The 70,411-nt window shown below is 35.2% G+C and overlaps 8 protein-coding genes and 1 long non-coding RNA gene across 11 annotated transcripts; 5 read left to right on the forward strand and 4 right to left on the reverse strand.

The window, feature by feature from the left end:
- Positions 1–473: 473 nt before the first annotated feature.
- On the forward strand, positions 474–5,583 carry LOC131607214 (mitotic checkpoint serine/threonine-protein kinase BUB1-like). Its single transcript, XM_058879235.1, has 14 exons — positions 474–604; positions 691–829; positions 1,048–1,205; positions 1,841–1,931; positions 2,096–2,206; positions 2,301–2,388; positions 3,254–3,357; positions 3,432–3,503; positions 3,589–3,678; positions 3,759–3,916; positions 4,590–4,644; positions 4,727–4,861; positions 4,945–5,066; positions 5,162–5,583. The coding sequence occupies exons 1-14, from the start codon at positions 537–539 to the stop codon at positions 5,349–5,351; spliced, it is 1,581 nt and encodes a 526-aa protein (XP_058735218.1). The 5' UTR covers positions 474–536; the 3' UTR covers positions 5,352–5,583.
- Positions 5,584–6,076: 493 nt separating this feature from the next.
- On the forward strand, positions 6,077–8,962 carry LOC131602331 (ADP,ATP carrier protein 1, mitochondrial-like). The gene is made up of 4 exons (XM_058874415.1): positions 6,077–6,229; positions 6,647–7,114; positions 7,810–8,181; positions 8,423–8,962. Exons 2-4 carry the CDS (start codon positions 6,668–6,670, stop codon positions 8,717–8,719), a joined length of 1,116 nt encoding a protein of 371 aa, XP_058730398.1. The 5' UTR covers positions 6,077–6,229; positions 6,647–6,667; the 3' UTR covers positions 8,720–8,962.
- Positions 8,963–15,959: 6,997 nt separating this feature from the next.
- On the reverse strand, positions 15,960–16,544 carry LOC131605331 (secreted RxLR effector protein 161-like). The gene has a single exon (XM_058877703.1). It carries the CDS (start codon positions 16,542–16,544, stop codon positions 15,960–15,962), a length of 585 nt encoding a protein of 194 aa, XP_058733686.1.
- A 5,731-nt stretch (positions 16,545–22,275) lies between these two features.
- On the forward strand, positions 22,276–23,170 carry LOC131607216 (uncharacterized). Its single transcript, XR_009285225.1, has 3 exons — positions 22,276–22,343; positions 22,389–22,687; positions 22,886–23,170. It is a non-coding gene; the product is annotated as an uncharacterized LOC131607216 (long non-coding RNA).
- Positions 23,171–27,305: 4,135 nt separating this feature from the next.
- LOC131607217 (leucine-rich repeat extensin-like protein 4) lies at positions 27,306–28,828 on the forward strand. The gene has a single exon (XM_058879236.1). The coding sequence runs from the start codon at positions 27,329–27,331 to the stop codon at positions 28,583–28,585; it is 1,257 nt and encodes a 418-aa protein (XP_058735219.1). The 5' UTR covers positions 27,306–27,328; the 3' UTR covers positions 28,586–28,828.
- A 1,158-nt stretch (positions 28,829–29,986) lies between these two features.
- On the reverse strand, positions 29,987–39,467 carry LOC131602332 (transmembrane E3 ubiquitin-protein ligase FLY2-like). Of its 2 annotated transcripts, XR_009284036.1 has the most exons (14): positions 38,855–39,467; positions 38,159–38,231; positions 37,638–37,765; positions 32,996–33,111; positions 32,802–32,865; positions 32,637–32,703; positions 32,436–32,513; positions 32,183–32,340; positions 32,034–32,093; positions 31,820–31,913; positions 31,321–31,488; positions 30,682–31,010; positions 30,310–30,597; positions 29,987–30,207 (listed from the first exon to the last, which is right to left on the reverse strand). XR_009284036.1 is itself a non-coding variant. In XM_058874416.1 (13 exons), the coding sequence occupies exons 1-13, from the start codon at positions 39,011–39,013 to the stop codon at positions 30,376–30,378; spliced, it is 1,716 nt and encodes a 571-aa protein (XP_058730399.1). In that variant the 5' UTR covers positions 39,014–39,467; the 3' UTR covers positions 29,987–30,375. The 2 variants fall into 2 exon arrangements, 1 of the variants encoding a protein (XP_058730399.1); XM_058874416.1 differs by having other exon boundaries at positions 29,987–30,597.
- Positions 39,468–43,428: 3,961 nt separating this feature from the next.
- On the reverse strand, positions 43,429–44,229 carry LOC131605332 (uncharacterized). The gene is made up of 2 exons (XM_058877704.1): positions 44,039–44,229; positions 43,429–43,915 (listed from the first exon to the last, which is right to left on the reverse strand). The coding sequence occupies exons 1-2, from the start codon at positions 44,227–44,229 to the stop codon at positions 43,429–43,431; spliced, it is 678 nt and encodes a 225-aa protein (XP_058733687.1).
- Positions 44,230–46,170: 1,941 nt separating this feature from the next.
- LOC131602334 (uncharacterized) lies at positions 46,171–51,334 on the forward strand. Of its 2 annotated transcripts, none has more exons than XM_058874419.1 (11): positions 46,171–46,444; positions 48,110–48,440; positions 48,530–48,589; positions 48,677–48,835; positions 49,121–49,184; positions 49,888–50,147; positions 50,261–50,294; positions 50,470–50,576; positions 50,702–50,743; positions 50,845–50,919; positions 51,033–51,334. In XM_058874419.1, the coding sequence occupies exons 2-11, from the start codon at positions 48,234–48,236 to the stop codon at positions 51,087–51,089; spliced, it is 1,065 nt and encodes a 354-aa protein (XP_058730402.1). In that variant the 5' UTR covers positions 46,171–46,444; positions 48,110–48,233; the 3' UTR covers positions 51,090–51,334. The 2 variants fall into 2 exon arrangements, with proteins under 2 accessions (XP_058730402.1, XP_058730403.1); XM_058874420.1 differs by having other exon boundaries at positions 46,180–46,306.
- A 507-nt stretch (positions 51,335–51,841) lies between these two features.
- On the reverse strand, positions 51,842–56,473 carry LOC131602333 (switch 2-like). Its single transcript, XM_058874418.1, has 8 exons — positions 55,954–56,473; positions 55,625–55,731; positions 53,902–54,820; positions 53,392–53,639; positions 53,157–53,283; positions 52,806–53,081; positions 52,471–52,720; positions 51,842–52,384 (listed from the first exon to the last, which is right to left on the reverse strand). The coding sequence occupies exons 1-8, from the start codon at positions 56,368–56,370 to the stop codon at positions 52,065–52,067; spliced, it is 2,664 nt and encodes an 887-aa protein (XP_058730401.1). The 5' UTR covers positions 56,371–56,473; the 3' UTR covers positions 51,842–52,064.
- Between the last annotated feature and the right edge of the window lie 13,938 nt (positions 56,474–70,411).

A 70,411-nucleotide genomic window follows, 5' to 3' on the forward strand; every position in this document is an offset into this window, starting at 1 on the left:
TGAAATAGGGTATTGATGATGTAGGTTTTTAGGGTGTGGAGTATGAAAAGTTTGAAGAAATGAAACAATGGGGGAAGTGATCATTCTGATTCAAACTATATCAGACACTTCCGTAGATGCATCTACGGAGACTTCCCTTAACTGATTTTTATGTGTATTCTTTCCCTATATACACTAATTTATTACGCTTCCGTAGATGCATTTACAGAATGAATCAAATTTTTTCAAAATATAAGGTGCTTCCGAATGTGCATCTATAAAAACTGGGGGCAAAATTGGAATTTTGTGTGGTGTATAAAATAACAATGGGTGAAATGAGAAATAGTCAAAATAAAAATAATTAAATAGAATTACAAACTCTTTTTAGTTGATTAATAATTTTAGTACCTCAATTTTTTATAATTCAAAATTGTTATACCTATTTAATATAATATTTATTTAACAATTAAGTGAAGCCGATAGATTCAAAATCGTGTACCGCGCGTTTGCTTCATCACTCACTCACACATACAATACTCATTTTCCAACTCAACTCAATGGCCACTCTCTGGAACACCACCGCCTTCAGAACCGCCGTTAACGATCCCATCTTGCCCTTTCTCCGGTCACACTCTTCTCTATCTCTATTTCACCCACACACACGCACAAACTTTCACAGTCTTACGAATTTTCTGCATTTTTTGAATTCAGGTCAATCAAAATAGCCCTAGAAGATTCCAAATGTTCCACTCAGAATCTCTGCAAGTTACTCAAAGATTGCATTGATAAATTCAAGGACAATCACCGCTACCAAAACGATTCCAGATTTCTCAAAATCTGGTTTCTATATGTAACTACCTCAACCCTAACTCTTTTAATTTGTGTTCAATTGACACATATATAGAAGAGTAACAACGAACTAGCTATTGAATTTAAACAGCAAACTGATTATACTGTTTGATCGGTTAGCCACCTTGGATGTGATGATGATTGATGAGGACATGATGCTTTGAGGCACCTTGATATTGAAAGGCTCTTAATTTGGGTTTATTGGTTTCTTTTATGCAGATGGATGCTAGTGCTGATTTTGATAGTGTTTTCAAAGGAATGCTCAACAGTAATATATGTGCCAATGATGCTTCACTTTATGTGTATTCTGCATGTTTTTTTGAAGCAAAGGGTAGATTGTGCGATGCCGAAACAATCTATAAGCTCGGGATTTCCAAGTCAGTAATTTGGATTGGATTTTATAACCTGTTTTTTTTATGTTTTGTTGGGAAAAGGACTTAAAGTTTCCGAAAGTAGTGGTTTTAGTTTTAGAATTCATTCTTGACTCTTGGCACATCTGATTGAGGGTTTGGTATAATATATGCAACTTACACACTTATTTTGAACCAATTTACAGTGGGTTAATCAAATTTAAATAGGCCAAGATTAAAATTTTCCCAAATACATCTACATCATTACAACCTCTATGATACAAATGGCTCAATATCCTTAAGCAATTTATGAAGCTAGATGAACTGATCATCCGCCAATCTTAATTCTTTGAAAATAAAAACAGTCCCCCACTTTTAGAAACAAAGCTTCATGTCAAGATAGAGCGAACTTGATAAATTACAGGATTGGAGAGCAATAAACTTATATTACAAATATACTTCATTTAGGCACCAATTTAAAAATTACAAATATACTTATATTGAGATGGTAAATATATTTGACAGAGGGTTTATGTAGACGTGGCCTGAAGATGTCAAAATATATTTTATGTTCCATTTTTGGATGTTGTGTTTCATGTATGTTTTATTCTGGTTTGTTGGTGTGAGATTTTTCTGAGTAGGATTGTAATTATGTTTGACAGAAATGCAGAGCCAATTAAGTGGTTGGAGAAGGCACATACCTTATTTCTCAGTAGAATTTCTGAAATATGTAATGCTGCTTCAAGCCAGAAGGTACGAAATCATCTTGGAAAAGTGAACAATCTCATACAATTGAAAATTGAGCCAAATTTTATACTCAGCTATTTTCCCCGATCTCTGCCACTTGTTTCCTCAACATTATCTTGGTTCATTTTTAAATATCAATATAAGAATTCTTATGTAACTTCTAATTTCAGGTTGATTGTATAGAATCTACTACGTTGGAAAACATTGGTATTAATCCATGGGAAACCTCTACTATGAATGACCTTTTGAAGAAGATAAATCCTTTAATGAAGAAATTTGATGTAAGACATTTTGATCCTCTGTTATCTACATGCTTAATTTTAATACATTTGACAAAAAATCATGTTCCCTTACACGTCTTTAAATACAATTCAGGGGTACCGATCGAGCACTAAATCTTATACAGGAAAAGTGATCTTATCCACTTTGAAGAATGCATCGAGGAATAAAGTTATAGAGCTAGGTAGTTGTCCGAACATAATCTCAAGTATTGATCATATTTCTCTTTTAAGTGTAATATGCTCTCTGTATACATATGTTCAACTCTCCAAGAGTTAATTTTATATGAATTTGCTTGTTTATATTTTTTGCATTATAACATTTTGATATAAGATCGGGTGCTTCTTCCTAACAAAATGAAAAAAAATTTATGAAGTGGAACGGTTGTCCATAGTCATTTGTTTTGCATGTCTAGTTCATATCTAGATGCCAAAATGTACTAGTATGTATTAACTCTTCTCACGGCACTCAAAAAACTTTAACTTGTAATGGTGTGAATTTAGATCATCAATTTTGAGTACTACTTCATGAGTATGTAGCTTTATTGATTGCAAATGGCAGAAGGCAAAAAGTCTTCCATTTTAAGCCACCATTTCGGCCATGGGGTCGCCATTCTTTACAAATATGCCAAAGCGGTTGGCGAAAAACCCGTGAATGCATTCTACCATGGCTTCTATTTGACAACACAGTGGGTTTAATTGAGTTTGTACTTTGCAAAATTTTATGGGTAGAAGAATAACTTGTTTCTTAATGTCTCATAATCCAAGTTACAATTCCATAGTTGTCTTATCAGCCCATGTAACTGTAAGCTCTTGTTATCTTGATTGTGAAATGCTAAAAAAATTATCCTACTATGAAATGGGCAATCCTTGTTGAATTTGAATTAATTACACCCAAGGGTATTTTAGTCCGTCTTCTAATGTTAATCATGTTTCAGAACAGTTTCTAGAAGAGTAAGGTTTATTGTTTATTTCCTTAAGCTGTTTCGTAAACTTTCAGTTTATTTTACCAACAACTGTTCATGTTTGTCCTTGTCATGATATCCAAAGGTGGAATGAAGTACCACATCAAGGGCTGTGCCGGACAGGGTGGTTTTGCTCAAGTATACAAGGCAAATGTCAACAACGATTCTGATGATGTGGTGGCACTAAAGGTGATGATGGTCTTGCAAATCATTTCCCCCCTATAACATATTCTCTCATCAGATTGTATTTTTAAACTTGACAGGTACAAAAGCCAGCTTTCGCTTGGGAATTTTACATGTACCGTCAGCTAGATCAGCGTATCTCTGGCAGAGAAGTATGCCAATATCGATTTTACCATCAACCTGCTTTTTCTATGAACATCTACTTATTCTGAGTTCTCTGACATCTTACTATATCAGAGGTCAAGCTATGGTTTTGCTCATAGAGTTCATCTTTTCTCTGACTATAGCATACTCGTCTGTAATTATTTAGCTCACGGGACCCTACAGGTCAGTAATTTCCTTTGATTTCCCCCATTGTCTTATTCAACATCCCGTGTTGCTGAAATTCAACTGAAAATTCTATGCAGGACGTGATCAACTCATATGTGGTAGTAGGAAAATCCATGGAAGAAGTATTGTGCATTTATTACACAACAGAAATGTTGCACATGATTGAAAATTTACATGATGTTGGCTTGATTCATGGTGATTTCAAGCCTGATAATCTGCTCGTTCGCTATGCTAGGTAAATTTCAGCTTCTGTTATAGTTCATGCTTGTGTCTCTTACTTTTACAACACTCATTTTTGTACAATCACAATTCTACTAACACTTAACTTTCCCCTATATTTTACATCAATAATTTGTATTTCACATTGTTTGTATCTTTGTAAAACTGCAATTATTGAAATATTTCCCATTTTAATTTATGAGGTATGACTTCTATATTAAGAAGTAATAATGTTTTCAACCCATTATTTTGTTGTTATTATTACTTTCTTTTGTTTTTGTTTAAGGATGTGGGGTTTATTAACATCCTCTATATCTTATAAAGTTATTGGAAACAATAGCTGGTATAAATAGGGAGATTACAACATAATATAGAAAAGGAGTTTTCTAGGAGAATGTTCTAGGAAAATATTAGTATAATAAAAATAGACTAAATGTAGTTTATCATTTTGGATAAAGACTATTTTAAATAAAATAAACTTTGGTGAAAGTTTGTCAATAGTTACTTTTAAATCAAAACTGTTGATCTTTTACTCTAATGAAATTTAAAGTATAGTAGATATAGGCAGACAAGCATTTGAATGATATAATTGATATCCAATGCAAGTTCTAATAAAGAAGCACTGCATCAAGAAGCTTAGATGATTGTCGTCTGTGGATGATACTCATTTTTTTCATATTCTTTTGCAGTGGTAACCTCACAGAAGATGGGTTCTTAGACCGAACCGGTTCTTGGCAAGACCAGGTCAGTTTTTCTCCTGAAGATACAATCAAATATTTATGTTTTTTTTATTACTATGATGTATACTCTGTTTCTTATCTTGCAGGGTCTTTGCCTTGTTGACTGGGGAAGAGGGATTGATCTTCGTCTCTTTCCAGATCACACAATATTTAAGGCAGATTGTAGAACTTCTGGTTTTCGATGCATTGAGATGCAGGAGAATAAGCCATGGAAATTTCAGGTGAGTCTACTTAAATTACACTACGAATGCAATGCCGTGATCGACTGTTTTTAAATTTGCTCTTCTGTATCACATGCCAACAGGTAGATGCCTATGGCCTTTGTGGTGTTGTCCATGTGATGCTGCATAATTCCTATATGCAAATTGTTAAAAAAGAATCATCTGATGGGGGCTCTGCGTATCATCCCAGACTACCCTTTAAACGGTATATTTCTCATTTTATAGTTACATGTACCATACCCTTCTTTTTGTATCAACTTCAATTTTTATTCTGATATTTCGGCCCGTTGAATCAAACAGTTACTGGAACGTCGAGCTCTGGAAGAATTTCTTCTCGAAGATGCTAAATAACTACCCCTGCCATGATGATAAGAGGTTGCTACAGGAACTGAAGAAGTCCTTCGAGGACTATATGAAGTCGGATCCTCAACGTATAAGGAAACTCAAGGAGTTACTAGCGAAGCAAAGGGTTTCTCTATGTTCTGCTTAGTGTTTTAAGATCATTATTCATCCACTTCTGCTTTAACCGTCTTTGCGGCTGCTGAGTGCATAACATAATTTTTTTACATTCAATTGCCCTGCATTAGCCTCTATAGATGCTGATTTTGAGTCTCTTGTATTCTGTAGTTTGTGTAACATCACTTTTTCTGTGATGTAAATTTGTAAATGCAATGAGTTATAATTTGTAAGCATAGTATGACTCTGTAAATGTCATTATTTATGTAGTGAAAATTATCTTTAGTTCTGAATTCTTCTATGTTGTGTAAATAATCTATATATAGTTCTGAATTTTTATATGTATAAATATTTTAATAAGTTAATCAATAACTACTTATTCTGTGTTTTTTTATTATTTAATTGAGTAAAAAAATGTTTACACTACATATATTATCGCAGAACACTAGGAATTTTTGTATAAGTTAGGTGATATGCCTACGAATTCCTATGATGCCAATTAAAATCGTACATTATTAAAATTGGAAGGAAAAAAAACGGTGTTCAAATTTCAAAATTGGAAAGAAAAGATAGTAAATCCAAAGGGTTAAAATTGCTTTAAAAAATAGAAGGACAAAAAATGTTCAATTGTGAAATTAAGGGAGTTAAAAATACAATTATGTCTGCTTTATTTATTAAAAAAAAATTGAAAATCTTCTATTCCTATCTTTCTTTTTGTCCTGCGCAGACACCCCTCACTCACTTATTCAACTGAAAAAATGAAAAATGTAGTAAAAGACAAGAATAACAAGAGGGCAAATACGTCATTAGAATAAAACCCTAGTCTCTTCATTTCGGTGCTCTCATTTATATTCAATTTCAGTCTCCTTCTTTTCTCCATAGCTCGCGATCTGAACCAAGCTCTCTCTTTTGGTATCACCATTCTCCACTCATCACTCTTCTCTGTCTTTTCTTATTCATGCTCATTCTTTATGGGTGTTTAGTTTCAATTTTTTAGTTGTATATGATTTTTCTCCACGATCATGTTATTTATGTGCTATTTACTTGATTTTGTAGCTGTGGTTAAACTTAGTATTAAGTGCTAAATTAGAAACTAATCTGGATTATACTGTATTGAACTAGTAGTAGTTGATTCATGCTTAGTTAGATACTTGAATTTTGCTATGATTGAACTTAGGGTTTTTGTTAACTACCTTTGTTAAGCAGTGATGTGTGATTTATGCATGTTTTGATCATGTTTTGTTCATGTGTATTTCAAATTGGGACAAATTGCAAGGATTTTATTAATGCATTTGCAAGGATGTTATGGTTTGATTTTGATTTTTGAAGGTCATCTTCAAGGCTGCAATCATGGCGGATGGACCGCAATATCCATCAGTTGCTCAGAAGTTAGGTGGACATTCTTATTTGGTGTCCAGGCTAAGCTCCAACTCTGGTTACAGGAATTACTCTACATCTGGTGCTTTTACTGATGGAGGAGTGCATGCTTCTGGTTTGGCGATTGCGTCACCTCTATCTTCGTTTACTGTGCCTTCTCCAGCGGAGAAAGGGCCGTCTGCGTTTTTGGTTGATTTTCTGATGGGAGGAGTGTCTGCTGCTGTGTCAAAGACAGCTGCTGCTCCTATTGAACGTGTTAAATTGCTCATCCAAAATCAGGATGAAATGCTCAAGAGTGGCAGGTTGTCTGAGCCATATAAGGGAATTGGTGATTGTTTTGCTCGAACCATGAAGGATGAGGGTGTGATTGCTCTGTGGAGAGGAAATACTGCTAATGTCATCAGATACTTCCCTACTCAGGTGACATATGACTGCCTTCATTATCTTTTGCCTCTATTATAATAAATTTCTTATATTATATTGTAACACATTCTAACAACCTGTATAAGTTATGAGGGTTGCTACAATGACACTCAAATTGACACCCTAATCTTACACCGTATTCTATTTTGTGAGTGTGATTTTCAAATCTTGTATAAGCACATATTTCAACATGAAATAAAATATTAAAAAATTGTGAAACAAGGCACTTTATACGGTGTAGTGTAAAATTTTGTGTAAGCTTAGCATTTCACATAAGTTATATATGTATGGTATGGTTGTTCCTCTAGGTGTAGACATTGTTAAAACCTAACAAATATGTGGTCATGTAACAGCTGATTTTATTGTTTAACCGTCAGTTTTTTTTACCATGGTTGAGTATTCCTTTGATTTCCATTATTTCTATGAACACTAAACGTAAACTCAGTATAACTTCTATTCCAGTGTCATGAGATTTTCGTCTTGATCTTCAGAAAGTGTCCAAACTTTCTTACAGCAATGTACATGAATTATAATGCCTCTTTCCATTTGATGTCTTATTCTATTTTCAGATTAGCTTCTATTTTAGAGGGCTAAAAGATTTTATTTCATAGCTTTCTTGCTTTTTAGATGTACATCCCCATAGTTTCTATTTGCTGTTTCTTTCATTTTTAATTTCCTCCTTTTCCTTTTAGGCTCTGAACTTTGCTTTTAAGGATTACTTCAAGAGGCTTTTCAATTTTAAAAAAGACAGAGATGGCTACTGGAAGTGGTTTGCTGGGAATTTAGCATCTGGTGGGGCTGCTGGGGCTTCCTCACTCTTATTTGTGTATTCTTTGGATTATGCCCGTACTCGTTTGGCAAATGACGCTAAGGCTGCTAAGAAGGGTGGTGAGAGGCAATTCAATGGAATGGTTGATGTTTACAGGAAAACTCTAAAGTCTGATGGCATTGCCGGCCTTTATCGTGGATTCAACATCTCGTGTGTTGGAATTATTGTGTATCGTGGTCTTTACTTTGGAATGTACGATTCTCTGAAACCAGTTGTTTTGGTTGGTGATATGCAGGTATGCAGAAAATCTGAATGTGAAATTTGTTCTTAATTTGTGTTGTGTTAAAGTAACACTACTCCTCTCAGCAGGTTTTACTTTGAATTTATGGTTACAGCCATTATTTTTTTGAATCTAAATAATTTGTTATGTGATTTTGTATGACAATAATATAGTTTGAAAAAGATGCTCTTAGAATGCATGTTTATTGTGATTCATGTTTATAATTTCTTACCCATGGTACTCATCTTGTTAACAGGATAGTTTCTTTGCTAGTTTCCTTTTGGGATGGGCCATCACAATTGGTGCTGGTCTGGCTTCGTATCCCATTGACACCGTGCGTAGAAGGATGATGATGACCTCTGGAGAAGCTGTGAAGTATAGGAGCTCTTTGCATGCATTCCAAACCATTGTTGCAAAAGAGGGTACTAAATCTCTTTTCAAAGGTGCTGGTGCAAACATATTACGTGCTGTTGCAGGTGCTGGTGTGCTTGCTGGTTATGACAAGCTGCAGCTGGTTTTGTTTGGAAAGAAATATGGTTCTGGCGGCGGCTAAGCGATGACGATAACAACTATCCGGAGTATATGGTTCTGTTGGTGGGTAAATGATGACGATAACTTTCTGGAGTCCTTTGTTTGTTTTCTTGTGATTTGGATAATTTTTAATCAAAAGTGACAATTATGTTTTCAGAATTTAGAGCTTGTCTATTTTGTGATTATAGTTATCCGAACTTTAATTTCCTTTGGTTGTTACACATCATGAGTTTATTATTATAGTGCAAGTTGCAGTTTGAGACCACCTTTTGGTTCAATACACTTAATATTCGATTTTATTGCTAATATTTTTTGGAAATGCCTTCTCGTTCAAAAGTTTCATTAAAATTTTGATTATATGTCGGGCGGTTTACATTTAAATATTGTTTAACTTCCTAGAATTCTTCGTTAAAATTCAATGTATTTATTGTAACAGAATTATAATTCAATGTTAAAATGTGATTTGAGTATGGGCACATATAATTTATAGAATTTCCATATGGTGTTAGTAATGGTTCACTTATCCTAGGGCTGCAATGCATTTTTTTTTCTTGAATGTATAATTTGTCTATCCATTACTTTATACACTTTTTAGTTAGGGAATATTTCAATGCATCCATATTGATGAGTAAGGATTCACTCCATTTCTTTTTTATTATTATAATTTTTTTATATATTACACGTATTTCTAAGACATGTGACATATATTTATTATTTATTTAACTTTATGCACAAAAAACTATAGTAATGGAAAAGAAATGGAGTGTAAGAAATGGAGTGAACCCTTACTTATTGATACAAGTGAAAAACATTCCTAAGAACTTCAAAATGTCATATTCAAATGTAATTTTTCACATTTTTAAGATGTTTCGGATATGCATATTCAAATTTTTTTTTTTAAGTTTTATAATTTAAACGTTAGAATGGAAATCTCAGAGGTTTTTTCGCATATGTATATTCGAAAATTTCTTAAACCAGTTTTGGATATGTACATTTGAAATGTGCTATGAGTCTGAAAAAAATACATATATAGATTGTTAAAATCGGATCAACGTCCTAATAAAATTTAATTAATTTTTTTCAATAAAATGATTAGTAAATAAAAAATACGTAAACTAAAATAAAATATTAAAATATATTAATCAAAAGTTGTTTTGAAAGTGAAAAATATACGGTTATTACAACACTAACAAAAAGTCATAAAACATAGGCTATTGCTATTAGTGAGTATGTCTAATCCTAACCCTTTGCGACCTCCTCTGTCTCCTATAGCCTACTGCACTAGACGCCTCACTAACAGTCCTCTTCATGATGACAACCGCTTCTGCACCGCCCTCCTGAATGATCCCCCTGTCCAACGACTCCTGCCCAATCAACTGTATCCGCTAACATATCGGCAGGAGATCAATGGCATGGTCATCTGCGGTCTGTTGATTCTCCAACAGCTCCTCATGCGCTGGCCTAGGTGGACGCCCAGGAGCATCGAGTGTCATGATCGGATGTGACACTTGAAAAAACCATGTTATTACAACACTAACAAAAAGTCATAAAACATAGGCTATTGCTATTAGTGAGTATGTCTAATCCTAACCCTTTGCGACCTCCTCTGTCTCCTATAGCCTACTGCACTAGACGCCTCACTAACAGTCCTCTTCATGATGACAACCGCTTCTGCACCGCCCTCCTGAATGATCCCCCTGTCCAACGACTCCTGCCCAATCAACTGTATCCGCTAACATATCGGCAGGAGATCAATGGCATGGTCATCTGCGGTCTGTTGATTCTCCAACAGCTCCTCATGCGCTGGCCTAGGTGGACGCCCAGGAGCATCGAGTGTCATGATCGGATGTGACACTTGAAAAAACCATGTCACGTATCCGTCTACACAGTGCCAGCTTTGGGTGGACCGCATACTTCGATACTCCCCTGGTACCAAATGATGCTCCCAATCCTGAAAGATAGCAGTGAGATCTCGGCGGATAATGGTGTCGAGAGCAGCCGTAAAAGGAAACCTATGTATCATCCGGAAGATATCTGACCATGGTATTGGTTCCATATGCCAACCATCCAGAATATAATGAGATGCGGTCGAAGGGGACAACATCATGGTAATCACGGAAGGGCGTTCAGTTGATGTCATCATGAGCAGTACGATCGAGGTATATTCGATATGCCACCACTTTATGATTCCTCCTATAGAGGATGTATCGTGCAACCCTAGGCATGGCGTCAGTGTACAACAGATCAGGATCATAGCCATGAATGCGGTTGAAGTAAGAGATGATCCAGATTTGAAACACAGATATGAAAATATTTTAGTACAACTTAACAAATAACATATTAAATGTGATATAATTAAAAAGAAATGTACAGTGAGGAGTGTGCAAGAGTCAGTCAACTTTCTGGTCCTCTAGTTGCATGCTTCATTCAGCTTCTAGTATAGGTACACCAGAATGGCGGTCCCCCAGTTTCACTTATGAACTGTAGTCAAATCTATAAAGTACCGGAGGTATGTCACGTCCATGTAGGTTGCACTTTTGTCCACAAAGAGGGACGTGCGCAAAGCACAACCGCGGTGGTACTCAACAAAAACTGCACCCCCTCATCCTCGGCAGCAGTTGTCGTCACCAAGTGGTGCTCATAAATCTCTTTCATGGTGAAGAACCTGACATGCGCCCTATTCGTTGTCCTACACTCAAAATTAGCCATAAATGGGTCCATACCTAGATAATCCACCATCCACTCTATGGCCTTAACCCTCTGTATCCGGGAATGGTCCAATAACCCTCTTCTGATAGGCGGGTAGAGCAGACAAGCCACATCATGGAGTGTGATCGTCAACTCCCCAACAGGAAAGTGGAAAGAAGACGTCTCATTGTGCCACCTTTTGGCAAATGCCCCATGCATGTCATGGCTAATGGTAACATATCTGGTACAACATAATCCGCCAAGTCTAGATCCAGCAACAACATCATTAAACCACTAAGCCCGTGGTTTAAAAAGATCAAATATTTTCCGCGAATGGTTCACAAATTTTATGGGCATCTGTTTCTGTCAGGTATAAAAAATAACAATATTAGTTGTTGTTGGATCATGAATCAACCGTTTAAATTAAAAAGTTTAGTTAGAAAAAAACCTCGCCATCCCAAATATATCGAGCGGCATGGTCATGATAGTATATCAAGACAGGCGTGTCAGAAAGCCCTCTTGGGTAGCCGATGGCACCGCCTTCATGTGCATCATTTAAACCGTCTTGAGCATCCTCGTCGTGCTCAGTGTGAACCTCCTACCCAGGTACCTCAACGTGCTCAGGTACCTCATCCTCCCGAGTAACCTCATAAGAGGAAGACGCCCGAGACAGGCGACTCCTCGATGCAAATGAAGATCCTATAGGTACCTCCTCCATGCGAACTCGGCTCCATCCCCGAGTTACTTCTTGTTGTGCGGCTCTCTCGCGTCGAGCTAAGGATGTCTGGGTTGGCCTCCCCTATCTCAGTTGATCAGTCGGTGCCTGGTTGTCATCCATTTTCTTGAAAAAATGGCACTAGTTAATAACATTTATGAAACAAATTTGAAAATTAAAAAAAAAAACAACTCAGGGAACATTTCACAAGTGCATATCTGAAACTTGTCAAAGAGGATTTCAGATATGTACTTGCGAAATAACCTGCGAACAATCCACTTCTTGCCCTAACTCGTCAAAAATCAAATTTTTAACATCTAAACACTAACATTGAACAGCAATAAATTCATCCTACACATTGTAATAAATTATAACAACCCTAAATTCTAACTCTGAGCTTGGCAAGGAGTATTGAAAACTTACAAATTTGTTGAGCTTTTTATTGAAGTTGGAATGAGTTTTGAGCTTTTATAAATGTTTGAATGAAACTTGTTGAGTGTGAATGTTCAATACAATTTTTGATAAAAATGGGCTTTTATTGTAGGGGGTATTTGATGTTTGAAGTGAATGGAAAGAGTGGGGGTTGGCTGTTGCATTTTCTGAAATAACTCAATATATTTCGGATAAGCGAAGGCGCCTTTTTTCTTTTAAAAATGGTGATTTCGAATATGCATATGTGAAGTCACCTTTTTTTTTTTGAAAAAATGTGCCTTCGCATATGCATATCCGAAATATAGGGGTATTTTGGGGTTTTCACCAGGGATCCATGAGAAGCCATATGGGTGCATAGAGAATTTCTCTTTCAGTTATGTTATAACTAGTAGGCCCCTTATCTATTGCGATCCACTGTCGTGAAATCTTTGGGCGATCATCCCAATCGTTTTTTTACATATTTCTCGCTTGTCATAACCATCGGCTTCCAGTACCGACCACCTTCGTTGTAATTAGGGATAGCAAAACAAACCATATATGTGAGTATCTGCGGATAAAGTATGTCACAAATCTATTACGATTACGGGTTGAATAATTTAATAAGTATCTGTGAGTATCCGTGGGTAAAATCTCTCACAGGCACGAGTTGGATAACTTAATAGGCATCCAAATAAATTGATATTTAATTATTCGTTTCTTTACGGACACGAATACGAATTTGATGGTACATGTACCTGCAAATATGTGTATTCATTAATAATTAACAAAATTATTTAAATACTAATTTATTTAAGAGAAAAAGGGGTCATGCATTGACAGTGTAAAATATTTTTACACTGTCAACCAATCACCACCTTGTATCCAATTAAAGCATTCTTTTATTTAAAAAAAACTTTACTGACATGGCATTTTAATGATTCTCTATTGGATGACAGTGTAAAACTATTTTATATTGGCAGTGCACTACCATTTAACTATTTATTTAATTAAAATTATTATTGCTATTTTATTAAATATGAAATTATTATTATTATTATTATTATTATTATTATTATTATTATTATTATGTTGAATTTTGTATAATTATTTGATAAAGAAGAAATAAAATGAATGTGATTTATTTTTGTTATTATTATTATCTATTAAATTTGAAAAGAGATAAGAGAAATTAATTATATTATTTTTTAAAAAATAATTAAATAATATTTATGGATATCTGTAAACATACGTGGGTATTTAAAAATTAATGGATATCCGCCTGGAGGATACCCGCACAGATATAAGACGAATATGTATATCATATTTATTAAACGGAGCGAATGACGGGAATTAGTATCCCGTGTCATCCCTAGATTGCTATGCAAGTCGGGCTATCGCGATTAAAACTAAAAGATTAGTGCCACAAATGCAAACTATGTCACCTATTGCATTTGTTGTTCAAAATAGTAATTATATTGTCTTTGTTACAAAGCCTTCTTCACTCAGACCTTGGATCCATACCCGCCTTTGATCATGTTTGGCAAAAAAATTACTTTTCTTGTATTTGACTTATATGGATACACTTTCAAATATTACCTTGGCTAATGGATCATAAATCAAATGTCAAGGCATTGAACAAATTAATCTCATAACCACAGTTCCTTTCTACTGTGCGCTTTATCAATATTTTGTATGACTTTTTTAGATGCATTTGGATATTTTTGATGAAAAAGGGCTCAGATGTTTTCTCAACTTTTCAAATTTTTTGCTCAAAAACACACTCACAATTTGGTCCTCCGTTAAAATATTGCAAAGTGATAATATTCATGAATACTTTTCTACGTATTTTCAATCTTTTTTTACTTCACAATGTGTCCTTCATCAGACCTTATGTGTCCCATACCCCTCAACAAAATGACGTTGCTGAGAGAAAGAATTAACACTTAGTTGAAATGGCTTGTATCATACTCCTCCACAATAATGCAGCTCCTTGTTTTAGGGAAGATGTGATCCTTACAAATTGATACTTAAGCAATCACATGCCCTAATATGTACTTAACAACTAGGTACCACATTCCATCTTGCTCCCTACGATAACATATTTATTATTCTCTACTATTATGTGTCTTCATGTGCATATTTTTTGTGCCCGATCTTATTCTAAGTAAAAAGAAACTTGCAGCAAAGTCTCTCAATTGTCTTTCTCTTGACTACTCTCGCATGTAGAAATATTATTGATGTTATTTTCCAGATCTTTGTTGATACATTGTCTCTACTGATGTTAGCCTTTTCACAACTCATTGCTTATTTCCTTCTACTCCCGAAAAATCCAATAATTATGGTCAGTTACAATCTTTATCTCCATAAGTCATAATTATTTCAATTTCACTCGCACTAGTCTTTATCCCTACACCCGCTCTTCACACCAATCAACATAGGCCATGTCCTCCACTCGTTCCTCAAAATTCATTAATTTCTTTGTTGAACTATCAACCTTTGCATATCATCTCGTAATCATAATAATATTTATGTTTATCATTTGGGTTATCATCGATTATCAACATCCTATATAGTTTAATGATTTCCTCAAATTTTGTGTTTATTCCCAAAATACAGGTGAAGCTATCTGAGACCTTAGATGATGATAAGCTATGATAAATGAAATGGTAGCTTTACACTCCAATGATACTTGAGATTTTATTCCTTAACATGATAGAAAAATTACAGTGGGTTATCAATGAGTTTATGTAATAAAATTGGGCTTGATGAAAAGATTGACCACATAAAAGCTCGCCTCATAAAAAAATTATACATATGTATTTGGCCTTGATTATGGAGACACCTTATCTCCAATTTCCAAGATTGCATCTGCCCACCTTTTTATTTACTTAGTTGTTAATGGTTGCTCTATCAATTAGATATCAAAAATGGCTTTTACATGATGAATTACGAGAAGCGGTGCACATAGCAGCACAACCACCCAAATTCACCGTTAATGGTGATGCTTTTCACCTCATCTTCCGGCTGCATCGATCACTTTATGGTTAAAACAATCTCCTCGTAGTTAGTTTGGTAGTTTTAGAATTGTGATCCATGAGTATGACATGACTAGATGTGAAGTTGATTACTCTATCTTCTTTTTGCATTTTTCCCCAATCACTTGCCTCTACCTGCAAGGCTATGTGAATAACTCAAGGTAACAGATCAAACTACTCTCTCTTTATATATATTGACTTGCAAAGGTTTTTGTTGCAAAGTGTGTAGTAGTTGCAGTTACAAAGTGTGTCTTTATATAGAGACCAGAAAAACATAAAATAGACAAAGACACGTAGCACTTAATAATTAACTATTTCCTATGAGAATAAACCCTTTTGGCTGCCCTAGGAGAATATGTCTTTTTGGCTTTCCAAGACCGCATTTAATTTATCCAACAAAACTCCCCCATAAATTAAATGCTCCTTCGATCCACTAATCCCAGCATCATCTTGCCTCTGTCGAATAGCTCCTTCGACAATGGTTTTGTAAAAATATCCGCAGCATGATCCTTGCTTGACACATGCTTCAGTTCGACGCTTCCATTTTTCACACGTTCTCGAATGAAATGGAAACGTACGTCGATGTGTTTACTTCTTTCATGATTCAGTGGATTCTTCGCCAGTTCGATTGCAGATTTGTTGTCGACTTGCACTATCATTGCATTTTCCTGCTTCTGCTCTAATTCGCACAACAGTCTTCTAAGCCATATAGCATGGCATACACACCAGAATGCAGCCACGTATTCTGCTTCACATGTCGACAGTGTCACAATTGGTTGCTTCCTTGAGAGCCAGGTGAAGGCAGTATTTCCCATAAAAAATACATATCCTGATGTACTCTTTCGATCATATATATCTCCACACCAATCGCTGTCGGAGTAACCTGTTAGCTTGTAATCTTCTGTTTTTGAGTAAAACATTCCAAGTGACACAGTTTCTTGGATGTAACGAAGAATTCTCTTCAAAGCTTTCCAGTGTGTGTGAACTGGTTCTTCCATAAATCGACTCAAGATTCTGACACTTAGGGAAAGATCTGGTCTAGTGCATGTGAGATATCGAAGACTTCCGACCAAGCTTCGAAATTTGTTTGCTTCGACACGTCCCCCCCCCATCAAATTTTGAAAGCTTGACTCCTGGCTCCATTGGTGTCGAGATTGGATTGCAACCTTCCATTTTGAACCTCTTCAGAATGTCTTTTGCATATTTTTCTTGTGATACAAAAATTCCAGTTTCTTCTTGTCGAACTTCCAGACCAAGAAAGAAACTCATCCGACCTAAGTTCGTCATCTCAAATTCTCGTGTCATTCGACCTTTGAATTCTTCGATCATTTGATCACTGTTGCCCAGGAAAATCAAGTCGTCGACATAGAGAGCAACGAGCAGTATATCTCCTTTATTCTTCTTCACATATAGGGCATGTTCATAGGGACATTGTTGGAAACCATTTTCCTTGAAGTAAGTATGAATGCGTGTATTCCATGCCCGAGGTGTCTGCTTTAATCTATAAAGTGCTTTCTTGAGTCTTAGCACTTTTCCTTTGCTTTCGTCTTTCATGTATCCCGGTGGTTGTTGGACATAGACTTCTTCTTTGAGCACACTATTCAAAAATGTTGACTTGACATCCATTTGAAATATTGGCCATTTGAACTGAGCAGCTTGAGAAATCAGCAGTCGAATTGTCTCCATTCTTGCAACTGGTGCATATACTTCGTCATAATCAATTCCTTCCTTCTGCTTGTATCCTTTTTCCACAAGTCGCGCCTTGTATCTTTCAACTTTACCTTGTGCATTCATCTTTTTCTTGAACACCCACTTCACACTAATGGTTCGACTTCCTTTTGGTAACTCTGCTAGTTCCCAAGTTTTGTTATGTTCGATAGCTTTAATCTCTTCGTTCATGGCATTCTTCCATTTCTCATCTCTCCATGCTTCTTCAAAACTAATGTTTTCAGAATCTGCTAGCAGACACACAAGATGTACTTCTTTTGTATTATCATACAACTCTTGCAAACTTCTCATTTTGGGTTGTGAGGATTCATCTTCATTGTTAGAGTCTTCAAACCTTGGCGACTGATTCTGGGTTGTTGGTATACCGACTAAGGGTTCTTCAGTTTCGACTATATCTTCTGTCGAATTGTTCCAGTCCCACCTACTTGCTTCATTCACTCGAACATCTCTACTCACTATCACCTTTTTGTTTATGGGGTCGAATAACCTGTATCCTTTTGTTTTCTCATCATACCCAATTAGTATATACTTCTGAATCTTGTCTTCAAACTTCGTTCTTCTTTGATCTGGCACATGTGCATAAGCAACACCACCAAATACCTTAAAATGAGATACAGTTGGCTTCTGTCCACTCCACGCTTCTTGCGGTGTTCGATCTCCCAATTTCGAATGTGGACATCTATTTTGAACATAGACTGAACATTACACGGGTTCTGCCCAAAATTCCTTCGACATGTTCTTACTTTTGAGCATTGATCGTACCATGTCAAGGACTGTTCGATTTTTCCTTTCAGCAACCCCATTTTGTTGAGGTGAGTATGCTGCAGTTAGAAATCTCCTTATACCCTGCTCCTCGCAATACTTCATGAAAGTTGTCGAAGTATATTCTCCTCCTCTGTCAGAACGAAGGGCTTTGATGTGTCGATCTGTTGACTTTTCAACCATTACCTTAAACTTTTTGAATGCTTCGAATGCTTCAGACTTTTCTTTCAGGAAGTAGACCCAAGTCTTTCTTGAAAAATCATCGATGAAGGAAATGAAATACTTCTTACCACTGAAAGATTCTGGAGTGATTGGTCCACAGATGTCGGTGTGAATTAATTCAAGGATGTGCTTAGAATGATATTCTGCCTTCTTTTGAAAGGAAGTTCTCGTCTGCTTGCCAAGAACACAATCTTCACAAAATTTGTCTTCAAACTCCATGTTAGGCAATCCATGTACCATGTTTCTTCCCACTAATCTTTTTAACCCAGCATGATGTAAGTGACCAAAACGTAGATGCCATAGAGTTACTTGGTCTTCAGTATCAACTTTCAAACATTTTTCTCGAACGCTTCTCAGATTCAACTTGTACATTCGATTTCTTCCCATTTCGACTTGAGCAATTTGGTGCCCTGATTTATCTTTCAAATGCAGTATTCGATCCTTCATAAATATCGAATATCCCTTCTCCGTGAGTTGCCCCAGACTTAAAATATTTGCCTTTAGGTCTGGTACATAATAAACATCTTGTATTTTCCCAAGTACGTTGTCTTTCTGCAAATAACAAATTGTTCCCTTGCCTTCGACCTTTACTTTCGACGCATCTCCAAAAGATACATGACCATCTTCAATTTTCCTTATTTCTTTAAATAGATGTTTGTGACCACACATATGATTACTCGCTCCTGAGTCAAGATACCATATAGTGTCATTTTCTGTGTTTGTCTCCTTTTGGGTCATTAACAGGAATCCTTCGTTTGATTCTGTTTCTAGAGCGAAGTTTGTTGTCTCTTCGACTTTCCTTCTGAATCGATAGTCTTTTGCAAGGTGTCCCCCTTTTCCACAATTGTAGCAACTGTATGAGTTGCAATCCTTTGCAAAGTGTCCATGTTTATTGCATTTGTAGCATTCGATGTTGGAGTAGTTCGTCCTGCCACCTCTTTGACCACGTCCTCGACCACGCCAATTTTGTTGACTTGCCTGTCCTCTTTCGAAATTGTTGTTCTGATAGCTTCGACCACCATCTCGACCTCCACGGCCACGTCCTCGACCACGCTAGTTTTGAGATAAGAGTTCCCTTTCATCTCTAGTGGATTCCTTTGTTTGTTCTGCATTATCATGTGTCTCCTCCTTCTGTATTTTGCGCTGTTCATGTGCTTCAAGTGAACCAGTGACTTCTTCGACAGTGACTGCCGCAAGATCCTTCGACTCCTCTATTGCGCATACTATATTTTCGAATTTATCAGTCAAAGATCTTAAAATCTTTTCGACAACTCGAGCATCGGTCATTGCTTCTCCATTTCGTTTCAGTTGATTTACAACTGTTTGCACATGCGTGATGTAGTCTGAAACGGACTCTGTCTCCTTCATCTTCATCCTTTCTAATTCTCCTCGAAGAGTTTGCAAACGAACTTGCTTGACTCTATTTGCTCCTCTGAACGCCGTTTCTAGTATATCCCACGCTTGCTTCGAAGTAGTTGAACCAGCAATCTTCTCAAAACCAGATTCGTCTACTGCTCTAAACAACATGTATAATGTCGTTTTGTCTTTCGACCGCGTCTCTTTCAACGCTTTGTTCTGGGCTGCTGTGTTTCCCGTCGTGGTTTTTCTGGTTCTTCAAACCCTTCTTCTACAACCTCCCACACATCTAATGATCCAAGCAGAGCTTTCATCTGGATGCTCCAGTTCTCATAGTTTGACTTCGACAGTTGCGGCAATGGCATCTGGTTCATCATGTTTTCCATGTGATCTAATACCAATTTGAAGGTAACAGATCAAACTACTCTCTCTTTATATATATTGACTTGCAAAGGTTTTTGTTGCAAAGTGTGTAGTAGTTGCAGTTACAAAGAGGGTCTTTATATAGAGACCAGAAAAACATAAATAGACAAAGACACATAGCATTTAATAGTTAACTATTTCCTATGAGAATAAACCTTTTTGGCTGCCCTAGGAGAATATGTCTTTTTGGCTTTCCAAGACCGCATTTAATTTATCCAACAATAACATCATCATCACTGATAATGGTAAGGTTGACATTCAATAGTTGAAACAATATTTGTCTCTACACTTCCAAGTTAAAGATTTGGGGCCGCTAAAATATTTTTCTGAGAAATGAAGTTACTCAATCCAAGGCTGGTGTGGCTATTCCTCATAAAAAAATGCTCTTTATATACTCGGAGAACCTGACTTGCTTGATTTCCAACCTAGTGACACTCTTATGGATTCTAATGTCAAACTACTTTCAGATCAGAGAGAGGTACTGGAGGACCCTTGGTAGATATCGACACCTAATTGATAAACTTAATGACCTTGTTAGTGACTAAACCAGACATTACTTTGATGTCAATGTTGTTAGCTAATTTCTAAAGTATATAAAAAGTGTGTTTAGTAGACGATAACTGTATGAAAATAAGATAATACCCTAATCATAAACTGGTTTGATACTGATTGGACACTTGACTAGTAGATAAAAGGTCAACTTCCGAGAAAAATTGATTTCATGACGGAGCAAGAAACAAATGACAGTTGCAAGGTTTAGCGCATAAGCGAAACATCGTGTTATGGTAGCAACAACTTATGAATTCACATGGCTAAAGCAATTATTCCAACAATTCAAATTAGGAGACGTCAAGACAATAAAACTAAGTTGTGACAACCAAGTTGTACTACGTCTCGTCTCCAACTCCACTTTTCATAAAAGAATAAGCACATATAGATCAATCAACTATCTACCCATTACTAGGAAATTGCCCAAACTTACTATTGTGCCCTTTCACTTTTTTTCCCCTCCCTTACAAAAGGTTAATCATGTAATTAACAAATTCAATATTCACCTATGCCAATTGTATCTTTCTTATTGGTCCATTCCAACAACTTGTCCCAAACACCATTTTCATTTGTTTCTCTTTCTCCTTTTCTGATTTCTCCTTTTCTGATATAAACTTTTTCCTTCTCTCTCTATTCTCTCTCTCTCTCTCTCTCTCTCTCTCTCATTTCTTCTTCTCTCTTCTCTCTCATCAAACCCTAAAAATGTATGGAAAAAAGCCACAGACCCCGCCACACTTAAACCCTTGGCCGACGACTAGAAGTGCCAGCCCTTCAACCACCGTCTCCGTAACTGTGGTCGGTATTCTCCTCCTTTCTTTCACAATTTTCTCTTTTCTCTTTTTAATTCGTTGGATTTGTTCAGTTTATGGATCTGATCATGTGTTGTTCTTGTGATTGATTTATTGTTTTTGGTTTGGGGATTTTTTTACTGCAAATTTGTTTGTTACGATCACTGAAAAAAATGGGTTTGTTAGTTGAAGTAAATTTTTGATGTTATTCTCAAATCTGTTAATTGTTCAATGGTCTGGATATGTTTATTGTTTGTTCAATAGTCTGGAGGCCATGTTTGAGTTTACATCATGACTTTAGGTGTTTTAGCGCCTTATTATGGCATTGGTATTGGTAAGAAACAAATTTAATATATTTCCCTTCCTGTTAACCGATAATTGAATTTGAAAGTTTAATTGATCATACATATGGTTAGACTCATTTTAGTGTGCAATTATGCCATAGTACCTTAAACACTTTTAATTCCACATTCAGTGTTTCAAAATGTGTCATTTCTTCTAATATCTTTATCTAAGTATTGTTAAAAACATGACTTTAATTGTTTGGTTTATGCAGGAACAAAATTGTTGAATCATGGGACTGTTTTGATTCTATGGTCTTTGTGTTAGCATTTGATTTCGAATCAGAGACTGTTTTGTTTCGATAGTTCATTGCAACATTTTAAATTGGTTCAGAATAAAGTTACAACATTAGTTTTACTGTTTAAACACGGTAAGCTTTGTTTTTGCAGTTTCGACATAATCACGGTTTCGCTATAGATTCTAATTCTAAGCTGGTTTTGGTTTGACATAATTACCGTTTTGACATATTTACGGTTTCGACATAATTACGGCTTCACTATAGCTTATGATTCTCATGAAAATAATGTGTTTTCAAGGAAAGTTTATTACGTTACAGGTTGCAGTTGTCGTCGTTATCAAGGAAAGTTTATAATGTGTATTCGGGATCAAGTAGCCTCCAATCACCAAGTAATCATTTTTATACTGATCACCTATCCATTCATTTTATATTAGGTATAAAATAGAGATTGAGGTTGTCATCTAATCACCTCCAAGGTGCTGTGTTTGAAAAACACCTAAATTATGGTGGTAACTGGCAGTTGTCCACCTCTCAACCAAACCCATGCTTGTAGCAATTATATCAAAGGATTTTAATTACGACTGCGAATAAGCCGGTTAGAGTGCACGACTTAAAGTATGCTGGTTTAGATGTTGCGTCGAAGTTGTCAACTCTGAGGTCCGAACTTGCTAAGGCTGGTTCATCTGCAATTATCGTCTCTGCGCTTGATGAAATTGCGTGGCTGTTGAATTTGGTAATGCATCTTAACATCACCTACTAAGTACTGCTGATTGTTATTTGTATGCAATCACAGATCATTGTAAAGCTTCATTTCGGGCATTTTCAAGCTGTTTAGGTCTAATATAAGTTGCTCATTGATTTCCTTGCTTCCTCTGCTTTTCTCTGTTGATGGTTTAATCAGTGAGAGTAACTTTTGACTTTTTCTTTGAAGAGAGGCAGCGATATCCCACATTCACCTGTCGTGTATGCATATTTGATTGTGGAGATTGATGGAGCTAAATTATTTATCGACAATTCAAAAGTTACTGAAGAGGTGGATGACCACTTGAAGAAAGCAAACATAGAGATCAGGCCATACAATTCAATTATATCAGAGATTGAAAAGTAATTATTGGAATACTCTTTTTTTGAATTTTTCTCGACCCTTCCATTTCTCATATCATTTAGTAGAAATGGCCAAGAATATTACACTAGATAGGCCGATGTGGCTTAAAATAGTAGCTGAAAGGAATGCAAGATTGTCATTTAAGGTGACCATTACCTTGACAGTGATTATTCACAATGTTTTTCCATATTTTGATATCTATATTTTGATAGATTTTGCATACTAAATATGCATTCATTTCTGTGTAGAATTCCTTTGGATTCAGTGCTTGAAGAGGATAGTATTCCATAGAGTGTTTATAACTTGTGAAGGAAGATGAATATTGTGGTGATATTAAGATGGCTCTTACTTTTACACATGAGGTAATAATAATGCTGTAGAATATGTTTTTCTGTTACTTTTACTCATGTTTTGTGACTTTTTATAATTACTATTCACTTTTACACATGATGTAATAATAATGCTGTAGAATTTGTTTTTCTGTTACTTTTACTCATGTTTTGTGACTTTTTATAATTACTATTCAAATGTACTATTAATTATTAGTTGAAGAGAAATTATGAACAAGGCTACAATGAAGAGGAGGAGAGCTCAGAGTTGTGGTGAATCAGCAAGAGATTTTTGAAGTGAATGAAGGATTTAAATATTTCCAAGATTCAGAATTACTTCTATAAAAAAAATAGTATCTATTGCCTGTAATTTTAGTCATTCTGTTTTCTGTGTGATGATCTCATAGTGTTCTGCTTTGATTTTCATTATTTTTGGTGTAAACTATATTATGTTGAATAAGTGATATTTTATGCATATGTATGAATGACGGCATCGCATGGCTTACATGGATGATGAAAATCATATTTAATTATGGCATAAAAATTTGTAAAATGAGTATGGACAGATACAATAAATGTAGATATTTTTTTCCATATTTTGATCAATTGCAAAAAAATTTATAATTTATTTATACATTTAAAAAATAATCACTTTTGAGTAAAAACTTTACAATGAACTAATCTCTTACTTTAAAGGTAGTGGTATTTTTCTATCTCACTTTTATGTTTGAACTCATTGTCACACTACAAACTCATTTAAAAAATATATATTTGCAATTGGAGAAATAGAGACAAGAAGAGCACAATTACAATCAAAATAAAATAGAAAAGTAGAGATAAAAGTTGTGTTTATTTAACTTACTAATATTTTGTTAAAATCATAATGTAAATATTGTGTTTAATTTCGCATGTCCGCAATTTTATTATATTAATTTATAATTTATAGTTTTTATCATGTATCAAATTATTCTTATCATTAATTTATTATTACCAAAAGTATCAAATTATCAATTTTTTAAAATTTGTAGAAAATAAAAAAAAAAATTATTCAATTTAACAATATCATGAAGTGTTACGGGAATCAACTAAATCAGACAAAAATATCACCATTTTCACGGGACACTATCACCATAATCCCTTTTTTATTTTAGTTAATAAAATATTTTTAAATATTTATACTTATTAAAAATCCCTTTTTCTTAATTTTTATTTTAGACGTATTGATTTTATCATGTCGGTGATTTGCTACATATTTACTTTAAATATTTTTCTATTAGAGGTGTATTAGGCTTAAAACTTTTATCTCATGTCTTTTTGGAATGTTCACATGTGATTATACCTTTAATGATTTTTTTTTAGTTTTATTTACTCTTTAACCTATAATGATCCATATCCCTTTCTTTTAATTGTTATTGGACCGTTAATTATTAAATTATTTGGCCATATTTTGCTATTGTGTTCTTGACCTATCTTAAACTTTTTTTTGTGAATCATTATTTTACCTTATAACCTAATTTTGCATACTACTAATATCTTATTAGTAAAACTTTTTTTAAAATGGTTAATTTTCATTTTACATATGCAATTTGGTCAAACTTTTTTACTTCACATTTTTTCGTATCGTTCAAAAAATACAACACCATAAATAATGCACCCGGGCGACATAATAATATCTTAGTAAAATATAAAATAACTCACATTTTCCTTTTCCATGCATAGTAGAATTTGAACGAACTATTATTTCTGTGATCAGTTATTTCACGGGTCATTATCACCACATTACCTTTCTAATATTTGCAGTTATTAATTATTGTACTCTAAATTCTCAATAATGTAAATAATCATATTTAAAAAGTTTCTATATTATATATGAAAACACCTCTCAATCATAATTCAAATTAATTAACATATATAATTAGTCATCATTGTATACTCACTACACTTAATATTAATTTCACATTGACATAGACTTACAATAACCCTTAATTAAATTTTTATCGGCTTATTTTATGTTTTATTATTAATAATCAAAATAATATTATTTTACGAATCACTATTATTACAATTTCTTTTTTATTTTAATCAACAAAATATTTGTAAATACCATAGTTATTAGTCATATTATTAAATGATCTAAATTATAAATGAACTTACCCGTGCGGCAGCACAGGTCTCTTGTCACTTTCTAAAAGATAAAATTCTTTCAAGAAAAATCATAACTGATCAACTAACTTACATATTTACTAAACCTCTTAAAAAGACCTTAGATTAAATCTATTTGTAACAATCTAGTGCATATGACATATATGCTTCAACTTAGAACTAAGTAAACATGTAGATATTCTATATTGTTAATATTCCTAGAATATACAATTTGGTGTTATTGGTGTGACAAAATATTGAGATGCAAAATGCATTTATGTTCTGGATATCATACGCATACCTAAACATAATAGAGATATACACATCAATTTTCCCAATGAAAAGGAAATATCAGAAAAATAATCATAGCAATCAATTTCCTTGTTGGACTTAGAATATGAAATCTTCAAGCAGTAGTAGTCACCACATAGGACCTTGAATATTTGTAGCTAATTGATGAACTCGTACAAAATTCATCCACATCCCTTTGGTTTGAAGAAACCGAATTTCTTTTAACTCCACTTTAACTACTACGAAAACAACATGGAAGGAGATAAGTCCTTATAATGCGCTTGTTCCTCTTCTTCAAGTTTCATGGTCAAGTCCAAACATCATCAATACCACTGTTAACTCTTTTGTATCTAATCTAGAATCTCATTGGTAGAGAACAAACCTACAACTATGACAATAACCCAAACATTGGTTGTTAGACTCTTATAACGGTTAACCATCACATTAAAAATGGTGGTTGTGATTTTTATTTTTTTTAAACTTTTTTAGTAAATATGTCTTAAAATTTTAAATGATGACAAGAAATGAAACATGTTTTGACACTGCAAAAATTATAAATAAACTTGGAAGTCGACGAAGCCGACTCGGTTGGGCAGTTGTTCGGGTCGGGCTGTGACAATTGGATTTTCAATCATCTTGTCTAACTTTCCCGATTCGCATGTATTGGACTTTATTGTTTTGGTTCGTGGATAAATTGTGTTTTAGGTCTACTAAACATTTAGGATTTGTGAGATTCTTATATAGAGAGTTGGAGAAATTGAAAAAAACTTCGATAGAAAATAGGATTTATTTTTGAGAATTTAAATGATTATTTTCTTGTATATCATTTGTAATCTTTTGTATCAATTTTTAAAAGTACAGTGAATCAATTAGTAAATCTAAATTGTTTGATCGAATTGGATAAATAAATTATTGTATTTCTTATCTTCTACTCCCTCCGTCCCACAATGAGTGACCCAGCCCACCATTTCACACAAATTAAGAAAAGTAGTTAAAAGCAAGAGAGAGAATAGTATTTTTACTATGCTACCCTTATTATGTATTGGGAATGATGAAACTTTTATTAATTAGAGGGTAAAATTGGAAAAACTGTCTTGAAAATTGAAATGGATCATTTATTTTGGGACATCATTTTATTCCAATTGGGTCACTCATTATGGGACGGAGGGAGTATCTTCTTTTTCTTTTGTCAAGTTAATTGAATTATTTTTGCCTTGTACCATTTATTTTAATTTATCTGAAATTTTATCTAAAAACAACAATTGTTTCATCAAAAATTTGAATTCAGGTTCTTTCATATGATTCAAACAATTCATTTTAGTTGTTGAGATTATTTTGATGCTGTCATTTTCAACCAATTTTGGATTATGCTAATCTAAAACATGAACAAAGGACAACATGATTGAACATAAGACCATGCCTTTATGGTTTGAAAGTGAAAGAGCTCTTCATTCTATTACATATTTATATAACATTGCTTCATTCATTTTATTACTATCACAAAACAATGGCTTCAACTCCATCAACATGTATATTATTATTCCTCTTTTTTCTACATTTCTCTTGTTTCTTCAACAACCTTAATGCAAAACACAGCATAACCAACAATCAAAAGCATCTCCACAGGCACAACAATAACCACAATCCACCATCAAACATAAGGCTTCATCGCGCGTTTCTTGCGCTGCAAGCATGGAAGCATGTCATCTATTCTGATCCAAAAAACATCACTTCCAATTGGGTAGGTCCTTCAGTTTGCAACTACACAGGTATCTACTGTGCTCCATCACTAGATGATCCTAAAACCAAAGTTGTCGCGGGAATCGACCTTAACCACGCAGACATAGCCGGATTCCTACCCGACGAATTAGCCTTCCTATGTGACCTTTCAATTCTCCACCTCAACAGCAACCGTTTCTGCGGTATCATTCCAGAAACCTTCACCAACCTAACACGTCTCTCCGAGCTTGACCTTAGCAACAACAGATTCGTCGGACCGTTTCCTTCTGTCGTTCTTTCCCTTCCTTCTCTTGCCTATCTAGACCTTCGTTACAACGAGTTCGAAGGGCCGTTACCGTCTCAACTTTTCGACAAACCTTTTGATGCTTTTTTTCTTAACAACAATCGCTTCACAAGCTCTATTCCAAGAAATTTAGGAAAAAGCAAAGCTTCTGTCATGGTTTTCGCTAATAACAAATTCGGAGGATGTTTACCAGAAAGCATAGTAAACTTCGCCGATACGTTAGAAGAACTTCTCTTGATTAACACAAGTATATCAGGTTGTCTTCCAATACAAGTTGGCTTTCTATACAAGTTAAGAGTTTTGGATGTTAGTTTCAACAACATTGTTGGTCCTATACCTTATAGTCTTTCGGGGTTATCTCATTTGGAGCAGTTAAACATAGGCCATAACATGATGAGTGGAATAGTTCCTATGGGAGTTTGTGCTTTACCAAACTTGGTGAACTTCACTTTTTCTTACAACTTTTTCTGTGAGGAAGAGGGTATTTGTAAGAATCTGACATCAAAGAAGATAGTTTATGACGATCGGCGGAATTGCTTGCCGAACAAGGCACTGCAGAGGAGTGAAAAGGAATGTAAAGCTAAACTTGAACAGCCACCAGTTGATTGTTTTGAGGTTTGTTGTGATGAAAGTGGTTTTGGGAAGAATGTTAGTGTTGGTTCTGTGGCTGTTCCACCTTCTGCAATTCCAGTAGCAGCAATGCCAGTTTCTGCTCCTGTTGTTGCACCAAGATACCCTTGAGTTTGAGTGAAGTGTTTGTGTTATGTAATAAAAGTTCAAATTTGGGTTAGGGAAATTACTTTGTACATACTTTGTTTTTATGTTGTGTGTTAGTTCATGTGTCTCTATGTTGTATCAGAATCTATGTTACTTGGAAAGTGTAATATCCCACAGAATTAGACCTAATGTTATATTTGAATGCATGTTTGTCAAACTTCAGTAAAATGAATTTGATTTTGTAAACATGATGTAAAACACATACAAAAAGACATAATTTTTTTTAAATAAATAAGTTAATGATTTTCTAAATATTTTAAATTTTATTTTTATTTTCTAAAAAAAAATTGAATAGTGACTTTCCTTTATTAATATTAGTCTATCATTAAATTTTACTAACAATTATATCAATTAAATAAGAAAAAAAATAATGTTAAGGGACCATCACACACAACTTTCAATGTTTTCACCAATCTCGAGGGACCGCATAATAAAATACGGACTACTTCCACTTCAAAACATTATTTGTCAAAATCGCCTACTACTTATGATTCCTGGACTTAACTTTTCAATGCTTATAATGAAGAACCGCATAATAAAATACGGACTACTTCCACTTCAAAACATTATTTGTCAAAATCGCCTACTACTACTTATGATTCCTGATAAGAAATTTGAAATTTAATGATTTGAAATTGTGAATTCCATTTGTATGATTGTTAATCATATTTTGAATCCTAAATTTGGAATTTGTGTTCCATTAATTCATTTCTACTTTTGCATAAATCTTTCCTTAAATCTTAAATTTGATTTTTATTTGAGTCAAGCTTCTTATCCAATCAGCATCCTTTCAATGCCCCATTCAGTAAGACCATCTCCAATGGTAGTTCCTTCTAATAAGTTCTCCACCTAGACATGCCACATCAAAGTACCATTGCATTGCAATGCAACTATGAAAAAATTGTGATACCCAATCAAATTAGTTTATAAGGTAAAGTTGTGGGCCCAATAATAAATTTTTAGAATTATACAATTAAAATAAAAATTATAAAAATTATTTTAAGATGATGTGGCTAGTGGGACCCATAAAGAACCCAAAAATGGATTGCACCATTGGCTAGTGGGACCCATAATGCCCCCATTCAACAAACAATCATAAAACAAACGTCAAACTGATTTGTTAAGCCAACTTCAGTCAAAAATGGAAGACCTATTACTCTGGACGGAAAAATTTTAGGTGAATCATTACGCCAGAGAAAAAAGGGACTCAATACAAATTTTAAAATATTCAAGATCAAGAGACCACAAACTTGTTTATAACTTTTTTTATTAAAAAAATGTTTTTTTACCACTTAGCCTAATAGAGATTTAAAGGTTATAAAAAATTAGATATATATGTAAAATTGGTATTGAAATTATAACATATAAAAAAAATAGAGATGCACTGAAAGCCAAAGTTGAAATCCAAAAGATTATCCAATGGAAATTTTGATATACAAAATTAATAATCATTGACACAACCACTAAACAGTTTTTTTTTAAAACCTATCTATAAACAAATGCTGCATGATACAATTATCACAAGTGCTGTATTTCAGCCTTGTACTGAAGCTCAATTATACCCAATATTGATTCTATCCCCCAACCTGCAAATCAAAAGAAAAGTAAAATGGTAAAATGTAAACTAAACACTCGAGCTGAAATCATGTGTTACTCATTACCAAAGGCCTTTTTCATAGGCATATTACCGAAATTATATTCGAGTTGGGGCGGTGTCAGTTGATTCTAATGATATGAACATTTCGAAAACCTATTCATGCAGGCGGGAGCGGGCGCCGGCATGTTGGACACTCCATCTTTATATCCATCCATCTTTGTAAACAGCCGGTGTGGAAAAAATGATCACAAGGCGTCACCATACAATCGTTTGATCGTGGCGTGAGATCAATGGCTGTCATGCAAATAACACAGTCTGTCGAATGATTTGTATCCTGAGAAGAAGACCTCCGGTAATAGCTGTATTTCTCAGGTAGAATCTGTGATAAAGAACGAAAGACAAAGTTAGATTGTTGGATGAAGTTGATCAATCTAGTAAGAAAGCAACGGGTTTTAGGCTTTACCTGATGAGGAATGAACCAACGGGAGCCGAGATAATGCTGAAGAAGGAGAATTGCGGCTTGAAATCCAGTAAATAAAACCAAACACGCACACCAGGTGTGATCTGGTTCTATGCGCAAGAAGTTGTTAGGACAGCCAAAAACGTATAATGGGATTGCTAGCCGAGTGACGGTTATGCCTAATATATAATGAGGATGCAATGGTTTGCGTGAATCGCGAACAATATTGGTGATTATCTGAGGTATCCAAAAGGAGTATACAAGAAGCAGAATAGGTTTCAAATAATAATGGAATTCGTACATGAATAGAATTCCCCCCAACAGGATCCCGTCTGCAAGAAAAGTTAAAAAAAAAAAACTTAATCATACGCTTATAGCATAAGCACTTATATGGTATAAACTATCTCTATAACAAAAGATAAAATAAAGTCTAATAAGCCAAGAAAATAGCTTATAGACATGTCATAGGTTGTTTCCTAAAGTTTTCTCAAACAGTCTTACAAGTGTTTATGTCAATAAATAAGCTCAGATAAGTCAATCCAAACAGGTCCTGAGACCAGTGGCAAACATGTGGTAATGAGTAACAATGAGATCACAAAATCAGAATGTAACAGAAGCTTTGATTCTGAACAGGTTACTTACAGAAACGGCTGTATAAAACGGAAAGCTCGCGCCTCATTGTCTCCCAACCTTCACCGTTACTCAAAGGCCGACTTGCCTTCCAAATTGCAAGGAGATATCTCATCTCAAATATTGAGAAAACTACAAACTTGAAGAATGCAGCAGTTGCAAAAGCATTGAACAAGGACTCTACATGGCAGAAAATAACAACAATTATCAGACTATATCTAACTGAAAGGGAAATATCAACCAATTGAATCATATCGATCATAACAATTATAATATCAACACACTGCAATTAATATGAACAGAATCATATTTATAATATTCTATTTCGGTTACACTGAAAGCAATTACAATCAACATAGTCAAACATGAGATTCTAAGTAAGATCAAAAGGCCGGTGAAAATCCGTAACACAACTTGTGAAATCCTCTTTGTAAGATCCAACTGAAGGGCGAAAATGTATTTACACACACATAAGCATATTAAATCAGAAGTTGAGGTATATAATTCTTACCAACTAGTATTCCCGCAGTCAGATGTACAAGGCAGAGATAAGCATCCACTATAGCTTGCTGACCGATCATTATTATTGAAACCTTGGCAGCACCCTGCAGAGGTATATAAGCATCATATTCATTTTTTATACTCATATTGAATCACTTCTATCATTTACAATGATTAAACCTATGATTTGAAATTTAAAATAAAATTCGGAAGAAATTCCTTACAGATTGGGTGTTGCTATGCTCCATTTGCCGAATCAAAAGAAGAACTTGCAAGAATGAGACCTAATACATATATTAAGGATCTCGCACTGAAGAAGAAAATATAAACGTCGGCTTAAAGTCGATAAAGATAATTGATGATGGAAGGATACAAAAGTAACCATCAAGGTATAGTTCACTGCTTTATTGTAGTAGACTCCAATATTAATAGATGTTGCATTTAACTGTAAAGGTGAGATGCAATCTCCGTCATCGTCCACGGACGGACTTTCCATTAATCCTTCCAGTTGAAAAGAATCGTGCTCCCCTTCTATAAGAAAGTGTACAACAACTTGGTTAATGGTGACATTAAAATAACAAACCATTTAAATCTAAATCCTTCTTTCCTTCAGAGAACTCGTGTACCGTGTTTTGACATTGACAAGCGCGAAACACGAGCTGAAATTTCAACATTACAATTTTTCTCCATGCCATGCAATGGAGCTGCAGAGAGGGCAAAAAACAACAAATAGAACAAGTTAGTAGTGATGCATTGCGCAAACCAACCAAAAAGGAGGGGAAATTCTTCGATATATAGTTGTATACTGGTAAAAGCAGAAACATTACAATGCTTTCTTCTCCACATAGTATGTCGTGAAGATTCTTGGAATACTTGAGACGAGAAAACTCCAAGCTGTAAACATCAAGCCAAATTATAGAAACTATGTATTTTAAATGCTCATTGTACTCCAAAAAGTAACAATGAATGGTACATCGTGAAAGATGCAATACCAGATGATACGGATTGGATAAAATATAATCTCCATCTTGATTCAACCCTCCTCCGTCTTTTCCGCTGCAATAGGAGAAAACATAAAGAAATTTCCTATTACTACTTCAATTTTCAATAGGTTTTGATCATCGAAGCAAGACGTCTAAATGTGATTAATAAGGTATCATATAAATTTGAGATGCACATTATTCACCTGTTGGCTACCATTCGTAGTTGTCTAAAAGGCCATATATATACACCTTCTATTTTGATTTGAGCACCGCCGACATTGTATTCATTGTCAAACACATCATGGAATATAACCACTCCCTGATAAAAACACATGAAAAAGAGAAATAATTATTACTCATGTATTTATCCAAAAATGATTTTATAGCGGCCTATTAGAGTATATAGTATTATATAGAATTAGGATAAGTGATATAGTGCAATAGTGAGCTGGCAGTGACAGGTGTCACTGCAGTCACATATATAAACCACACGTGTAACTAATTCAGTTAGAGTTTTCATTATCAAGTTTATAACAAACTCTCTCTCTTCCTCTTTCTCTCTGCATTTATCTTTTTCTATTATCGTCAATCATCCAATATCGCGATGAACCGTGTGCCCTAGTAGTTGCAGAAACGATGCTTCTCTCTCATGAAGCTCGCCTTGATCGTACTCCTCGTAATGTCTCTCAGGATTCTCTCTCTGTGAATCTCACTCAAGGTACCTCCACTCCTACTGTTAATTCTACTGTTTCTACTGTGTCTGATGCTCCCACACAGGAGTCAGCACCACCGTCGGAGTATTCTCGTGGTGGCCGTGGTGGTCGGTTTGCTCAGAACAGAGGAGGTGGTCGCAATGGTGGACGTAATCGCGTGCAATGTCAGATATGTGCCAAGACTGGTCATGATGCGAAAGTGTGCTACTATAGACTAGCTGTTCAGCCTGCCTCTGGAGGTCAATGGCGTGCACCTTCTCCTTGGTATCAAAGTGCACCTGCTCAACAACAACCGGCTGCTAGTCAGTGGTATCCTCCTCAATTTGTTCAGTGGCGTGCTCCAGCTGCTACTGTTAGGCCAGATAAACAAGCACAGGCATATGTTACTGGCTCTAATGCAGGTGCCACTCCATCTAGTGCTTCTCCATGGCATCCTGACTCAGGTGCTACGCATCATGTCACACACTCTGCAGAGAGCTTTCTTGAGAGTATTCCCTCATCTGGAGCAGATCAAGTAATTCTTGGAAATGGCCAAGGTCTGCCTATTACTTCTATTGGCACTACTTCATTTCACTCACCTCACAAACCACACATTACACTCACACTGAAGAATTTATTGCTTGTTCCTAATATCACCAAAAATCTAATATCTGTCAGTCAGTTTGCAAGAGATAATAAGGTGTTTTTTGAGTTCCATCCTGATGTGTGCATTGTTAAATCCCAGGCTACTTCTGAGGTACTTCTCCAAGGAGCTCTTGGCAAGGATGGACTTTATTCATTTGGATCTCTACAGGCTCTTTCTTTACCTTCTTCTAGGAATAAAACACCTGTAGTGCACACACTCACTAGCAGTGATTCTGGTAGTTCTACTTTGAATTCTCATGCAAATAAATCTGCCACTAGCCTAGGTCCTTCATTGTATGAGCAGTGGCATAGAAGACTTGGGCATCCTCATCATGAGGTTCTCAAGTCTGTCTTACTCAAGTGTAACATTCCTATTCCTAAGCAATCTACTTTGGATTTTTGTGTTGCTTGTTGCTTGGGTAAAGCTCATAGATTGCCCTCCACTGCATCCAATACTTTATATAATGCACCATTTGACCTCATATTTGCTGATGTGTGGGGTCCTGCTCCAATGCTTTCCACTTCTGGATTTAAATATATGCTGACACTTGTTGATGCACACACAAAGTTCACCTGGATTTTTCTGCTCAAACTAAAGTCTGATGTTACTGCTATCTTCACTGACTTTCTGGCTTATGTGCAAACTCAGTTCAGATGCACAGTCAAGACTGTGCAGACTGATGGAGGAGGTGAGTTTCAACCACTTACTCCCCTACTGACCAAACAGGGAACCATTCACAGGTTCACTTGTCCCCACACCCATCATCAAAATGGGTCTGTAGAGAGAAAGCACAGGCATGTGGTTGAAACAGGCCTGACTTTGCTAGCCCATGCTTCCCTACCTCTCAAATATTGGGATCATGCATTCTTGGCTGCCACTTTCCTTATCAATAGGATGCCTACTACTGTGTTAGGTATGGAGTCACCCTTCAAGGTGTTATTCAAAACTGAACCTGATTACAAGTTCCTTAAAATATTTGGATGTGCTTGTTATCCACACCTTAGGCCCTACAATTCATCCAAATTCTCTTACCACACTAGAGAATGCTTATTCTTAGGCTACTCCACCCAACACAAGGGGTACAAATGCCTTGCAGCAGATGGGAGACTCTTTATTTCAAAAGATGTCTTGTTTAATGAAACAAGGTATCCTTACCTTGAGATGTTTTCAGATAAGCCTTCAGCCTCTAGTTCTTCCTCCAACTGCCAGGTGCCAGTTCCATTCAGGTTTTCAAATTCATCCTTGTTGGCTCAGCCTACTAGTCCTTCTCCTATCACTTCAGCGACTGTTTCTTCTTCTTCTTCTTCCTTGGCAGCCTCTGTTCCTGAACATCTCACCTCTGCCTCACCTCAATCTTCTGCCATGCCTACTCCTCCTGATGCTTCTCCGACTGCAGCATCTTCTTCTATCCATCCTTCTTCTCCCTCACCTTCTTCCTCTGCTCCTACTTCACCTGTGGTTACTAATCTTCCAGTTAATACTCATCCTATGGTAACTAGGGCTAAGGATGGAATTGTGCAACCTAGACTGCATCCTACACTTCTTCTCACTGAACTGGAACCCTCATCTTACAAAGCTGCCCTCAAAAATCCTCACTGGCTGGCAGCAATGCAAGATGAACACAATGCCTTACTCAAGAATCAGACTTGGACCCTCACGAGGTTACCTCCTAATAGAAGAGCCATTGGTTGTAAATGGGTATTTAGAATCAAGCAAAATCCGGATGGCTCACTTCAGAAATACAAGGCTAGACTAGTAGCCAAGGGCTTCCACCAGGTTCATGGCTTTGATTTTCAGGAGACTTTTTCTCCTGTAGTGAAGCCTGTCACTGTAAGAACTGTTCTTACATTGGCTGTCTCTAGAAAATGGCAACTCACTCAATTGGATGTCAACAATGCCTTCTTGAATGGCATCCTTACAGAGGAAGTTTACATGCAGCAGCCCCCTGGCTTTCTGAATTCTGATCCTACCCTTGTATGCAAACTTCATAAAGCCATCTATGGCTTAAAGCAGGCTCCTAGGGCCTGGTTTGAAAGGCTTACTGCTGCCTTGCACAACTTTGGGTTTGTCACCAGTAGGTGTGATCCATCCTTATTCACCTTGAAAACCTCCACTTATTCTATCTACATGCTAGTCTATGTAGATGATATAATAGTGACAGGAGATTCTCCTTCTCATATTCAGCAGCTAGTTAACAAACTCAATGCTCAATTTTCTCTCAAACAATTAGGTCTTTTGAACTATTTTCTAGGCATTGAGGTGGCTCATATCTCAGGTGGATCTCTCTTCCTCTCTCAGTCCAAATACATCAAAGATCTCCTTGCCAAAACCAATATGAGTGAGGCTAAGAGCTTGCCTACCCCTATGGTGTCAAATCTGAAACTGACCAAAATGGGGACTGATTATTTACCAGACCCTACTTACTATAGGTCAGTAGTAGGAGCTCTCCAATATGCTACTATCACTAGGCCTGAAATCAGCTTTGCAGTGAATAAAGCCTGCCAGTTTCTATCTCAACCTATGCAAAGTCATTGGGTGGCTGTAAAGAGGATTTTGAGGTACCTCAGGGGTACCCTTCATCATGGTCTTCACTTTTTGCCAGCTGCTTCTCATCAGCCTATCTCAATCACTGCATTTTCTGATGCTGACTGGGGGTCAGACCCTGATGATAGGAAGTCTACATCAGGTTCCTGTATCTTTTTGGGGCCTAATCTAATTTCCTGGTGGTCTAAAAAGCAGTCCCTAGTAGCCAGGTCCAGCACTGAGGCTGAGTACAGAAGTTTAGCCAGTACTGCCTCTGAAGTTCTTTGGATTCAATCCCTCTTAGCAGAACTGCATGTGCCTACTGCTACTCCTCTCCTCTATTGTGACAATCTCAGCACAGTTTCCTTGGCTCACAATCCTGTGCTTCATGCCAAGACTAAGCACATGGAACTTGATATCTTTTTCCTTAGAGAAAAAGTCTTAAATAAGACATTTTCTGTGAGGCATATCTCTGCTGAGTTCCAAAGTGCAGATATACTTACTAAACCTTTGTCTGCTCAAAGGTTCCTAGTTCTAAGGGATTATCTCAAAGTTCTTGACAAAGCATCTCTCTCTCGAAGACTCCTCAAAAATGGCAGCACCATTTGAAGGGGAAATATTAGAGTATATAGTATTATATAGAATTAGGATAAGTGATATAGTGCAATAGTGAGCTGGCAGTGACAGGTGTCACTGCAGTCACATATATAAACCACACGTGTAACTAATTCAGTTAGAGTTTTCATTATCAAGTTTATAACAAACTCTCTCTCTTCCTCTTTCTCTCTGCATTTATCTTTTTCTATTACGGCCATTCCACTCGCTATCCCATTTTTAGGATCAGCCACTCCGCGCACCGTTCTATTAAGGTGGGACCTACTTACATCATTTTAAAAACAATTAATAAAGCAAAAAGAAAAGAAATTGTGTCGCATACAAAAGACGACGTCTTTCTGAAACTAGCTATATAGCTAAAAAATTCACCTGCACATAATGTACCCCAGTTATCTTTGTAGGCGTACTAACTAATTCAATTACAGAATTTCCATTTATCTTTCTGATGTCTGGAAATCTAGAAGAGCCATTTGTATTATCTAAAAACTTCCAAGTCCCTGCACTCAAAGAGGTAATATCAATACGAATCATCAAACACACAAACTTATAAACTCGTTCCAAAATAAATTAGTGAACAAAGTGACAAGAAGATGGCAAAGTCGCATAAAAATGAAGCATTTTTTAGTAAGATAAGAGCGCCTCTAGAAAAAGTTGATTTCAAATTATATAGAAAACTATTATTTAGAAGACTCATTCATAATTCATTGCAAGATCATTTCAACTTTTCTTTTCTTATTTGTGCTTGTTCAAATGTTGGTTCAATTTGGCTCTAATATTATTGCCGAAATCGTATATCCCCTTAATAGACATCAATCCATGAATGAAGCAGATACTCGGCAATTAATAATACATCCAAAATTATAAATATAGACTTCTGTAAGAATACCAACCTCGGTAAGTTCCGGTTATATTCCATTGTGAAAAAGGACCTATGTCGCTTTCGTCTTTTCCGGAAAAAATCCACTGAAAAATGCAATGACAATACAAGAAAATGGATGTAATTTGCCACAAACATTTAAATAACAAACCATTTAGGCAAGTATATTAACATTGGCGCTAAAGACATGCCATATGCTAAAACAAAATCCTAGGACTATACCATAAAATCGAAATTAAACAGTCCTATATGATCTAATTTTCTTTCTCTTATCAGAGTAATATAAAATTTCTCTACCCTTGAGCACTTTCAGGGTTAAACTCAAATCAAATGTATAGCTCTTCATCACGATGGAAGCACAAAGTCACCCCAAATACACCTATATACATTTCGACATAGAAATCCGATAAAGAATACTCAAGTACTATTTCATAACCCACTAACATTGAATCTGATTCTTTCTTCAAAATAAGTTGTGTTAATTTGATACCATTTCTACACATTCTGCACAGATTATCACCTATCTCTCGTCAACCAATGTGAAAACACATTTAGCCCTTTGATCAAACCACACTGTTTGGTTTTACTCTAATCCAACCTTAATTAAACATCAAACATCATACTCCAAAATTTACAACATAATCAAAATCAAAAATCAAAACAAATACATCAAATAACAGTAGAATGAATTAGAATCTGATAAACAAACCTCATCACCCCAAGAACCAGTTTTATCCCTCAAGGGTCTAAGACCAACCACAGGGCTAAGAAACAACAGAAACACCAACCATCCAAACACAGCTCTTCCCACTTCCTTCCTCTTAACAACAAAACAAAGCTCCAACCTTTGAGCTTCAACCTCAACCATTTCTGTCAACAACCCTGTTCCCAATTCAAGTAGCTCTGATAGCAGCAAATCCAAGAATAAAATCCAAAACCCATCAATGGAAACAAACACCTTAAGAAACCCTTGGGGTTGCTTCAAAAGCAGTCAAACGAGTGAATCAGCGAGTCACAACAACGAGTCACAGTTTGATGAGATAGAGAAGACAGTGAAAGCCCAACGACTTGAAATTAACAAAATTCCCTTCACCAGCAAGGTTTTGCTTTCCACCAAATGAAATGAAACGAACCTCGTTATAATAATAATTAAAAATTAATGACAATAATTGCGATGATAATTAAAAAAGATTAAATTTTTTTGATGAGATGAAGAAAAAAACAAAAATTGTGTAGTGGGTTTTGTTGCGATTGAAGAAGAGGGAGGAGCAGTAGTTGACGAGGTTTGGGTGTAACTGTGCTGTGGTGGCTTTGGTCTTCTTCTATAGCTGGGAAATCTTATATACGCTCCCTTTTGGGAAGTGTTTCACACGCGCTACCCAAAACAAAATTTAGAATATTTTATTTTATAATCAAAATTAAGCTGTATTTATGATTCCTTATTTTATATCCTATATTTGACTTTGATGGATAAAATGTGATAATTTTATATACTATATTTGACTTTGAATATAAAATAAAATACATGTAAATATTATAACTTTAGGAATTATCACTTATTTTGAGTTAAAGTATTTTAGTTAGAATCAAAATTAGAATAACATAAATGTAACCTCTCTATTTTTCCATAAATTATATTTTATCTATAAAGTGATTTTATATGTATATATGTTAGTGGTTTGAGATATTTGTGTGAATATTAGATTAATAATGAGTGTGATATTATATTTTATCTACTCTTAAATTTGACTTTTCTTTTAGGTGAGATTTATGACCGTTCGTTATAGTTTTAAAAAAATTATGTTTCGTGGACTGGAAGTGATCAACGAAAGACGGAGGTGTACATGCAAACTCTCCAATGCTAAAGTAAGTATCAGTCGTAGAGACACGAGGATTGTGGTTAGAAAGAGTGAATACATGACTCGTGGGAAATGTGCTCTCCATTGGACCCAGCGGATTAGGTCATCTACGACGCAAGTGTGAATTAGGCTTTGTCTGGCCGTGGGTCGGCTCTAGGCCTATTCCAGAACAGTTTTCAATCAAAAATTTTATCATACTTTTTAAAATACTAAATGTCTTTTAAATTTCTTTTTATAAATTATATAAGATTAATTTTGATATCATGTAATATAAATATATATTATTAAATATTAAAATATAATTAAATTACATAATTTTTAATATATATATATATATATTTTTAAAATGGTTTTAATAAAGTAGATAATTTTCATATTTAAATATTTTTTTTTTTAAATTTTGATAATTAAAAAGTTATAATTAAAGAATAAAATACCTAAAATCATTCAAACCATTTTGTTATCTATTTTTTTAAAATTAAATTGATTTAAAAAAATATGTAATATTATATAAAAATCATTTTTTTTTAAATGTAACAAATATATTTTAGTTTTTCCTTTGTAGAGTAGAGTTTTTGTGGTGTACTTTTTGTCTATGTGATCTAGGTGTTTTTTGTTTTTGTTGAACATTTAATTTTCTTTGTATTTATTAATGGTGTTTTAAAAATCAGACTGAATCGGGTTAATCATGAATTAGAAGGGTCTTTAGTTAGGTCTAATTGATGGATTGGATATACTATTGAACTAGTAGGAACCGGTCGGAATCGGTAAAAACTAACGAACCAACAGTTTTGAAAAATCAATGAGTTAAATGCATATTTTTTTCTTAGATAAAACGATATTGTTTTAATAATTTTTTAAAAATAAAATTAAAATATAAGTAGACTTCGTTTAAATTTTATTTTGACTAATTTTCTCTTGTTTGTAATTAGACCTTGTTCAAAATTTATTTGGATTTATATTTTGTAATATTTTGTTGTGAGTGATGACTATGTTTAAAATTTGAATTTAAAGAATGAACTTGTAAAATTATGATATTTTTAAATTTGGTAGGTGTTAATGATATTTTTTAGAGATCGTGTCATTCAGTTCGACCGATTTAATAGATATATAGTATCGTTATGAAGATTGATTTATTCAACGAGTTATCTAATTTAATTTGATTTAGTCATGTGGATCTATCAATGACTTAGTGTTTCGACCAATAAATCAATGATTTGATATCCTCACCAATTTGATGACCGGGTCACTTTTTAAAACATTGTTTATTAGTTCATCCTAATTTTTTTATGGATGTGTGGTAAGATGATTCTTCTTCCTATCTCGACTCTAAGTTTGTGAGATTTTTTTTTGCTACCTTATTTATTTGATATAATTATTTACAACTAAATTAACTTTTTTTATTATTTATACCATTTATGTATAAACATTGTAGTGATTTAATAATAATAATAATAATAATAATAATAATAATAATAATAATAATGATAATATAAATAATAATATAATGGGTGAATATGATAGTTCAATATCTACTAACAAAGTTAAATGAGTATAATCGACTAATATAAAATTCAATATCTGACAATAACATTTATTTATAATTATGTATTTATTAATATAAACTTGTTAATATTTATAAATTAATACTTTAAATAAAACACATAATAATATTTTTATGTAACTCTCCTAACTTTGGTGAATTAGTTTTGTGCTCACCAGAATTTTAATTTCCTATAAAAAAATAAATTATTGATTTAATTACAGTTTTGGTCTCCTTATTTTCTCTGAATTAGAAATTGGTCCCCCTATTTCAAATTTAAACAGTTTTAGTCTTCTTATTTTAGATTTAAACTGTTTTAGTCCCCTTTCATAATTTTACACTTTTTAAATAACAAATTATTTATAAAACATGACAAATCATCGTATATAAACATGTTATTGAACTTTGTGGATAAAAATATAAGTTAAAAATTAAAAATTCTCATCGATTTTCTATGAAAAAACACGAGAAGGAGACTAAAACGGTTTAAATTTAAAATAGGAGGATCAAAACTGTTTGAATTTAAAATAGTAGAATCAAAACTGTTTGAATTTAAAATAGGGGAACTAATTTTGTGAATTAGACAAAATATGGGACCAAAAGTGTAATTTAACCTATATTTTTTAAATAATAATTTATAATAACAATAATAATAATAATATTATTTTATATAACCACATTAAGTCCATTAACTATTGAAAATCTATTATTAAGTATTATTACTATTAATAATAATAATAATATTATTTTATATAACCACATTAAGTCCATTAACTATTGAAAATCTATTATTAAGTATTATTACTATTAATAATAATAAATAATAATAATAATAATAATAATAATAATAATAATAATATTTAAAGTAATTTCATTGAAACAGATAACAATTTAATTTTTTATTTAAAAAAGAAGAATAAATTAATCTAAATAATCTACTAAAACTACTAATAATAAATCACAATCCACTAAAAAATCAACAATTCACCATAAAAACAAACTGTAAATTAATAAAGTTCGAAAAAAACAAAAATCAAATCAAACTAATTAATCCCAAAAAAAATCCTCTAATAATTCAATTCCAAAAAAAAAAATCCTCTAATAATTCAATTCAAGTAGTTAATTATTATAACTCACTATCTCCAATCTCCACTAGCTCGCTATTTTATTATTAACTGAATTTGATCTTCTAATAATTCTTTAATCACGCGTTAAAGTTAGTTTCTTTTATTAATTTAGGATATTATTCACACAAAAAATAAGTTTCTACTTATTTTTTATTTTTTTATTTATCACCCCTTCAATTATTTTTGTTTCATATGTGGGTTTGATTAAATGATTATTGATCATTGTTCTTTTCTTTTTTTGTTTGCAAATACAAATATGTTATGGATGCATTCGGAGTTATTATGATATTATTTATTTTTGTTGTTCAATTTTAAATTTTATTAATTTAATACATAACTAGTAGGAAATCCGTGTTGTCGCATGGGTCTGGTCGGGATCATATTACATGAATCAGTCTATCACTTGTAATGTTCCCTTATATAAATTAACGACATATATTTAGCCAAAGTGCTTTCTAAGTTTTAGTAAATATTAATAAATATTAAACACATGATACACAACGGTAAAACAATGAAAAAGCTATTAATACATTCAATTTTTTATGTCTTTAAATAAAAACAATAAACATATTTGCTGGTATAAATATCAGATGCTATCTTCTTGTATGATTGCAATCAACCAACAACATGCATCGTATACCTACATTATAAAATGTATAAAATAATATATGATTAAGAATAAACTTTAAGGCATATAAATATTGTGTGTTTCATATACAGATACAAAGATAGAAAAGAAGAATAAGTTTACCATCTAACAAAGTGATTGGAAAACCTCCTTGTATACAACATTAGTGGTAATGGAGCACGGAACATTCTCTTTGTCGTGTATTAAGATTTTAAGACCACTTTTTGTAGTAACTCTTGAGATTGCAACATAAAATTGTCCATGACTAAACACGGGAGAAGGCAAATACAAACCAACACTATCAAGAGACTGACCTTGAGACTTATTAATTGTCATTGCGTAAGAGACAATAATCGGAAATTGTCTCCTAATCAACTTAAATGGCCACGGTGACTCAGAAGGTGACATAGACATTCGAGGAATGTAAAAAAGGTTACCTATGTTCTTGCCAGAAATAATTTTTGCCTCACTGACATGACTGGCCAATCTTGTGACAATCAATCTTGTTCCATTACACAATCCATCTGATTGGTCCAAATTTCTCATAAGCATAATGGGAGTACCAACTTTCAATTTAATTCTATGATTTGGTAAACCTGATGTTCTTAATTTGCTAAGAAATTATAGAGTTAGCACTTCATAAGCTTCGGTATAACTCGTATCAGTTCTATCAGTTGAATCGTAACTAAGATACTTTTTCTCTTCTCCTAAAAAAAATCAACAGAAAGATACGAACATTAGTAAATTCAAAATCATATGCTGCATATTCTTTTTCCCATGCATTAACAATATCACCATATCTATGACTAGTACACCCACACATGACTTCAACATAATCTCATCAAGAAGTTTCGCCCCACTCATTTCTCTAAGCTTTTCCTCGCTGAACATTGACAACCCACTCACATTTCCCAACCTATTCGCCATTTTCTCCATAAAAGACTCATTTTTAGTAGAAAACTATATGGGTGGGTGTTAAAGCAAATAGATATAGAAAAATACAAAGGGTATATAAGTCTATATATGGTTGATAGATGGGGAAAATGTTAGAGATCTGAGAATGAAAATTAGAAAGAGAAAGAGTGTTTGGTGATGATGTAGAAGGCGAGTGGGTGAAACGAGCATTAAGAGCTTTGATTATTCCTTCTTAGCATCAACGGAAGAGGAAAGATACAATTTGAACCTCTATCGAGTCATGTCTAAGGATGATGAGTGAGGAACAAGATCTATGAATTTTTTAATTGAAGGTTCAATTTTGCTTCACTACTGTTCTAACTACTCTGTTGCAGGTGTGTAACAATTTTCTTTCAAGCCGTGAAGAGCTATTGAAGATTCCTTCATTGATATGTGAAATTGGATTCCTAGAATTGCATTTTATGCGTGAAATTTGTTATGGGTTATGGAAGAAGAAGTTTGACTGTTTAAGTTTTTCAACTGGAAAATTAAATATGAATGTGAGTTTCTGGATTTTTTCTGTGTTTGTAAATTTTGGGTTTTCTGGGTTTAGAGAAAATGGTGAAGATGATAACTAAATGCCAATTAAAATGTAACGTATGCAAGAATAAACACCGTTAGTATAAAATAGACAAAAAGGACCTATATAACACGGTTTGAAGAAATAAGGGATCAATTTGATCATTTTAAAAGCTAAGTGTTCGGGTTGAGCATAATAGGTGGCCAGCAACAAACGGCTTGATCTTCGATGATGGTTGAGAAAAAAAGGGGTTGTACATGCAAGGCACTCCAATGCCAAAGTAAGAAAGAGAACAAAGGTACAACATAAAGTATGAAGTTTTTGGGCAAAATTTGGATTACCTTGCCCTCTAGATGTAGAGGGCTATTTCTAATGTTCTCCTTGGTGTGGATTGGGTCATCCTATATTTGTGGTCCTGAGCGCGATTTTCGCCCTCAAAATATAGGAAACGGTGGAAAAGGTCGTGATTAGCCAAGCAGGGGGAACTAGCCGTTGGCGAGGACGGAGATCCAGCGTGCTTGGATAGTCCTATGTTGAGGGGGGCCTGTTGATAAATCCTGCTCGGTCGAAGGGGAGGTTCGTCCTCTCCTTGATCCAAAGTGTGGGCTAACGCTTATTGGATCTCTTCACATTAACTAGTGGGTTGGGCCAATTTGGCTAGTCCAGAACACTAAGAGATCAAAATGAACCTCGAGATATAGATAAGAGACTCAAAAGGATATTTAGCCTTTAAAGTAGAGGATATCTCAATCCACCCCTTAATACTCTTAGCCACTTGGCGAAATTCCATTTATGCCCTCTGTTTCTTGAGATATACATCACGAAACATTTTTTTGGCTAAATTTTGGGTATTTTTCGGAGGTGCATCTACGAAAGTAGTTTAAAATGGTAAACGTTGGAAAATTTTCATAATAATTCAGTTAAAAGAAGATTCCGTAGATACACCTACGAAATAAATTGAAAAAATTTCATAATAATTCAGTTAAGAGAAGGTTTCGTAGATACATCTACGGAACAAATCAACATTGAATAAAAAAAGTGATTCCGTAGATACACCTAAAAAAACAAGAGGTATTTTTAGAAATGCACATGGTGGGTGATAACCCAAAAATTGAGACGAGAGATTTTCTTAAAATATAACATAGTGAAATCAAATAAATTATAAGAAAAGAAGGCCTGACTTTAATTTTTAAAATTTTCTTACTGAATATCAAAGCTTTTAAAAACTAACCGGCTTGAAAATTGGTTTTAAAAGAAACTAATTGTGAGCCGGTTTCAAATAAAAAACCGATTTTGAACCAAACCTATCTTAATATGAACCGGTTTTGTGAAACTAAACCAATTTTATTAAAATGGTTATGAGAACCAAAGTGAACCATATATATGCACACTCCTAGTTGGGGAGTAAAATTTTTGTTCCCTTTCCTCTCCCCTCTCCCGCCAGCGTCAACAAAAGCGTCCTCTCCGTCATTAAAACCCTAGCCGGCGAACTTACTCCTCCTCAACCTCCGGTCACCGCGGTTCTAAACGGTAAATCCTTCCGGCACCCTTGTTTATCTTGCCTTCTTTCTCTATCCTCCCTTATCAAAACCGAACCCTCCATCTCAACATCTACACGTCATTAAAGGTTTTGTTCTACGGTTATTCTTCGTTGTTACTGTGAGAAAGGTATTTTATTCTTGCACTCAATTTTTCTCATGGTATCACTTGATTAAATCTCAGTTTTTCAACTATACATTTGGGATTTTGGCTTTGACAAATTGTTTGTTTTTCTCTCTAGTTCTATAGTTTTGGAATCAATATTTGATACTGCAATTAGTACTTAAGTGTGCAAGTTGATTGTTTGCTTAAAATCTTAAGTTGATTTTTAGGTTGAAACTTATGAAACAAATATGCGTTGAATTATCTGCATTTGTTTTAGAAATCCTATTTAAAAGTAATCTGATTGGAATATGTTTAAATTTTTCATTGAAAGTTCAAATCTAAAGGGCTCTTAAAATTTTTTTCAAGGAAACAATAGTAGAAGCATCATCAACTACCCCTACTTTTTGATACTACCATTATTCATGGAATTTGGAATTTTGAACTTCACATGATAGCTTTTAGCAAGGGAAGTAACTGATCCACATTTTGTTGATCTGGCAATCATTCACCGCTTTGGTTTGAAAGTTGACCCATTGTTTTAGAATCAAGGACCGGAAGAATTTTCTCCCGACTCAAAAAATAGTATTCTGTATGAACCTTTGCTAAAGGCTTTTTATAATAACATTAGAGAGTTTGTATTATGTTTATTTAAAAATAATAGATTCTTATTGTAGATATTCATGTTGTGTAAAATCTGTTGTGCTTATGTTCATATATTATTATACTTATCATTAGGCATCTTTATTGTCTCTCACATTACATGCTTGGTCGGTCAGTAAGAAACTCCCATATTTGCAAAGCTGGATTCATTTTAAGAGTTAATATAATTGAAGTGTTATAGGAAAAGAATTGTTATGGTACGTTCGTAACAACTCCCTTTGTTCATGGAGTATTTTTATTTTTATTGAGAAAAAGGCTAGAGGTATTTGGTCAGTAACCTCTTTGAGGTTTGAAAAAGAATCAAGCCTTTTGACACCTTTTAGAGGCGGGGAGATTTCTGTCTATTTGCACTGTTATGAATGTGTAAATTCAACGGGAGATATTTGGAAACGTCGTAAAAATGTGATTTTACTCTGACATTTTTTGGTAGGAAAACCTTAGATAAATCAAGTGAAAATTTGTGGACTTGTTGGAATGGTATTTTATAGGTAGAGATGAATAAGCTTAAAATAGGTAATATAGTTTAATGATAACGTGAATTTATGTGGAAATTTTGGACCTAGTTACCTGATGAAGATCTTTATTATTTCTGACTTGTTTAAGTTCACAAGTTAGAGAGAGACCTCTAAAAGAAATATTAGCCACATTTTAGAGAAATTGACAAACAATATATATAATGGAAAATGAGTTGGCCATCCAATAAACTTCTGTAGCGTGTCTATACCTAATTGGCATTAGGTACAAATAGTGATTTAAGTTAGAGAGAGACGTCTAAGAGAAATATGAGCGACATTTTAGAGAAGCTGGAATAATGGGAATTGAATTGGACATTCAATAAACTAAATCAGCGTGTCTATATGCAATTGACATTAGGTACAAATGTACAATAAGAGATTTACGATTGAGTCCCTTTGATAGAATGAACTTGTCACTTGAAATACTTTTGGATTGTAAATGCATTTATTTTACTCTTTATGATACTTCAATTTCCACATGTTAGCTAATCAGTTTTATGAACCAATAACTAAGGGGCTTGTGGATTTCGATTTTCCCCTGAAGCCCAAGAAGCTGGGCCTTTCCTCTGAGCCCAGAAGGTATAGCGATCTAAAAAGAGTGATTAAGGGATCAAATCAAAACGAGGGAAAGTAGGAAAATGGGAGGGTTAGGGAGGAAAGGGACAGTGACACCACTTGAGTCACAGTTCCCCGTAGAGGAGGTGAACAAGGCCACTAAGCAATTCCAAGATGCCATTGCCGAAAAGAACAAAGAGCTTCACGTCCTACAACGTTTTGTCGCCGACAACAACAACCTTGTCAACCTCGTCCAGAAACTCCCCGAACAACTCTCTCATGATGTCATGGCAAGTCAATCCTTGCTTTTTCAATGCTTTTTCTTCTATTTTGATTACCCTTTGTAAAAAAGTTTAGAAGTTTGAAATTCGGTTCTCAGGTTCCGTTTGGGAAAGCAGCGTTCTTCCCTGGTCGTTTGATCCATACCAACGAGTTCATGGTGCGCTTTTTCCGCCTTTTGTGGAATTGAATATGCATTTTCTTTTCCAATTTTTTAGTTATGTTTTTTTTTTTTTTGGGTTATTAGGTTCTTTTGGGAGAAGGGTATTATGCAGACAGAACTTCCAAACAAACTGTTGATATTTTGCAACGAAGAGGGGAGTCCTTGAATTCTCAGGTTGATTCACTTCAGGCCATGATCAACAACCTTTCCTCCTTTATCAATGTCACAGATTCTGAAGTAGCGGTTTGTTTCATCACTTCTCTCATTAGTTTGGAGTAACTTTCAATTTGATTTGTATTGATGCAGTTTTGACAATTCACACATGTAGTATGGTATTTAACCGGTTAAATTTGTGGTTGAACTTGGTAGTATTATACTGCAATGTGTTGTGTATTTTATTCTTTTCACATTGTTCGGGGGGGCTAATTTTAGTTTCTTGTGCTACATTTTCTTCTCATGTAGCAATTGGTGTTAATATTTTTGAAGTTTGCATCAATTATTAATTGATGTTGTGTTTAATTGGTGCAGGAGGGTCTTGTGGAAATAAGAGAAGAATATGTGGAAGACGACTCTGAAGATGAATCTGAATCAGGCATGTTCTTCCTTTCTTCTTACTTTCCATAGTTTTACAATTATATAAGGTGATACTCTATGTTCATTAATCAATAAACGGAAGCTCGTAGTTGTAGTGAGATTTGGAAAGTTTAAATACAATTCAAGTCCTTTCTATAGTGGTTATTCAAATAGCTATAATTACTAATTATCAACATCTGGCAAGTTCAAGTCAAATTCTGTTTAACTTGATTTTTTCCATACCATTATGCTGGTATCATTAGCATACTTAATTATTTATTTTAATGTCTATGAAAATGTTTAATTTGGATTTGCAAGGAGGATATGAAACTTTCTGGTCTTATTTAAATACTAAATTTTCATTTTACATTTTTTTATATTCAACTTTCAGTATGTATAACCTTTATTCTTTCTTTTATCTGAAAACTAACAACTTCAACATATGCATGTTACTTGTTGTCTTGGGCAGCTTACATGTACTTTGTACAGCAGTTTCTGCTTATTCTGAGTTTATTATTTCTAAGTGGATTAACACATATTTTTCTTGTTTTTTTGTCTTTAATATATTCCTCAACTGTGTTACTCCATGCTTGAAGTTGAATGCAAGCATATTTTTTATTTATTTTCATCATTACACCTTTTTATCAATGTCCTTCTAATTTGTCCGAAATATTGAAATTATGATTGGATGCAATGTCAATGTCTTTTTTATTTCTTTTCAGATTCTGCTATTGAAGATGTTCCTAGTTCTGGGAATGATACATCCAAAGAAGTGGACTATGCTTCATTTTTGTCTTTAATGGATGAACTTGAGAAAGAAGAAGCACTTGCTGAACAAAATGGCAACGACAGTGATCCGAGTGAGGAAACTACTGATGATTTTGATGATAGTCCATATCAGAGACCTGCCGATAATATTCCCCCAAATCCAAATGAGTTTCCAAAAAAGCATAATCATCAAGATATAGCTGATCAGTTGAATGTAAGAAAATTTCTTTCTATTATCTTATTTCTGCTTTTAAGTTATTTTATATATGTTATATAACTACTCAGCTGAAAAGTATATGTTTTTGCATTTTAATTTTGAAAATGCAGTTTGCAAACCTTGCTGTTCAATCTCAGGTTAAAGGTTGGTATTCATTAAGTTCTCTGCGTTCTCATTTTCTTTGTATATGCGATTTTCACGGTTCCATGTATCTATAAATGGCTGCCTATCCCGTTTGGTCCGTGTATCTATAAATGGCTGCCTGTGCCGTTTGCATCCACTGTAGAATTGAATTTCTGTTTTGTCTGATATATTTCAGAAGGGAAAATTTTATCACAAAATGTGTCATCCATTGATCCTAATGTGAAGTCGCCCATAGTTCCTAAAGAGAAGATATCTCAAGCAACTTCGGCATCGGAAATTGAGGTATGCAAACCTTTTGATGAAACTTCCATCACAATTTCTTGCCCGTAGGTAATGTGGTCGATACTTGAAATTTACAACTATTTCATGGGAGTTGATGCTTGATATGTACAACTATTTCCTTACAGGTTCAACATCAAACTTCACAACCATCATTTGATCGTCGCAAGGTTTGTTTAATCTCTTTAATCTTTTCCCTTTCAAGTCATAATAGTACCCTGCAGCAAAAATATATAGCAGTCGATGATTTTTGAATTAATATTTTCTACAGGCTTTTACAGGCTCCATCGTAGAGCATGGCGAGAATTTAAAAAAAGGTTCAAGAGAACAAAGTTCATCTTCACAGGTAATTTAATTGAGTTATGTTTATGCCGCGTTCATAAATAAAATAATATTTGCTTGTAACCATGATTTTCATGATCCTTGGCATTTTCATCACTGACAAATCTATTTTAACAGGTTTCTGGTTCTCATCCTGTAAAACCAGTCTCCAGATTCAAAATGCAGAGAAAGTAGATACAATAATATTAGTAAATATTTTGAAGTTTTAGGATGTGCTTGTTAGTAGAATCAAAAGCAGAAAAGGTGAAGGTGGGATAAGCCGTTATGAATAGTGAAAGTTACTGTGCTCTCCTTGCATGATGAAGAATCAAAGAAAAGAAGGCATAATTTGTTGCACCCTGAACAAACTTTACAAGTTTTCTGGTTTTTGTAGTGGATTGGAATTGGAATGAAAATGAAGTTTTTAGTTTTTTTTTTTTCTTTTTAAATTTGAATTGTAGTTAATATTATGTGGGGATGGTAAACGTTGCTTCTAATTTCTCATCTTTTTAACTCCACTACAAATTGTATTTGAGAGAGGAGTCTTCTGCATGTATAGAGAATTGCATACGACAATATATTTTTCAATTTTTCTTAATTGCAAAATCTCAATCAACAACCATGAGAGAAAAAGAGAAAATAAAAAAAATAAATAAAGAGGAGACGAAGTTTGATGGTTCAACTTAAAATGCAACATTAAAAAATATTAAGATTTTAGTTGAGAATGCATTTCAGTCACTTGTATTTACCAAACATGATTTTTTTTTAAAAGTTAATGTATTTTTTAATTATGAAATTTGTTGATTTATAAATATAAACAAGGGACCAAGGTGATTTCATACGCATACAATAAATGAATGTTATTATAGTACTCACATGAATGGCTAATAATCAATGAACTTTGATTAAAATTGCAACATATAATAATTAATAAATCATAAAATATTATAATCAGAACCATTTGAATAAAAACTTCATGTGAAAATCTAATATTCGAGCATATTTACAGCAGAAAAATAGAAGTTACAATGTTTGGAGAACAAACTATATCCAAAAATTCAATTTCTAAAAGGAAAAATTGACTATCTATGCATATCCACATTTACACATTTTTCTACTGTTTTGGTATGGAAGGCCTGCATTTGTTTTGCCATCCATGAGAACCATAACTCAACCTTTAAGCTTTTTCTTTTTCTTGTTGTAGTTTATAAGCACTTTTTCTCTCTCTACTGGAGTTGCAGATAGTAACCATTTGCTAAATGTAAGCTCTCCCATGCCCATAGACTCTGCAAGGAGGCTAAATTCGGCTCTCTTCCTTTCATCAATCAAAGGAATTTTCTGTTTTTTGGGTACACAATCTGGTTTTTTTCTTTGATGGACTAAAGAGATGTCTGACTTGCTTAAGCTATCATTTGAAGGGGCACCGCTGGTAGATAATTGCCCTGGTCGGGAGTTGACAATGTCTTCGTTGCGGTGAGCGTAAACAATACCTAAAATTACAAAACATCAGTTTTTATAAAACAAAACTGAAAAGGGAGAAATTGTAATTATTGAAATTGACACTGATAATTTTTACCGAGGTCTTCAAATTCAATATCTGGTTTACTAGTTGAAGCAGCCGTAGATTCAGCACATAATCTGGTTTCAGAATCTGATGCTAATAAACCAGTTTCTTCTGACATTTTTACTTTTTCATGTTCTGTTTCTAGCCCGTCTTTTTTACTCGTCTCATGCAGTTCAACTATTTCGCTGGTAAACAGTTTATCAGATAAATCTCGAAATAAATTGCAAATTCCAAAAAGCTCTCCTTTAAATTCCTTACAATCCTGAAAGGAAACTAATTTTTTTTAGAATTATTACGAAACAAATGAAAAGAAATGCAACATCAAAATACATTGATTTTGGTACTACCTGGACACCTTCAAAATATCGTTTTTCCATCTTTCCAGAGACAGCGATGTTTGAGAGCTGCTGCTTGTAAATCTGACGAGAATAAACTAGTTCTTCAAGTGAACCAGCTGCGAGAAGACGAAATACCACAACATGTCGTCTCTGACCATATCGAAAAGACCTGTCTTGAGCCTGTAAGTCTTGTGCAGGATTCCAGTTGGGATCAAATATTACAACACGGTTCGCACTGACAAGGTTCAATCCAAGCCCCCCAGCACGAGTAGATATCAGGAACACCTAAAATGACAAACAAGAGTCTAATACAAATGGAACTGGAAAACTGCTTATTCAGCTATCAGGTTTGAGATATACTTGTTTGCTAGGACTGGAGTTGAAATCATCCACCAGAGACTGACGTAAATTAGTTGGAGTGGACCCATCAAGTCTTGAGAAGCAGTAGCCTTTTCGTATGATAAATTTCTCCAGTATGTCCAGCATCCTGGAAATAGCAGCTCGAGTTAAACAGCAGAATATAGTAAATTTTAATCGTAACTTATAACATACACAGAAGAATTAAACATGATCTGAAGGTACATCAACTATTTACCTTACAGAATAGCTAAACAAAAGAACTTTGTCACCATGTGAAAACCATGACAACAATAGTTTTTCAAGTGCTCGCATTTTGCCACAATGTTCGGCATCACTTAGACCCATGAAACTCTCATTCTGCGTGCTCCCGCCAACTAAGTCAATGTCTGGGCCATAGACAGCAGCAGCAAACTTTGCATCTTTAATTTGTTTGTCAGGGTCATCTTTGGGGTTTGGCTTAATCAGCTCGAGGTGATTGCTAATCTGGCATAAAGAAACGATAATATTCAAAATAATGTGAAGAAGCATCTTGAGCGTGGTGATAAACAAGTTTGTTTAAGGGAGTAGAGCACTGAACATAGTGTAAGAAAACTGAAAGGCATTAGTGCTCCACATGGCTTGGAGCACTAATGAATAAAGCTACAACAGATGTCTAGTGCTATGAACAAATTAGCTGTTAAGGATATTTTGAAATGACAGTAAGTTCAAAAAGAGCGGTAAAGAAATTTAAAAGACCTCACTTAACCTGTTGTAGCTTGACAAGGCATGGAAGTACAAGGCAAAAGGGGCATGAATCACATCCATCGGGGTTATCTTTGTGAAGGTAAGGCCACATAGCTCCATCTGGTACTATCCTTTTGCAACACTCAACTTGAGTAAGAGGGCTACCACAACTACAAGGCAGGTCTTTATTTATAAGGCACTGAATGTCAGGAAGCTGGATCATTCTCCTATAAACACGTTTTTGCAAATCACTCATTGCACAAAACACAGCGTTATCTTCCTTCCCCATCATAAGATGCCCTATGGTCTCTTCCTTTGTCCTTCTTAACATATATTTATTAAGAACCACAACAAGGTGTTGTTTTCTCTTATTAGCAATTTGGACAAACCTATCAGGAGCAGTTGACCTCTGACCATGCTTAAGGGGTTCATCATAAAACTCACGGAAGTGTTCACGTGTTCCAAGGGATCCAGGTGCAACTAAATCAAAGAGATTGAACAATTCTAAGATCTTATTTTGCATTACAGTCCCAGTAAGACCATATCGTCGCAGGGTTTTAATTTCTAAACATGCTTTATAGAGTTTTGATTTCTCATTCTTAAGTCGATGAGCCTCATCAATAATCACAATGTTCCAGTGGATACTTGACAAAGAGGTGTTGCCATGAATCCTATAAGTGTCAAAACTGGTAATAAGTACCTCCACTCCATTTGCTTCCAATTTATCATATATCAAATCGCGGTTTGCACCGTGATAAATGGAAACACTGAAGTTGGACCACTTAGAAAATTCACTCTCCCAGTTTTGAATAACGGATGATGGGCAAATTATTAATACAGGGTCTCTTTTCTCCACTTGTTTCTCACGAAGAACAGACTCTCCTTCTTTACCAAATATGGCAGCAAGAAATGCTATTGTTTGAATTGTCTTTCCAAGACCCCTGTTTCAAATTTCAATGTGCAAAAAAGAACTCCAACTTAGTAACTGCAGCAAGAGTTGTGATAAAAAGAACCAAATATAGTAAAAAAAAAATAGCAGCATAGTATTAGTATACCAACAAATAATATAAACAAAAAAGAAAGATAAAGTCCACAATTTAGTATTCATATGGCTCAAATACAAATTGTAGCAGAAGACGTACGTGGTACGTTGAGGTTTTGGAAGTTCAAAAAAGAGAACACTAAGATGAAGAAGATTGCAAATATTTGTTAATTTAATGACAGACCTACCTGAGAAGCAAAATAGAAATTTGAACAGTACTAAGCTTCTTTACGATTTTAAACAAGAAGCAGTGGACATCGAATATAAACTAAACACAAATTTTTGCATCCAAAAGCATTTAGACTCAACCATTCATCAAGTGGGTTATGATAAAAAATATGTTAGAGGTTGTGATAAAAAATAAGTTAGATGCTTAAGTTGATGAAGTGCAATATTTCTGGGACGTAAAATGCAGTATACTATAATAGGGTATACCACGGTTTACACGAAAGGATACATAAAAGCAGAAAACTAAGAAAATGCCATCATAATATTTTATATAAAATCGTTCTCAATCCATTAGAATTTTCAAATTAGACTAATAAAGTATCGTGCTTGAGATTGAGAGTAACACTATCATAATTTTTTCATACACCCACATCAATATATCTGCACATACTATATACGTATTATAGCGCAAAAAGAAAGAGAGTTAGTTAATAAAAAAGGAAAAACAGAAGAGGGGGATAAACGTGTAACTCACATGTCATCTCCAAGAATGCCTCCATGATTCTTCTTGTACAAATCATACAGAAACTTCACTCCCACTCTCTGATGCTCAAGCAGTCTGCAGTTTATAGATGCAGGAACCTGAAACAGTACTCACAATTATTCTACTTTTTCAAACTATTATCGTTATCGACGTATCAGTGTCAATGCCGTGCCTAGTCGATCATTCACTTAACTTGAAAGTAAGTACCAATTTTAATAAGTTCATAATTGCATTCAATTGACCAAACCATTGTATGGAATTAGGCATAAAATGCAATAATTGTGGTGACTATAAATATAGAAATTTGGAATGATGACTACCTGAACTAAAGGAAATTCTCCGTCAGAAGACAAGAGCAAAGGCTCAAAGGGTCCAGTATGATCGAATTGAAACTGAGACGCTTTGGCTGAACTGAATTTCACCCTCTTTGTCTCGGGCTCTTCTTCTTCTTCGTCATCATCTTCTTCTTTTTCTTCTAGTTGAACTTGTTGCTGTTGTTGTTGGGGTTTGGATTGGTTTTGTTGTGAAAGGAAGTCGTGAGGGTTAAAGAGTGGGTCGTCCGGGTCCTGAAGGAGGCGAAGCTGGTGGGCGAGAGAGGATTTAGGGGGTTTTCTACGGATTGGGAAATGGGAATCGAAGTCGCGGAGAATGGAACTGGATTGGGAGGAAGAAGAAGATGGTTGTGATTGTTGAGTTGTGCAGTGTCTGAGTGTTTCCTTCAGAGTTTGCAGCGACATCGAGAGAGGGGAAAAGTTTCAATTTTGATTATTATTCGTCTTTCAAAATACTGCGATTGTTAACGGCCAAGTACATTTTCTGCCCACAATTTGGTGTTTTCGGTTTTGGTGCCGCCGTGTAATTTGGCTTAGTATCGTAAATATGCTATGTTTTTTTTTTTTTTTTTTAAAAAATAAAAATAAAAATGATTATTTGAATACCGAACATTTTAATATTATTCTTGTTAAAAATATGTCTTGGATAACCTCCCGCGATCCTAGGATTGTCTCTTAACTATTATATTGGGCTATTAATTTGGATATTCGATGTCTATCAAGGGTTAAATTTGGTGTTTTACTCTAGGATCCTGCCCGACTACAATACATGGGCAACAACTCGACTCTTTGTTGATTAAGGACATTTCCGCATTTCCGGCTTCATCATCTCAACTAACAGTGAGAGAGAGATATATCACTACTGAACTTAAAAATCTGGGATGTACTTAAATCTCCCGAGCATAAAGCTTGTAAGGATGAAATGTTAAAAAAGAATTCCATAATACAATTTGTATTGGAGAGTATGTCCTAGCTCGGACATGATCCGTTCAAAGATCTTCCATAGTCTCCAACTTAATGTCGTATGATGGCGTGACCAACAATGATTGTGAATATCCTGCAAGATTTCTTCTCTCTCTCTCTCTCTCTCTCTCTCTCTCTCTCTCTCTCTTTGCAATGATGATTTTTTATAGGGAAACTAACGCCATTATGACTCTGAAACGATACAACTTTACCTAGCCATCTCAACCTCTTGATTGGATAAAACCCTACGCTTCCTTCCCTATTCCTCATTCCTAAAATTTTACCCTCTCTTCAAAGCTGCCCTTGAAGTTGTAAGCTCTCACCAGCTATTCACAAACAACATCATTTATTCTTGTTTTCTCCCTACTTTCTTTAACTTACATTTATATAATGGTTATAATACGAGAGTGTGATGATGGAGAAACATACCACTTCTCCGGAATTCCTAAGAGAGGAGAGAACTTTGGGATTTATTCATGAAAGAATGCAAAGATCATTTGGGACCAGTTGAATTTGATCAAATCATTATGGAAGTTTATGGTGATATTTTTGCATATAGTAGCGAAACTGATTTAGAATATTCATCACCAAGTTTTATAGAAATATTGATGAAGATAACTAGATCTTCCATTGATTAAAAAGTCCTAAGCTATAATAAGAGTTCAATCAATGACAAGGACATTTCCACACTCTGATCAGAGAGGAAGATTTCCTCTACCGGTAATGAGAAAGATAACATATTGGAGCCATATGTTCAAGGCAAACGAGTTTGCATAACTTGACCGCAAAGAGTATCAGATGAATACTTCTATTTTTAATCTGGGGTGCTTGAGGATCTCAAGATCCGTATCCCATTTACGATTTGAGTTTGATCTTCTCAAAACTTTAAATACTGCACCCTCTCAACTTCGCCCTAACAATTAGGGTTTTATAAAAGCTTTTGAGATGGTATGCAAGGCTGTGGACATAATCCTCACCATAGGTTTGTTCTTTTCCTTTTTCGAGGTGAAAGGAGCTGTCAGGGGAGGTTGGATCTCCCCGAACAGTATCCCAGGAAAAAAATTTCTTCAAGTTTATACTACTAATTTAAGGGGTTCAAAGATAAGTTTCTTCGTGTTAGAGGTGGGAGCATGTATCCTCAGGTGATGTATGCATTGGATGGAAGCCACAACTTCCCTATTTACTACACAGATAACCCGATACACGTGTCCGAGTTCGACTATGATAAACTAGACGCTTTAGAGGTCCGAGCTTTGGCCATATTAGATGCCTTCCAGATGATAAAGGTTTGGAATTAGCTGGGTCTGGTCGAAAATCTAGAATAAGTCTTTGACTTTCTAGGTAATACATATATGCCTTATTACATTTTTTGTTTATTACTTTATCTATATCGGCATAATGAACCTCTTCTTATTTCTTTTTCAGCCAAAATGACGAACATATCTTTGAAGGAGCAAAAGCAATTAATGACTGAGGCGAGGGCGAGGGCGAGGAGAACGATCTGTGACTAAAACTGATTTGACCCGCGTCCAAACCCGGGATCTGAAGAAGAGGAAAGTGAATGCCTGAAAGGCAACCCCAAGCCCCATAACTCCCCGAATTCTCCCTCTGGTGGCTCAAAACCGAGTTCCCCTAAGAGGATGAAGACTTTAATGAGTTATCTGGTATGTAATGTCAATTTGGAAGTCACTACTTTGATGCAGGACACCGGGGGTAGCCAGAAGCCTAATTCATCAACATAACTCAAGTTCTGGTTCAACAGGTTCGATGGTCTGAAATATCTCTATGATAATTTGAATGCGACAAAATACGTTGAAAAGGTGAAGACCATATGAGCTCAAAAACCGAAATCAAATATTGGGTCCTATCTGATGCGGTATTTCGTCATGACCCGAGGTCTATTCGAAGTTGGGGATGCATATATAGAAGAAGCTCTATCTTATGCAAAAATCTAGATTAAAGTAGCCTTTAGAAGGTGATTTAAATAGTAGGTTTTTTCATAATGCCATGAAGGGTAGAAATAGAAACATGTTCACAAGCTCCTTGAAAACTAGTGGTGGGGTTGTACAATCTCTGTAGGGTAGGTGAAAGAATTCAAAAGGTATTTTGTTGAAAAGTTCTAAGAACCTGACATTATTAGATACAAATTAGAAGGGCTTGAGTTTTGATGCTTATCTATGGATGAAATAGATTTTTTGGAAGAACCTTTTTCTGATTTAGAAATCAAAGAAGCAGTTTGAGATTGTGAAGGATATAAAAGCACATGGCATAATGGATTCAACTTTGTATTCATAAAGAATTGTTGGAATATTTTAAAATAATATGTCATAAAGTTTGTGAATGAGTTTCATAGCAAAGTTGTTTGCCTAAGGCTATGACTTCATCTTTCCTAACCTTCACTCATCAATGCAATAACCCTCAAGGTTTGAATGAGTATATGCCTATCTGTTTAGTGGGATGTCTTTACAAGATTCTAGCCAAATTATTTGCATCTAGACTGAAAAGAGTCTTGGGAAATTTAATTTCTTCTAGTCAATCAAAAATTGTTCCCGGAAGATAATTGCTAGATGAAGTGTTATTGGCTAATGAGATTGTTGATATATCAAGTAGAAGGAAGAAGGAGTGTATGCTTTTCAAAGTTGACTTTAAAAAAGCATATGATAATGTGAGTTGGAACTACCTTAGGTTCGTGTTGAAGAGGATGAGGTTTGGGTCTCTTTGGATGAAATGGATGGAAGCTTCCCTATTTACTAGCCATATGTTTGTCCTTGTAAATGGGAGCCCTATATTGAATTTTGAAGTAGGAAATGGGAGCCCTATCACATTCTCTTTATTTTAGTAGTGAAAGGATTATCAGGATTGGTGAAAAAAGCTACAGAAGTTAGAGAGTACCAAAGATCAACTTTCTAGGAATTTCAATAGGATCCAATCCTAGGAGAATCAAGATGTGGAGTCCTATTTTGGACAACCTTAGAGCAAATATGGCTATTTGGAAGGGAAGATTTTTGACACGGGGAGGGAAAGTCACTTTGATTAACTCTATCTTAGATAGTTTACCAATATATTTTTCTATATTTTTACAAGGCTCCTATGAAGATTTGGAATGAAATATAAAAAATTCAACATAAATTTTTGTGGGGAAGCTCTGAAGCTAAAAGGAAGGTCCATTGGATGAGTAGGAATCAAATTTCCAGGCCTAAAAGTCAAGGGGGATTAGGTGCGAATAACATTAAGGATTTCAACAAAGCCCTTTTATGTAAATAGAAGTGGAGGGTGTGGGTGGGAAAAGATACAGCCTGGTCATATTTATTGAGGGCTAGGTATGGTAACATTGAGCAAATTTTTTTGAATGGGACTATGGTTAAAGGTAGAAGATATGAGTCAATTTGGTGGCAAGATTTAGTCAAAATAAGTAGCAGTGTAACTAGTGTAGCTGCAGGTTTTTCAGGGAATGTTCTTTGTAGGTTGGGAGAAGGTAATTGTATTACTTTATGGTAAAAAATTTGGTGTAGTGACAACTCTCTGAAGAATATCTACCATGAGTTGTCCTCTATTAGCAGCAATCAAGATGGTACTATAGATTAAATTGGCTTATAGATCAATGATGCTTAAGTCTGGAGCAACAGATAATATGACCTGTAGGCTTGAGTTAATTGCTTCCTTAAATGAGCAGGCCCCAAAAGCAGGAGAAGAGGATAAGTTTGAGTGGAAGACAGACAATAAAAGTGTGTTTTCTGTCACTTCATGTTACAAATCTTTAGAACTTGATAGAAATTTGGAAGATGTGGAAGAGGATTTGGCAGATGCTTTCAGGGGCCTTTGGAGAGTTCAAGTTTCTGTTAAATCAAAACATTTGGTTGGATAATATTTCTAAGTCGTCTACCTATTAAAGATCAATTGAGTAGAAGAGGAATAATTAATGCTAATCTCCAAATGACTTGGATTTTATGTTTCCAACAAGAGGAAAACTTAGACCAACTGTTTTTCAGTTGTCCTATTGTGCAGAAAGTCTGGTATGAGGTAGAGAAATGGGTTGATATAGATTTTAGCAAGGGCCTTCATAGAGGAGCTTCTAGATTTGTAGAAGAAACTTGAAAAAAAAGATCATGGAAGGCAAGGAAGATATCTTCTGGATGACAACATTATAGTGAATATAGAAGCATAGGAAATGGCATTTTATTTAATAATTTTGTTTGTAATTTAGGAGATATAGTTTGGTCTATCAAGATGGAGGTTTTAAAATGGAGAGTTATAGAGGAAAATTTCAAATCCCAACCGTAATTTATATGATTTATGCGTAGCTCCTTTAAGTGGTTCCTTTTGTAGTTGTCATACCCCAAAATTTACCTCCCATACTTTTCTCATAACAAAAGCAAGGCTCAAATCTCAAAGCATGGCTCATTCACATAATCCAGATAATTCACAGTCAACTGATCCAAATTGAAAGGTCAATTACAATCAAGGCATGATCCAAACCTTAATCATTGGGCAAACATCAAGTATGGAGTGCATAACCATCATTTGATCAAGAATTGATCATGATTCCATTAATAGAAACTCAAAAATGAACAAACATGAAATGGTTCAAATTAGGGTTTCTTAGGAGAAAGTCAACCCAACTTTGACTGGGCATAACTTTCACATGGAACATCAAAAATTCCCCACTCAAAGCCTATCTTGAAGAAAATTGGATTCTCCACAACTTTGTGTCTCACAAGCCAAGGCTAGAAATGCTTCATTTAGAAGATACGAGGCAAAAGATTACAGGTCATTTTTCAGGCATCCTTCAAAAGTAGTTTTTTCCCAGAAGAGATATGATCAAGATAAAAGCTTCAAATGAGAAATATGTTCCAAAGTGGCTTGTAGAGGACCTCTTGAGGTTTCTAAAAAGTATTAGATCTCCCTCATAGCTTAAAAATTGAGTGAGATATGCTTGATCAAAGTTAGGTGATTTTGAGGGACCAAATGTGAAAAAGGAGGGTTCAAAAGGAGAAATTTTGCAAATGGGCCTATGATTTTATGGTACAAACTTGATCCACAAGCCATTATCTTGTCCAAAACAAAAGGGCACGAAATTTATCAAATTAATTGATTTAATATTTTTTTTATTTCATTTTTATGATTTAATTAAGTATAAAATCAAATATTATGATACAATATTCATAGGGGCCAATTTCAATCAGTATTAATGGCAAAATATATTGTTAATTTCGTGCATAATCAATATGGAAAGACCAAATGCAAATCATGACCAAAATAGAAAGATTTTTATTCAAGAAAAATCAAATTTTCTCAACAATGGAAAGATTTGATTCAAAGGCTTTTTTGATTCTTTTTTTGACCTAAATTGCATCTCCTATAAGTACTAAACACAAGGCACAAGGGTTGGGGCGAAAAATTCTGATCAGAGGCAAGAGTGCAAGAACCAAAAAAAGCTTCAAGAACATCAATTCGGTTTTGGAGAATTTGAAGCTTTCAACAAGAATAAAAGGTTTCAAAAGCTTCTGCAAGGGATTTGGAACGTGTGTGGATCACTTCTCTGCCTCAGCACCCCCAGAATTACCTCATATTTGTCAAGGTGAGTCGTTTTAAAAACCTTCTCGATCCGACCAATATATGCATTCTCAATGATCATTGGCAGTATATTATAATTCATATGATGTTTGTGAACGTTTCTGAATGATTGAATTCAAGTTTGAGTGGTTTGTTCGTGTGTCACCATTAACGGCCGTGTAAGGTTTTTTTAGGGTTTTAATTGGGGTTTTTCTGTAAGTGTAAAATTGAGACAAATTGAATATATAAGTGGATTCGCATGGCTTAAACGAGACAATTTCAAGGGTCGCGAAAGATTTATGTGAGTGTATGTTCTGTTCGCTATTTTCGTATTTGATTTGCTACGAGCAAAGCCGTAGCAATCTCGTAGCTAAATTTGCAGACTCTATGTGAAATCTGTGAAGAAGACGACTGCGTGGCAGTACCCCAGTGGTTCGTTTGAATCTCGCGCGCGTGCTTTCCCATTTAGAACCTTTTGTCTTATTTGTTTTACTGAAAGCGTATACTAAACAAAGCGCTTGGCTTGGCTGGTTGGTTGTGAGACGCGTTTGGGAGTGGAGGGTCGCAGGTTCGAGCCCTCCCTCCAACATATTATTTTTCTGTGAAATGTTATGTGATCCAGTGCATACACCTGCACACAGAGCACCATGCACCCCTTAAATCTGGCCTTTAATCTTCACTAGGTTTAGATCTCACGCTCCTGATTCAAGGCCCCATATCATACACCCTCAATATAATCACACTGGATAAAAGTCTCAATGAAATTAATAAATTTTAATTGTTTTGTTTATTTTAACTGAGATACATATTTTCAATATATATTAATTGTATTATAATTATTTTTCTAATAAAATTAATATGTAATAATTATATTAAAAACTCTAATTTGTTGTTCGTTCCGATTAAATCAATTAATCGCTATGGTCAACAATAAATTTTAATTAAAATGTTTATTTAATTAATATGCCAATTAAATTATATTCGATTAAATGGTTGCAACTATTTTATTAGTTGTGATGATTAACCGTCTTCCCTTCAATTTAATTTGTTATTCTTTTTAATCGAATCAATCGATTACGAGGGGTAACAATGCATCTAAAAATTCTATAAAAATTATTAAAATATACCTTAATTCATTATTGGTGATAATCGAATCAATCGATTAAAATTGGTAGTGATGCAAATTTCAAATCTTTTAACTATGGTAATTGAATCAATCGATTATCGCGGTTAATAGTGCCAAATCAGGGTTGTACGCCCTAAATCCTAATAATTCTAAATTCCATTCAAAACTACAATTACAAACCCAAACTGCGATAGGCTGACCAAAAAAGCCTCTAAAAAACCATATCAAATCAAATTCCAACTCTAAATGGCGTACAACTCTTCCCGAACTACGTAGACTCTGATCCTCCCTAAGGAGGTACGTAGGCACTTGGCAACAAGGCGAGTCCCCCTCTTCAAAATCTCAATCATGTCTTAAAATTCTGTTTGCCACATTTCTCCCTAATTTCCTGCCATGCAACCCTAATCTTTGATTGTTAGCCTTTAGGAAAGGGCTGAGGGTGCCTCATACCTTCCCTCAGCCTGATTATAATAACTTACCCTCAATCTCTTATCTGCGTAGGGTTTCCTATTCGCCCTTCAGAATAGGTGGCGACTCGAAAGCTGAAATTTTTAGGCAGGTTGCTACAGCTGGCGACTCTGCTGGGGACAACACTTTTAGTGAATTATTATGCTCCTAAGGCTTGAGTGGGTTTAGGTTTATGGCTCGTGGTTTATGGTTTAGGGTTTGTGGCGCATTTTAGGGTTTGGCAAACTTGCCATTTTTAGGGTTTGGGGGGAGGTTCATCTTTTAATAAATATTAATGTTTTTATTATTTATTTGTTTTTGTTTTTTGTTTATTTGTTCTGCCTTGAAATGTTTAATTATTATATGCATTGCTGCTTTATATTATGTTAAACCCTAAGTGTGGGAGTTAACTTTGAGATCAATAGGGGAGTACGAATCTCCTACGAATCTCACTGATAACTCCACTCGGAGTGGGTTGAGTGTTCGGAAAGGTCCAAAACGAGGCTTGACTTTGTTGAGGGCTGGACTGGATACTTGGCTGATCTCTCCGAGAACCTACCCCAAAAATTCGAACCTCATGGATAAAATGAGTCGTTTTAAAATCCGAAGAGACAAAGAGTCTCGGAGGCTACGAATGACCCCATGAGACCTTCTAGAACCCCCCATAAAAGGTTGGCTCCCTAGAGCCCCCTACGTCGAACCTATGAACTTGGGTTTCTTAAAATATTGTGTTATATATGTTTGATTTGTTTTATATATATATATATATATTTTTTTTGTTACTATGATTTTCTTTTTTTGTGTGTTTGCATGCATCATCTCTCATTTGCATCCTCATCATGTTTTATCCACAAAAAAAATAGTAAATAAAAAAATATGATATAAATGTAAAAAAATATATTCTATTTGGTGAATGTGTAGGAAGGATGAGCACCAAGAAGACCATTGTTCACCTTTCCGTTTCCACTCCGGATATCAAGAAGCTGAAAATAATCAAGGAAAAATTACCATCAAGTGCCTTGGATAGGTTTGTAATCCGCTATGGGAATATTTTGGACTTGCTAAGGGTGAGAGTACAAGAAGAAGCAATTACTGCTTTGGTTCAATTTTATGACCCTCCGCTTAGGTGCTTCACTTTTCAAGACTTTCAGTTGGCTCCAACTTTGGAAGAGATAGATGCTACTTTGGGGTTCTCAAAAATTAAAAAAGAATTCTATACTGGTGCGGGTAAAGAAGTTGACTTTTCAGATTTGGCAAAAGCTTTGGGGTTATCTGCTACGGAATTGAAGACTAATTATAAAACTGATGGGGATGTGCATGGGATCAAAAGATCTTACTTTGAAAATCAAGCTTTGATGTATGCTCAAAAGAAACAATGGGACATTTGTGGACATTTATTAGCTCTTTTGATTTTTGGAGTTGTCTTATTGCCAAAAAATGTTGATTATGTTGATCCCGCCGCTATTCATGCTTTCACTTCCTTTAAGGTTCACGGAAAAGATCCTACTCCGACTATCCTCGCTAATATTTACTATGCTATCCATACAAAGTACGAAAAGAAGAGAGGAATGCTATTTTGTTGTGTCCACTTGCTATATTCTTGGTTGACTTCGCATCTCTATAAAGCTAGTGGTCTTATCAAAGAATTGACTAGAAACGATTGGGCTCAAAAGCTAAGGGCTCTTAAAGCAGATTCTATCCTATGGTATGCAAAGAAATTAAATTCTGATAGGATCATTTACAAATGCGGAGATTTCGACAATGTGCCATTAATGGGGACTCTTGGTTGTATTAATTATAACCCCGTTTTAGCATTACGTCAATTAGGACATTCTATGGATAGTGAACCTTCCAAACAACAAATAGAAGAATTGATCTTGCACGATAATGGGAAAGGTGAACCAAGAACATTGAAGAAAGTAATTCAAGCTTGGAGTCAGGTCCAAAGAAAATATTTCGGGCCAAAGAATGCAATTGCAAAAGCACCTTACACCGCATGGGTTCAAGAAAGAGTTGGGAAGATTTTGCTTCCTTTTGTTGTGGATCCCGCATACAAGTCTGATTCTCCTGATCTTGTTCCTCTATCCATCGAAGAGATAGAAGGGATCAAGGCTGCCCTAGAGGCGTCCCGAAAAGAAAAAGAGAAGTTAGAACTTGATTTGCATCAACTTACCAACGAAAGGAGCCAACTACGCTTCGACCTTAAGGATAAGAACCAAGAACTTCAAGCAATGAAGGAAGAGAATGATAGACAAAGGAGTAAAAGGAAGCGTGCAACTGAAGGGTATTTAAGTGCTAATTTTAATTTAGAGGCTCGTGGTGAGAGGTTGGAGCAAGCTAATGCGGAAATTGCAAGGTGGAGAAGACGTTATGAGAAGGCTTCCCATGACAAAGCGGAATCCGAGAAAAATCTAGAAGCTGTAGTCTTTGAATTAACTGATAGAACTAAGGATCAAGAAGAGGAAATAAGGAACCTCAAATATGATCTTCAAGAAGCTCGCAATGCTGGACAACAAGAGCACGCAAGAAGACTAACCACGGAAGAAGAGCTTTTACAGCGCACTGGTGAGTACGAAAGAGCATTTCAAGCTATGGTATCACTTCGGGAAGTGTTCATGAGAGAAAAAGAGATACACGAGGCAGCCTTGAACGAAAGAAACTATTGGAAAAGACAATACACAATCGTTTCTACAGCTTACGAGCATGTGAGCATGGTTCCTAAGATGCTTGAAGATTATGAGAAATGTCGCGATGATTATGATAAGCTAGTCTTCTTGTGTAATGATCTAATCCTGGATATTCCAAAAAATTTGGAAAGAGCAGAATCCTCTCCCATCATCCTTCCTAAAGTCGTCAAAGAGTTTATGGAGCTTTGTAGGAGCATGGTGGACAAGTTCAAAGAAGACATCCAAAGGCGTTCTTAGTTTTATGTTATTTCCTTGTTGCTTTTATTCCAAGTACTTTTGATTCAAGTTATTTTAAGCATTTTTAATTTTCAGTTTCCTTTCTTTTTGTAAACCAACAACGAAGTGGTGTTTCCTTTCAATTAATAAAGTGTGTTTATTTTCGCATTTACTTGTGGTTCCTATAATATTCACCAAATAAATGTATGCAAAAAAAAAAGAATAAAAAAAAGAATGTATATTTACTATAATAATGTGGATAAAACATGAACATAGCATAAGCATAACATTCATATCATGCATGCCATATTTAATTACCAAAGCATTAAAGAAAAACTATCTTCATCTCCAGTCACGCCATTGCAACTCAACCGCTAATTCAGACAAGATCTCAAAAGAAAAGGGCAATGGAACAATTGGAACAAAACCAGGCCGCCCTTCGTGAGGAAATGACCCAACTAAAGGGTACTGTTGAAGACCTCCAGGGAGGAATGGCCCAAGTGCTGAGCTTCATGAAAGAACTCAAAGATAAGCAAGACAAAGCTAAGGAAGTTCATGATCAGTATGAAGAGATACCTAAAGATGGCAACCCATTGCTAGGATATGTTAAGGGTCATGACCCTCACAAGGCAAAAGCCCACTCCTCAAAAAGGACTATCACAACTCATGAAGAGGGAGAGGCTTCTCAAGAAGGATTTATCCCTACTATTCAGAAGGAAGGGGCGTCTCGCACCGTTCGCATTCCAGTCAACAATCCGCTTAGGGATGAGGACTACTTGGATTTACAGTATGGGGACACTAATGACACAGATCAAGTCCCTCAACCAAAGTTGACCTCTGTTGATTCTGGGGAGAATTCCAAGGAGAGTGGACAAATCAAGGCGCTGGAAGAAAGGATGAAAGCAATGGAAGGATATGATGTATTCGATGTGGATACCTATGAAATGAGCTTGGTGCCGGATTTGACTATTCCTCACAAATTCAAGATACCCGACTTCGAAAAGTACAAGGGACTCTCTTGTCCGAGGAATCACTTGCGCATGTATGTGCGAAAAATGGCTGCTTATGCTCATGACCAAAAGCTGATGATGCATTTTTTTCAAGATAGCTTGAGTGGAGCATCGGTTGACTGGTATATGCAATTAGAGAAGTCTCACATCCGAAGCTGGACCAACCTTGCTAATACGTTCCTGAAACAATATAAATACAATTTGGACATGGCACCCGATCGGATGCAACTCCAAAATTTGTCACAAAAGAAAGAGGAATCATTCAAGGAGTATGCACAAAGATGGAGGGAAATGGCCTCCCGAGTCCAACCTCCCCTGTTGGAAAAAGAACTCGTAAAAATGTTTATGGCTACATTACAAGGGCCATACTACGATAAAATGGTAGGGAGTGTGTCCTCAGGGTTTTCAGATTTAGTGGTTATTGGTGAAAGGATAGAAGACGGAATTAAGAGCGGGAAAATACAAGGAGCATCATCTAACTCTTATCACTCAAAAAGGCCCACCTCAACCTTCGCTAAAAAGAAGGAAGGGGAGACCAACGCAGTAGTGCATCAAGAGCCTAGACCTCCTGTGTCCTACCCACCTCAACAAAGCAGGTTCCAAGGTCCTCCGAGGAAATTCGATCCTCTACCCACTTCCAAGAGTGAAATACTAAAATATTTGCTGAGTGAATCATTGGTAGAGCTTAGACCTATGCCACCTCTAATTCCAGGAAAGATTCCACCCAGATTCAACCCGAATGAGAGGTGTGAATTTCACGACAATTCTCCTGGACATACGTTGGAAAAATGTTGGGCCTTTAGGCACAAGGTTCAGGACTTGATAGAGTCAGGAGCAATTGCTTTTGACAAACCCAATGTGAAAACAAATCGAATGCCACACCATGAAGGCGCAGTCAATGCAATAGAAGTTGTCAATGAGCAAGAGTTGGTTCAACAACGGGACTCCCCCACAGATGCACTTAAGAGGTATCTTCTTATAAAGGGGTTTATCCTAGAACATAACGAAGCTTTCGAAGACACTTTGCAAAGACTCATGGATCAAGGATTGATCCAATTGGAGGAACACCCTGAAGAGGAATATGTGGCGATGGTGGAAAGAAACGAGCCTTTAATGATACCTGCACAAGGGGCAAGGAAACCATTGATTATCCCATGCTCTAGACCGCCAGTGATGATACCTGCGCAAGAACGTACCAAGATCATCCCAATCAGAGGACCATATCCTTTGGACAAGATGAAAGCGGTACCATGGGAATATGAGACCGATACTAATACTGCAGTATCAAGCATCGTTGGACCTGGAGGTATGACCCGTAGTGGGCGCATATTCAAAACTGCGCAAGTACAACCAACGTCTAGTGGAAACTTGACACAATCTGGAGAACAAGTTGTCACGAGACCAATTGACGAGGCTGAACCTAAGGATAAAGAAACTTCTAATAAGGATGCTGAGGAGTTTCTCGCTCTGATTAAGAAGAGTGATTATAGAGTGGTAGATCAGTTGCAACAGACACCGTCTAAAATATCGCTCTTATCATTATTGATACACTCCGAGAAGCATCGAGATGCCTTGATGAAGATCCTAAACGCTGCCCATGTAACTAAGGACATCACAGTCAATCAATTTGATGGGATGGTAGCCAATCTAACTGCTGGGGCATGCCTGGGTTTCAGTGACAATGAGTTACCCCTACAAGGAAAGTCACACAACAAAGCCTTGCATATCTCCATGCAGTGTGGGAAGGCTCATCTGGCTAGAGTTTTGATCGACACAGGGTCATCCTTAAACGTGATGCCAAAAGCCACACTTGATAAGATAGCCTTAGAGGGACTTGTGGTTAGACCTAGTCGTCTGGTGGTTAAAGCTTTCGATGGATCACAGAGTCCGGTATTTGGAGAAGTAGACCTTCCTGTCATAATTGGTCCCCACACCTTCTGCATCAACTTCCAAGTGATGGAAATCGAGCCAGCTTATACCTGCCTACTAGGGCGTCCTTGGATCCATGCAGCTGGGGCAGTCACCTCCACCCTCCATCAGAAACTAAAGTTTGTGAATGGGAACTCCATAGTAACTATCAATGGAGAAGAGGATATATTTGTCAGCAATCTAAACTCATACAGATATATTGAGGCTGGAGACGAAGCATTGGGTACCGCATTTCAAGCTCTAGAAATTGCAACTGCTATCACACTACCAGTGGAGAAGATAAGAAGGGCGGTAACCTCATGGAAAGACCTACAAGACGCAGATACTAAAGGCTGGGGCAAGCTGCCAGAAGTTTTGGAGAAGAAGGATCGCCTGGGGTTAGGATACCAACCCACCAAGGTCACAAGCATTAAGAAAGAAGAACGACCATTTCCCCCAATAATGCAAACTTTTGTGACTGGCGGTTATGAGCATGTGGCTATGGTGTCCAATCAGGACTCTCAAGAAGGGACGTC

Source organism: Vicia villosa, linkage group LG5 (assembly GCF_029867415.1).
Source record: "Vicia villosa cultivar HV-30 ecotype Madison, WI linkage group LG5, Vvil1.0, whole genome shotgun sequence".
Taxonomy (NCBI): domain Eukaryota; kingdom Viridiplantae; phylum Streptophyta; class Magnoliopsida; order Fabales; family Fabaceae; genus Vicia; species Vicia villosa.

Excerpts from the sequence above, each read along its gene's own strand:
- LOC131607214 (XM_058879235.1), top strand. The coding sequence starts at position 537 with ATGGCCACTCTCTGGAACACCACCGCCTTCAGAACCGCCGTTAACGAT. Across the intron at positions 3,917-4,589 it reads CTGCTCGTTCGCTATGCTAG|TGGTAACCTCACAGAAGATG; the intron begins GTAAATTTCAGC and ends ATTCTTTTGCAG. Across the intron at positions 5,067-5,161 it reads CCCAGACTACCCTTTAAACG|TTACTGGAACGTCGAGCTCT; the intron begins GTATATTTCTCA and ends TGAATCAAACAG.
- LOC131602331 (XM_058874415.1), top strand. The coding sequence starts at position 6,668 with ATGGCGGATGGACCGCAATATCCATCAGTTGCTCAGAAGTTAGGTGGA. Across the intron at positions 7,115-7,809 it reads TCAGATACTTCCCTACTCAG|GCTCTGAACTTTGCTTTTAA; the intron begins GTGACATATGAC and ends TTTTCCTTTTAG. Across the intron at positions 8,182-8,422 it reads TTTTGGTTGGTGATATGCAG|GATAGTTTCTTTGCTAGTTT; the intron begins GTATGCAGAAAA and ends TCTTGTTAACAG.
- LOC131605331 (XM_058877703.1), bottom strand. The coding sequence starts at position 16,544 with ATGGAAGAACCAGTTCACACACACTGGAAAGCTTTGAAGAGAATTCTT.
- LOC131607217 (XM_058879236.1), top strand. The coding sequence starts at position 27,329 with ATGGCTTCAACTCCATCAACATGTATATTATTATTCCTCTTTTTTCTA.
- LOC131602332 (XM_058874416.1), bottom strand. The coding sequence starts at position 39,013 with ATGGTTGAGGTTGAAGCTCAAAGGTTGGAGCTTTGTTTTGTTGTTAAG. Across the intron at positions 38,232-38,854 it reads CTGGTTCTTGGGGTGATGAG|TGGATTTTTTCCGGAAAAGA; the intron begins GTTTGTTTATCA and ends TGCATTTTTCAG. Across the intron at positions 32,094-32,182 it reads ATACCTTGATGGTTACTTTT|GTCTCATTCTTGCAAGTTCT; the intron begins GTATCCTTCCAT and ends TATATGTATTAG.
- LOC131605332 (XM_058877704.1), bottom strand. The coding sequence starts at position 44,229 with ATGGCGAATAGGTTGGGAAATGTGAGTGGGTTGTCAATGTTCAGCGAG. Across the intron at positions 43,916-44,038 it reads ATGATTTTGAATTTACTAAT|CAAATTAAGAACATCAGGTT; the intron begins GTTCGTATCTTT and ends ATAATTTCTTAG.
- LOC131602334 (XM_058874419.1), top strand. The coding sequence starts at position 48,234 with ATGGGAGGGTTAGGGAGGAAAGGGACAGTGACACCACTTGAGTCACAG. Across the intron at positions 48,590-48,676 it reads TCCATACCAACGAGTTCATG|GTTCTTTTGGGAGAAGGGTA; the intron begins GTGCGCTTTTTC and ends TTGGGTTATTAG. Across the intron at positions 48,836-49,120 it reads TCACAGATTCTGAAGTAGCG|GAGGGTCTTGTGGAAATAAG; the intron begins GTTTGTTTCATC and ends TAATTGGTGCAG.
- LOC131602333 (XM_058874418.1), bottom strand. The coding sequence starts at position 56,370 with ATGTCGCTGCAAACTCTGAAGGAAACACTCAGACACTGCACAACTCAA. Across the intron at positions 53,284-53,391 it reads TTGTTTAGCTATTCTGTAAG|GATGCTGGACATACTGGAGA; the intron begins GTAAATAGTTGA and ends TGCTATTTCCAG. Across the intron at positions 52,721-52,805 it reads GATATTTTGAAGGTGTCCAG|GATTGTAAGGAATTTAAAGG; the intron begins GTAGTACCAAAA and ends GTTTCCTTTCAG.